This window comes from Labeo rohita, chromosome 3, assembly GCF_022985175.1.
Source record: "Labeo rohita strain BAU-BD-2019 chromosome 3, IGBB_LRoh.1.0, whole genome shotgun sequence".
NCBI lineage: Eukaryota > Metazoa > Chordata > Actinopteri > Cypriniformes > Cyprinidae > Labeo > Labeo rohita.
The window spans coordinates 5,285,646-5,348,426 of record NC_066871.1 but is presented as its reverse complement, the minus strand read 5'-3'; the positions used below and the strand labels follow the sequence as shown (position 1 = coordinate 5,348,426).

The 62,781-nt window shown below is 38.5% G+C and overlaps 2 protein-coding genes and 1 long non-coding RNA gene across 3 annotated transcripts; 1 reads left to right on the top strand and 2 right to left on the bottom strand.

The window, feature by feature from the left end:
• Window positions 1–7,553: 7,553 nt before the first annotated feature.
• Window positions 7,554–21,667, bottom strand: LOC127158351 (neoverrucotoxin subunit alpha-like). The gene is made up of 5 exons (XM_051101506.1): window positions 21,636–21,667; window positions 21,362–21,453; window positions 19,444–21,183; window positions 10,220–10,341; window positions 7,554–9,545 (listed from the first exon to the last, which is right to left on the bottom strand). The coding sequence occupies exons 1-5, from the start codon at window positions 21,665–21,667 to the stop codon at window positions 9,180–9,182; spliced, it is 2,352 nt and encodes a 783-aa protein (XP_050957463.1). The 3' UTR covers window positions 7,554–9,179.
• LOC127163067 (uncharacterized) lies at window positions 13,858–16,162 on the bottom strand. The gene is made up of 2 exons (XM_051106082.1): window positions 15,858–16,162; window positions 13,858–15,775 (listed from the first exon to the last, which is right to left on the bottom strand). Exons 1-2 carry the CDS (start codon window positions 16,159–16,161, stop codon window positions 15,399–15,401), a joined length of 681 nt encoding a protein of 226 aa, XP_050962039.1. The 5' UTR covers window position 16,162; the 3' UTR covers window positions 13,858–15,398.
• A 10,482-nt stretch (window positions 21,668–32,149) lies between the features above and the next one.
• On the top strand, window positions 32,150–53,058 carry LOC127163068 (uncharacterized). The gene is made up of 3 exons (XR_007827441.1): window positions 32,150–32,360; window positions 41,253–41,360; window positions 52,434–53,058. It is a non-coding gene; the product is annotated as an uncharacterized LOC127163068 (long non-coding RNA).
• Window positions 53,059–62,781: the final 9,723 nt, after the last annotated feature.

Sequence of the window (62,781 nt, the reverse complement as noted above, 5' to 3'; positions counted from 1 at the left end):
CTTAACAAAAGATTCTTACATTGCAAGCTAACTCAACATTTTTACCTTTATGAGAAATGTGTCTAAAGACAACTTGAGCTTAGAGTAACACTTGACATTTAACAGCTCACAATTTAAACGTCAATTAAACAACTTTTACACATTCAGTATTGTTACTCATTGAATGAATGTTGTCTCTTTCTCCTTTCTCAGTCCATGTATTTCGGGTTTGGTTTGCAAAGGCGACCAGCTCTGGTCACACATGGAGTTTTAGAAAGAGCTTTTGTTGAATGTTCAGTAAATGGTTTCTTCTTGGTTTCTTGTGAAGTGCAATGTTCTCCGACTTCATCTGAAATAGGGTGTTTGTGTTTGGACTCGACAGAGGGGGTCTGGACCAAGGGAAGTGACATCTCACTTTGCTCGAACTGTTGTGGTGGTAGTTCTGAGACTGGAAGGATATGTTTTCGGTTTCATCTGTATTCTTTTCCTTCTGATTGCAAGAGATATGACCTTGGTTCGTCACAGAGTTTTTTAACAAGTCCAATTCGATCATGGCCTTTGGAAGTTGCCAGTCTCACTACTTCACCTTGCAAGAGTGGTCGGAGTGCTTTACTGGATTTGTCGTAGTATGTCTTTTGACTTCTTTGAGAGTTGCTCCTTGACAGAGATGTTGTTTTTTGAGGCTGGCACAAGAGCAGACTTGCTAATTGGTAGAGTTGTTCGAGTCTGCCTAGACATTAATCTCTCTGCGGGAGAACCCAGAGTCTGGTCACGTGGAATGTTTCTGATGTTGAGCAAGTTTTGAAACACATCCGATCCGTCTCTTTTGGATTTCTCCATTAGCTGTTTTGCACTTTGCACTGCCCTCTCAGCTAGCCCGTTGGCTTGTGGATATTCCGGGCTACTGGTGATGTGTGTGAAATCCCAAGCTGCAGCGAATTCTTTGAACCATTGACTTGTAAATTGGGTGCCGTTGTCTGAAAGGACTTTGTGCGGACTCCCATGAACAGAAAAGTGCCTTTTGAGTTTTGTGATCACTCTGCTGGAGGACAGGTCATGAAGCAAATCAATTTCAAACCATCCCAAATATGAGTCAACTAGTGCGAGGTAGTGTTGACCATTCCACTCAAAGATATCCGTAGCCACTGTTGACCATGGGAGATCTGGGATATAGTGTAAGTGAAGAGGCTCTTTTTGTTGGTGGGACTTCAGACTGTTACAGATGGAGCATGACAGCACTTGATTTTCAATGTCTTTATTAAGAGAAGGCCAGAAAACAATGCCTCTTGCCCGGCGCTTAGTTGCCTCAAGGCCTGGGTGGCCTCTGTGAATGATTGTGACATATTCACTGTGTAGTGATTCAGGAACAACTACTTTCTGTCCCTTTACGATTACGTCTTCATCAATTGTGAGCTTGTCCCTGAAGGGAAAATACTCACGAATTTCTACAGGCAGTTTTGACTGGCTAGATGGCCATCCTGACTTGAGAATATTGCAAAGGCATTGAAGAACTGGGTCCTGTGCAGTATGAGTGTGCAACTCATTCAGTCTGGAAGATGAAATGTGCCAGACTGACATGACTTCAAAGTCAGCTGAATCGTCATAGAGTTCGTTTGGACCGGCTCTAGGGGAATGTGACAGCGTGTCGGCAAGGTACATCTGTTTCCCTTTCTTGTATGTGATTGTGAAGTTGTATTTCTGCAATCTTAGCATCATGCGTTGCAGTCTTGCCGGAGCTGTGTAGATGGGCTTGTTGAGGATGGTTACTAATGGCTGGTGGTCAGTTTCGATGTGAATTTGTTTACCATAAATGTAATCGTTGAATTTGGTGCATGCAAATACCACCGCAAGAAGTTCTTTTTCAATCTGTGCATAATGCACTTCTGTTTGAGTCAGTGTCCGTGAAGCGTATGCGACTGGAGCACCTTCCTGAAGACATGCAGCTCCAAGGCCGAACTGGGAAGCATCACAGGTGAGTGTGACAGGTTTTTGGACGTCATAGTACTTTAAGGTAGGTGGACTGGAAATCTTGTGCTTCAGATTGTCAAAAGCATCTTGATGTTGTTTAAACCAGCACCATTCTGTGTTTTTACAGGTCAACTCACGCAGGGGTGCAGACAGCTCACTGAGGTTCGGTATGAATTTTCCTAAGTAATTAATCATACCCAGGAAGCGTTGCAGTGCAGTAACATTTTCTGGTGGCTGCATTTCCGTGATTGCTTTTGTCTTTTCTGGGTCCGGTCGTAGTCCCTTACTTGTGAAAATGTGACCCACATAGCTCACCTCACTTAGACTGAATTTACACTTTTGAGGATTCAGTCTCAAGTTCACTTCACGGGCACGATCCAACACTCTCCTTAAATTTGCATCATGTTCCTCTTCGCCATTTCCACCCACAATTATGTCATCCTATGCCTGCATGGATAGCCAGCAAAGATCTGTTCCATAGCATGCTGAAAAACTTTGCTGGCTGAGTTAATACCGAAGGGCATCCGAAGGAATCTGAATCTTCCAAACGGCGTACTGAACGTTGTCAGTAAAGAAGACTTGTGGTCCAGTGAGATCTGCCAAAAGGAGCTCTTGGCATCTAGCACCGAGAATACAGTGGAATTCGGCATTTGCGCTGCCACCTCTTCCACTGTGCGCATGGGGTGATGTGGACGTTTTAGGAATTTATTCAGGTCTCTGGGATCAATGCACAGTCTTATTTCATCTGAGTTTTTCTTGTGAGTGGCCACCATGGATGATACCCAGTCGGTCAGTTCCGATACAGGACTGAGAACACCCATAGCGACCATCCTTTCTAGCTCTGCTTTCACCTTGTTTTGCATTGCCGCAGGAATTCTACATGCTGGACAAACAACAGGTTGAGCTTTCTGCAGTATGTTTCATGCAGTATGTCACGGGAAGTTTCCCTATTTCCTCTTGGAAAAGATCTGCATACTCTGTGTTGATCTGTTGAGCAAAACTTAATATTTCTTTTAGACTGACTTGGTGTACTGCTTTATTGAGAGAAATGAGGCCCATTCCGAAGACAGTCAGAGAGCCCAAGCAATGGCTGTACATCCCTTTGGACCACGTAGAACTGTAGAGTATAGATCTGACCATTTAGTGGATCCAGCCGTTTGAATCTCCTCTCCACCATAAGCAACAAGTTTTACATGGCTTGACACCTGAAGATTTTCATGTTGCTTTACTTGTGCAAATGTCTGCAAGGACATGATGTTGCATGAGGCTCCTGTGTCAATCTTCAGTTCAGTTGTTTTCCCATTGATTTGAACTGTGCAAGATATTGCAGGTTTCTTTGGCTGTTTTGAATCTAATCTAGTCACGTTTTGATGGTTCAAAGCAACTCCATCTATAAAGAAGGAGTCTTCACTGCTATTAGAGGCTTTGGAAACATCAATTTGATTCACAGTCTTTTTTAGATTTCTTGCGCCATGAACTTTAGTCGATTTGCAGCATTTTTTGAAGTGATTCCATTTGTTGCACCTGTGACATTGCTGGCCATACGCAGGACATCTCTCCCTTTTAGCTTTGTGGTTTCTTCCACAATTGCTGCAATTATGAATTTGCTGTGGGGCAAACTTGTCTTACCTGGGCTTGGGAGTACGAAAGGCTTCCTTTTTATCGTTTGTTGAACACTGTCCACATTTGACAAGTTGTGTTTTGGTCCAGCTAGAATTTTGGTGTGCTGATCTGTTAGTTCATGTATCTGACATATTTCAGTAGCCTTTGCTAATGTCAACTCATTGTCACGCAACAGGAGTTTTCTCATTCCATCATTAAGTATCCCACACACAAGTCGATCCCTTATCAATTCTTCTTGTAAATCTCCAAACCTGCAACTCTGTGCCTTGTTTCGTAAGTCACTCATATATGCCTCAATCGTCTCACCTGGCTTTTGGTTTCTTGAATTAAATTTGTGTCTCTCCATCGTTATATTTGTTTGTGGACTACAAAGTTTGCGGAACTTGCGTTTTAAACACTCCGGGTCTTCGCGTGATTCAGCTGGTGTAGTTATTCGTCGGTCATCACCCTGACCCGTATACACCGCAGGTGCATAAACGAACGTTCGTTCACGTTCAATGGCTTCCGAGCCGGCCAGGTTAAGCAGTATGAATGCTTTTGTGCGAGGCTCTTTCTCTGAGTGTGCCGCGGCAATGAATACAGTAGTCAACATTTGAAGTGGATCAGAAAAGTTCATCAAAGTTGTCCGAAGACAAGAACGGGTATTATTTTGCTTTTAGGACAACTTTGATGAAAGGTATTGATCCACTTCAAATGTTGACTACTGTATATTGAATTCCGCCAGTTTTCGGCGATATTGCCATCAAAGACAAGCGGATCGGGTCTGCGGAATCCTTCAGCCATAGTTTTTGCATGCGACGATCTTCGACAGCTTACTGTGACACCGGATGCACGATGGACGAGTTTCTCTTTCACCGTCGTCAGAATTCCGTGCAAACCACTTCTGACACCATGTTGGACGACGAGCCGTGAGACAAGGGAACAGTTTAACAAGTGTCTCTTTACTTGAAGTGCAGGAGTTAGTTCACATACATGAGACTAATCTACGATAACACTCTTGAGCACACGTAAGCAACAGAACACATATATTCTACATGACTGAAGCATGTTTTAGGCAGTCAGGGACCATACCATCACTTAAACACATGTTAATAAAAAACAGGAGATCAGGATATTTTATATTTAATTTAGTTAACTTAAGCTATATCACACAAAGAGTACAATTTTTCTGCAGATGTCAGTATAACACATTTAATAATCACTTTATACAAGTTCAGTAAAGCAATAAGTCACTTACAGTTTAGACATAATATTGCTTGTTTTTACTCAATTTTGCCAACGAAAACAGTTCCAAACCAAGTTCACAGCACTGTTTTGTGTCTCTGAGCAATGTACGGTGTTTACTTATTGAATGAATCTGCTTTTTGAACGAATCGGTTGATAAAAATTATTCAGTGATTCACTTACTAACACATGCCTTGTCCAAATACTCACACTTGCGGTCTTTGCACTTGACCACCTGACCACTTACATATTTCCTGTATTTGGCCCAAGTGTTCAAGTGAGGACGAATACCACAAGTGTGTGTCGAACTTTTCATTACCTGATGGGACACACTTCTAGTGTTGTAAAAATGCAAGTTTTTTTTTTTTTTTTTTTTTTTTTTTTTTCAGAGCTTAATTTTTATTTTCAATATTTTGCATTTTAAAATCAACGTCTAAGTGTCTGTTCAGTAGTCCCTATAACAGATGACTGAACTTGATTAGTGGTGCTTCTAATTAAGTGATAAAAAGCAGTTTCAAATGTTGTTCTAAATAAATATCACCACTACTCATCTTTGCACCAATAAAACGCGCAACGCTTTGTGTTTCTACCGAATTAGATGTAATATCTAAGTATTATATTAATATTGAACTTACATTGGAAAGGTTTCTGTGACCTCTCGCGAGATCTCAACAAAAAGTCTCACAATTTATTTCCAGAACATGATGCATAATGGGATACTCTAAGCCTCGAATATTGCTCCTGAGCAGTATTCAAGATAGTGTGGATTTAGTGTGCATTAAGGGCACTGCACTTTGGCATGTTTAACACCTGGGACAGTCTTGCCGCTTACTTCCTGTCACGCACACATGCTTTCAAGTGCCCAAGACCGCAAATGTGGGTATTTGGACAAGGCAATAGTCAAATGCTTTGTTCTTGAATGAATCAACCGTTTGAATGAACTGGTTTAATCTCAATCGGTTGAACCTCAATAACAGTCACTTGCTGACACCTACTGGTGGTTTTAATTTCACATTTTGACTATTTTTTTATGTTTTAAATTATTTCAAATATCAGTATTCAACGTTTTATGTTAAAAACAAAACAAATCTGTAACTGCAGTTTAAATGCATCTATGTCCCTTCTGAGATACATTAAACTGTGTATGTAAATACATCTAAATGCTATTTCAGATGCAGATTCCAGAAATGTTTTCTTATGTTGGAATAAAAGACACTAAGTACAGGATGAAGTGCTTCTTATTCTTACCCAAAAATACAAAATGGAAGAAAGAGTTAAAACTGAACACAATCTTGCTACTCAAGCTGTGTATGAACATTTTATATATATATATATATATATATATATATATATATATATTATATTTATTTATTTGCTTTTTTTTTTTTTTTCTTTTACTTTCAATACTTCAGTACGTTTAGGAGTAAAAAAATACTTTTTGTACATTAGATATCACATACTTTAATACTTTTACTCAAGTAATATTCAAAACGGTGACTTGAACTTCTACCAAAGTAATTTTCTGGTAAGATATCTTTACTTTTACTTAAGTATGGCTTTCATGTACTTTATACATCACTGCAGAGAATGTAAGAGACTCAAACTTCACTATCTAAATATTTCATAAAGAAATCGCAGGGGAATACAATTTAGGATTGCAACACAGATTGACATTAAACTGGACGAGGAACCAAAGAACAAACAGGAACTAATAAACGGGATAATTACAAAACACAGGTGCAGGGAGTAATCAATTAACTAAACAAGACCAGGAACCAGACCATATTAGGAAAATCAGGAACTAAGATGGGACAGAAACATGGAACACAAGTCCAAAACCCTGACATTACTCCCCCGGGGAGGGGGGTGGGCGCCCTGGAGGCTGGTGCAGGACAGAGACAAGGAAGGCCTCCAGGGCTCCTAGGAGTCCTAGGAGCCATGGCGGGTCAGGGAGCTCAGGAGGCCATGGTGGGACAGACAGTTCAATGAGCCATGGCAGTTTTGGGAGCTCAGGGGGCCATGGCGGAGCAGGGAACTCAGGAGGCCATGGTGTATATGCTTGCTACCATAGCAACTGCATGTGCATCCATGTTTAACGCTACTTGAATCTTCTTGGGTCGTTAGAAGACAGAATCGCGTTTCATATACAGTATGAATAGATTTTTTTCGTGCACCCCTTGTTTTGACAATATAGCAACAATTCTTCCTCTTCTTGCCTCGTCCCCTTTGTTGCATGTTCCCGGGGGCGGGGCTTATGTAAATGTAAGGGTTTGTAATGTCACCAACTCGCGAAGTAGCTCGTTGTAGTCCCAACAAGCCGTTTTTGTAGGAATTAAACTGCCATAAATTTAAAAGACAATATCTCCATTTGCATTGAACTTTCAGCTTCGTAACTTTGCAGATACTGTTTATGCTCAAACAGCAACATTAAACACTAACTAAAGTTAAAAAAGTGAAATCACAATCAACCATATGTTATGTTATAATATGCTCTGTTTATTGTTGCTATATGGGGCACAAACTAACGCGGGGTTAACTGTAACACACGTAGTTTAAATATTTCCACACATGCTAGCATAAATTTATGGTGTTTAGTAGTTGCCAACTATACTGTTGGCACTTGTTGGCATATTGACCAACAAGAGATTTGAGATGGTATAAGTAATGCAATTGCATTTTGAAATGGTAGGGTAGAGTGGGGGAAAACACCCACCAAGGTCTTTTTAATTTTTTTTTCCTGTGAAAAAAAAAAGGTAAATGTGTTCAGAATAGTTAGCATAGATTAAGTGACAATGACATACAGTCAGGTCCATATATATTTGGACACTGACACAATTTTCATAATTTCAGCTCGGTATGCCACTAGAATAGAATTAAAATGAAATTGAAGTGCAGTTTTTAAGCTTTAAATCAAGGGGTCGAACAGAAATATAACATAAAAAGATAAGGAATGATCTGTGGGGTATTTTGAGCTGAAACTTCAGACACATTCTGGGGACACCTGAGACTTATATTACATATTGTAAAAAAAGGGCATTATAAACGTGCAAAAAGTGGAAAATTGCCTAATCTATGTAATAAAAATAAAAATACTGTTTTTGGAAATGTGAAATGACTCAATATGCATCCTGCTATATTGATGACACATTGTTACACAATACTGAATGCTCATTCTGTAAAAATTGTGCACAAAATTGTGAGAATGTAATGTTTTAATGTTAAGTAATAAATGTGATGGAACAGCATTACAGTCTTTTTAATATTGCTTTTTAATATTTTGATACTAAAATTACAGGAACAAACTGTATTTTAATAACAGAAAATTTACAGTGTTTTTATGAGATAGTTATTTCACAATTTTTTACAGCATGTTTGTCACTGGAGTAAATAAAGAGACTCACACTGAAGTGCTGTCAAGACTGGTTTATGGCTAAAGTGTGGCAAATGAAGTATTTAGGTCCAAAAGTTTTTATTTTTTCTGTAATTTTCATGGACCTTGCAGTTTGATATTATAAAGACAACATGAATTAAATAACTGCCATTTTGCAATAATAATGAATTATTCAAATTTGTATGATCATCTTTTTGGATTTGCTTTTTGTCATGGACACATTTTTTGTTAACAACTGTTTACTAAATTTCTAATAACAGTAATATAAAACAAAAAGCAACTGTGCAAATTTAGAACCCACCCCAACCCATCCCACCCCTGGTAGACTTTAAATGAAACAAAACAAAACAAAAAAAACATAAAATAAAATACAATGTAGACCTTAATAATAATAATAATAATAATAATAATAATAATAATAATAATAATAATAATAATAATAAATAAATAGATAAATAAATAATAATAAAATCTTTTTTTTACAAAGATTTTAGAAAAGATGACAACATTAAAAGCTGAATGCCATAAATTGACAGTTTTCACATTAGATCCATGTATACGAGAAGTTGAGAGATCCATTGATATAATGTCATGGACACATTTTAATGTATCAGGAGGCTTTTTTTATATCAGGTTAAGCTCTGTACTGTCATTGCACATCGAGGTACATCACAATGTTCTGTACTTTCAGGTACAAAACAGAATAAAAGATAAAGAAAGCTTAAATATGTACATAAATGATGCATTGAACAGAAAAGAATTTGACACATTCAATTTGTCCTTTATATTACCGTAGTCGTTATTGTTCTATTTACCTGAACATCAAACATAATAACTGTATGATTCATGCTAGAATGAAAATCCGATACTAGACTTTTATTCATAAATTCTGATGCATGCATTAACTTTAGTATGTGTTTAGTATATAATCTATGCAAAATAGTTTGTTATTTAGACTTTTTAGCAACACATATGTATGTATTACAGGACACATCTAAATGAAGTAGAAGCCCAGAGCAGTAATGCAACCTCTATTAGTGCTTCTCAATGTAATACCGTAACACTTTCCGGACTTCACATCAACCTTCACAGGCTTTCCCTGATATCCAGAATTGCTGGACAATTTTATTGTTGTACCATCATTTTTGGCAACCTCAAATTCCAACCCATGGAGTCCATACTCATCTTTAGTTGGCCACAGTGTTGCAGCAATGATTTTATCATCGTCATCAAACAGAAATTCTCTTTCTTCCGATCCTGCAGTGTTGCCAACTTTGATCATGTGGCCAGTTTTAAAAATCACTTGGATTCCTGACAGTACACTGGTTGGGAAGGGTAACGGCAAAATGAAAGGCAGAATCTGAAAAAAAAAAAAAAAAAAAAAAAAAAAAAAAAAAGTGTTGGATTTAAAAATTTTCATGCACCATTTTTGCATCAAACTTTTTAAAGGGGTCATCGGATGCAAAGTTCACTTTTACATGTTGTTTGAACATTGATGTGTGTTGGCAGTATATGTACACATCTACCCTATTATGATAAAAATCCATCCAGTGGTTCATGCAAATCATTCGTGATCCAGCTTCACCTACAGCAGAAGTGAGTAAGGGTTTTTTCACCTTTCCTAATAACGTGCTAGTTAGCAAGTTTTGCGGCTAAGCGCGGCTAAATGCGGCTAAAGTAAACAATCTCTCAGAGCAGCAGAGAGAAGAGAGGGGCGGGGCGAGCAGAGCTCATTTGCATTTAAAGGAACAATCCATCAGAATGGGTTGATTTTTGTAGAGCTCATTTTGAAGGTAAAAAGGGTGTTGTTTTGCACAACCATTGAGAATTTATTATAGACTTTTCATTAAGACACTAAAGAATCATATCAACTTGTGTAAAAAGGGGCATCCGATGACCCCTTTAAGCAAATCCAACTAAAAGGAATTTTTATCAAATTAAAAGTAAAATCATTGTTATAGATATACACATAAATAATTGAGTTCACTCAGCATTGTGTGAGGAAAGAATAAAATGAAAACAATCTATACGCACCAGAGAGATCACTTCTGGTCTTTGTCGATAAATTCTGATCTTCTTAATGGTGGTGATGGAAGGAGTCATAAAGGTGACTTCACTACCTGCTGTTCCACCCACAATCACGGGTTGTGCTGAGAAAAGGGAAAAAATGGCTACATGTAAATATCAGCAAAATACAGATGTTCATAGTCAGTTTTGTTATTGTAAGAGTGATAACTGTTTTCAAAGTATCGTTATACAAGAAATCATGTGGGTCATATATCATTCATCTATTTTTCCAACTAAACAATAAATGGCTCCATTATTTCGCCTTGTTTTTGTGAGGTAAGCATGGGTGGATTATGACTTGCAAAAGCCCCTGGGCCAATTATCTCCAAGGGCTATCTGCCACCACCCACCCCCTAATTATAATTTTTCTTTTCTTTTTTCCCGCATTCTTTTCCATTCACATTCACAGTACTATTAATTGAAAGTGTGCCGACAGACTTATACACAGCAGAATACACAGCAGAAACCCATCAACAGGTGGTGGCAAGTCCCTCTCTTACTACTTCTCTATAGATTTTTTGAGACCATATTTCAAAGTGAAAAACAAATGATAAAGGTTGTAATAATTAAAGCAACATTGAATTCACAACTTGATACTCTCAAAAGTCAAAATGGCAAAATTTCAGTAGTCTGTACTTGGTACCAATACCTGTAAAATTTCATTGCCCTCAGTACTATAGCAAAAACAGCTGGACCTAACTATTTAAAGATAAAATAAACAAATTAAAATAAAAAGTAAAAAGCTCCAATGAAGCTGTCTACACTGCACAATGAATCTCTTATTTACACCATGTTTACATTTTGCTAGTTATAATGAGAGGATTCGCGAGACTGTAGAATTCTGAAGATCTAAGATAAATTAACTAATAGGGGAAAAAATGATGTAAAATTAAAACATTTTAATGAGAGCAAAGGTCTGCATTGGGATACAGTATGTAGACTCCATTGCATGACTCCATATCATTTGAACATCTTAGGCATGAATTATCAATCACGCATATCAAGCATGCCTAACATGTTCAAATTAATCAATTCTTGGTAAAATGTATCATAATCTTGTCATTGAAATGTCTAAATTATATTCTGCAAGAGTGGGAAAATTCGGACCATATGACTATCAAGATGACCTGCTGATTTATTTATGGGAGGAGAAACATAGCTACACCCTGAGGCCAAAACAATGTCTAATTGGTCAGGGGAACATTAACAATGTGGCCAACAGCCGAGTTCAAAACCCCCAGACATGAACAATTCTTCGTTTTTTGGGGAATTTTTAGTTCAAGAGCACCTTTTTTATGGCCTGGATGCCTGCTGCTCAATACAGTCTTGTTCGTTTCGAAAAGACAAGCATCTTGTGTTTTGTGCTTACAAGTTAATGTCTTAAACTGCTGATCTTGTTCCCGTGCTAATAAAGAGTGTTTTTCACTATACTTTTTATGTTAATATCAGTTGCAGAACTGAAAGTTATGGCTGTTCGGTTAATCGCTGAGCGATTCAGCTGTAAAAAACATTTAACAATTAATTCTCTTTAAACTAAATTTACCTGTTTCCTATATGTAACCTATATGTGTATATCGCAAATAGGAGTTATAAGTCCCCATGAAATCAAAACTGAATATTTTTTTGTTTTAATTTGAATTTGTTAGCCTTAAAGTTATCATTTACAAGATATAAGCATTCAAAATGTATGGTCTCTAACTTCCGACCAATGTGGATTAACAATTTTGAATCCGAAGAATCTGAAGGATCCCGCCCCCTACACTGTAAATATATGCTTAAAGCTGTGGCTGAAATCGGGCACTTCCACACAGAATTAGTATTTTCTGTACAGTGAATGGCATGAAGTGCACTATATAGGGGTGGTTTCCCGGACCAAGATTAAATTAAGACAGGAGTAGGCCTTAATCTAGAATAGTTAATCATGTTTTAAAAAATGGCTTTCTGAAACACAGATTAAGTACAGATTACTAACACCTGGACTATGGAGTTCTCAACTAAAATGCACTCGATTAATTTAATACCACCTGTGCAAATCAGGATTAGCTGGATTGAGGTTGCCTATAAAACATGGAATGAACCAAGAAAAGGTTAAAATTGTATGTAACTGAGAAGCAAATCCAAGAAAAACAATAGCAGCAGAAAAAGAACTGCAATCAAAAAACAAACAAATTAATTAATTAATTAACACACAAACAAGTGTTTGAACAAGAGAAAGCTTTTTAAAAGCAAGTAATGTAAACTGCACACAACACGTGTCAAAATATAAAATTAGAAATGTCTAGGAATCGCTTTGTAATGAATTCTTGCATAAATTATTGCAATCAGCTGTTGTTGTTTTTGCAGTTTTGCAACATTAGTATTGACCAAGAGAATAATCTTTTTAACAAGCGATAGTCCAAAGGGCAGGCGGCTAGGCAGTCGAAAACGAAATAACCAGGCGGGAGAACAAAAGCTAGGAACTAGGAACAAGAACAAGAATCTAGGAAACGCTAACAATGGGAATAACAACAATACAACAATCCGTGACTTGCACTGAAAGTCCGGGGCTTTATAGGAAGCCTGATTGGTCACGGGGGCTGACGCAAGCAGTGCGGTGGAGGATGGGAGATGCAGTCCAAAGTGCGAGGTAACAGTCAGAGTGCAATGGAAAGGTGAGAGTGACATCTGGTGGTGAGCACCGACCAGATTCGTGACATAGCCCCCCCCCCAAGGAGCGGCTTCCAGACGCTCGAAGGAAACAACAGTCCAGGGGAGCGGTGGGGTGGGAACGAGACAGGGCGAGGGCTGGAGGGCCAGGTCCATGTGGAGGGCCCGGTGATTGAGGCAGGACCGACAGAGCAGGTACCCTCCAGGGTGGGGCCGGAGGCGGAGCAGGAGGCGCAAGAGCCCTCCAGGGCGGAGCCGGAGGCAGAGCAGGAGCCCTCCAGGGCGGGGCCGGAGGCAGAGCAGGAGGCGCAAGAGCCCTCCAGGGCGGAGCAGGAGGTGAGCAGGAGCCCTCAGGGCCCTCCAGGGCGGAGCAGGAGGCGCTGGAGCCCTCCAGGGCGGAGCAGGAGCCAGAGCAGGAGGAGCAGGAGGCGCAGGGCAGAGCCCTGCAGGGCGGACCTGGGGAGGCGGAGCAGGGGGCGAGCAGGAGGGGCAACCCTCCAGGGCGGAGGCGGAGCACCGGGAATTTCCAGGCAGAACAGGAGGCACAGGAGCCCTCCAGGGCGGAGCAGGAGGCGGAGCAGAAGGACCTGGGAACCCTCCAGGGCGGAACAGGAGGCAGAGCAGAAGCAGGAGACCAAAGGGCCCCTCCAGGGCAGAGCAGGGACCTGCGTCATGGGCTGGGACCTGGGGAGAGCTTGGATAGAGGAGACAAACAGAAGAGCAGGAGGGGCAGGAGCCCTCCAGGACTGAGCAGGAGGCACCGGGAACTTCCAGGACGGAACCGGAGGCAGAGCAGGAGGCGCCGAGGCCCTCCAGGGCGGAACAGGAACCCGTATAATGGACTGGGACCTGGGGAGAACAGGGACAGAGGAGGCAGACAGAATAAGGGGAGAAGCAGAGAGACCAAAGGATAACGCCGGAAGAGCAGCGGCGAGTGGCAGGACCTCTTTAAAGGTGGGTCTAGAAGGTATTAATGCCATTGGGATGTTCGCTGCCCTCACTGATGCTAGTGGTGGGTCCAGCACGCTGGCCATCCTGATAGGCCGTGATTTTGGGATGTCAGACGAGGCATGGCACGGCTCTGGAAGGTCAGACAAGACGTAACTTGGCTCTGGACAAATAGACGAGACATGACGAGGCACTGGGAGGTCTGATGAAACATGGGGAGGCTCTGGGCCGTCGGGCAGGACGTGACTTGACTCTGAAAGAACAGCAATACCTTGACTTGGCTCAATAAGTGCCGCTGTGACTTGACCAGATTCGTGAAGATCAGTAGTGAACTGACTTGACTCTTGGAGATCAGCGGTGACTGGACTTGGCTCATGGAGATCAGCAGTGACTTGATTTGACATGTGAAGACCAGCGGTGACTTGAACTGGCTTGTGAAGATCAATGACTTTACTTGACTCAGGAACCACGACTGTGACTTTGCTTGACTCAGGAACCACGGCTGTGACCTTGCTCGACTCAGGAGGAGCGGCCCTGACTTCACTTGGCTTGTGAAGGTTAACAATGACTTTACTTGGCTCAGGAACGACAGCCTTGACGTTGCTTGACGCAGGAACGACAGCCTTGACGTTGCTTGACGCAGGAACGACAGCCTTGACGTTGCTTGACGCAGGAACGACCGCCTTGACGTTGCTGGACTCGGAAGCTTGACTGGACTCGGAAGCTTGACTGGACTCGGAAGCTACAGCTGTAGCCTGACTTGACTCTGGAGCAGCGGCTGAAGCTCGACTTGGCTCTGGAATAACAGCAGCAGTTTGACTTGGCTCATGAGGATCTGCTATAACCTGGCTTGGCTCATGGAGATCCGCTGTACCGGGACTTGACTCGTGAACAACATGGCTTGGCTCAGGAACAACAGCTGTAGCGTGACTTGACTCGTGGGGAACAACTGTGACTTGGCTTGACTCGTGGGGAACAGCTGTGACCTGGCTTGACTCGTGGGGAACGGCAGCTGTGTCTTGACTTGACTCTGTGCCTTGACTTGACTCAGGGGTAGCCGCCGCGACATGAAGGAGCGCCACTTTGGCTGCCTATACTGTCATTAGGGGTGTGTCCAGCACGTGGGCCATCATGACCACAGGTGGCGTCCGGGTGCTGACCACAGGTTCTGGAATGGCAGCCATATTGTGGAGTGGCTTGGAGACGGCAGCCATCTTGTGGAGTGGCTTGGAGACGGTGGCCATCTTGTGCAGTGGCTCTGGTGTGGCAGCCATCTTGTGCAATGGCTCTGGCGTGGCAGCCATCTTGTGCAGTGGCTCTGGCGTGGCAGCCATCTTGTGCAGTGGCTCAGGAAAGGTGGCTGTAGCTTGACTTGAGACAGAAGCGACAGCTGTAATTTGACTTGACACAGGAACAACAGTTCTGGCTTGATTTGAAACAGAAAACACAGTTTTAGCTTGACTTGCCTTAAGAGCGGTTCTGACTTGACTTGACGCCGGAAACATAGCTCCAGCTTGACTTGACACAGGAAACAGTTGCAATCTGACTTGACTTAACTCGGGAAATGCAGCTGCAACTTGACTTGACTTGGAAACTTGACTTGACTCGGGAAATGCAGCTGCAACTTGACTTGACTTGGCTCTGGTATGGCGGCTGTGACGTGACGGAGCTCTGTTCTCGCCGGCATCTTGTGAACGGACTCCGCCGTCGCCACCATCTTGTGAGCGCGCGCCGGCGCTGCCACCATCTTGTGAACGGGCACCTCAGTCGCCGCCATTTTGTGAACGGGCACCGCTGTCACCGCCATTGCTCGAGCGCCCTCTGCGCGACCCCCACGGTGCACGGCGAACCCACACACAACAGTGCAAAGTTCAAAAAAGCCTCCAGTGACGAGCGCGGGCCCTCGCGTCTCAGTCGTGCATGGAGGGGCTGGTTCACGCCGTCACAAAAAAAATCTCAATTATTATACAGTCCGGGAGAGTGGAATGGTTTGCAATTGAAATAAACTCACGGGTATACTGTTCGAGTGTGTGTGATCGCTGTTTGATTCTGCATAGAATTCTGTCCGTGTCCATATCAGAGGAATGTCCGAGGGTGAAGCTGCTGGATCCTGTAGTGACAGATTGTTCTGTAACGGGCAATGAGAGACGAGAGGCGAGCAGATCCATGTGCGAGCCTTTATTCAATGGACGAGACAGATACATAGTCGAGCAGGCAGGGTCAAACAGGAGCAACAGGTGAAACGCAGGCAAGACCAAGAGAATAATCCTTTTAACAAGCGATAATCCAAAGGGCAGGAAGACAGAGTGGGGCATATCAAGCAGTCTAGCCCCCTTTTTAGCCAATTGCGTAAATAGCTCCGTAAAGCCGCATTTGACAGCATATGGCAGCTACAATCTCATTCATATCACTATAAAATATAGCATTCTGTGAATTCAGATAGGTCCGATATGTTTTATGGTCTGCGCCGACTCGTGCGTATGATCTGCTCTGTGTTATTGTGTCTCTGGACCGGAGCAGACTGCATGCACGCTCCAGCGGTTTGCATGACACAGCGTGAAACCAGGCTTTTCTTGTCCCAATGGAAAGCATATGTACACTGTCCGAATTGTTCCTTATCCCCTATGGGGCGGTTTCCCGGACAGAGATTAAGCCTAGTCCTAGACTAAAGTGGCCCTTTAAACCAGATTAACAGTAATCTGCTTTCTTTGTCATGGTTTTAAATAGTCTTAGACTTAGTCTAGTCAGGAATTTAATAGGCTGATTTCCTGAAGGAAGACTAGAGCTACTTCAGGACTAAATTGAAGCTTAAATTAAACCTACCAGGAGGCAGGTTTAACTTCAGATTAACATTGTGTTTCCAGTCTTCATATATCAAAATTATTGGTATCCTTGGTGGATGTAAACAAAGTCTTCCTTCAGGAAATCAGCCTATTAAATTCCTGTCTAAGACTATTTAAAACCATGACAAAGAAAGCAGATTACTGTTAATCTGGTTTAAAGGGCCACTTTAGTCTAGGACTAGGCTTAATCTCTGTCCGGGAAACCGCCCCATAGGGGATAAGGAACAATTCGGACAGTGTACATATGCTTTCCATTGGGACAAGAAAAGCCTGGTTTCGCGCTGTGTCATGCAAACCGCTGGAGCGTGCATGCAGTCTGCTCCGGTCCAGAGACACAATAACACAGAGCAGATCATACGCACGAGTCGGCGCAGACCATAAAACATATCGGACCTATCTGAATTCACAGAATGCTATATTTTATAGTGATATGAATGAGATTGTAGCTGCCATATGCTGTCAAATGCGGCTTTACGGAGCTATTTACGCAATTGGCTAAAAAGGGGGCTAGACTGCTTGATATGCCCCACTCTGTCTTCCTGTTTCAGTTTAAATGACATTAACACACAGAATAATGCTGCATGTTTCAAAGCACTTCAGTGGACCTTTAAGCTGCATCCACACTGAACTTTGAGCATGCGAAAATCCTTCTGACACTGCAACGGTTGTGATATGACGTCATACTCTGCTGCGTCTTTTTAAAAACTTAAATTCAACACATAAATAAAAACACAAAATGTAAAATATATGATCTGCTGTTGGCCACATGGTTTCACGTGATGCAAATTCACAGGTCAGAGTTCACCAAACCTGAACACTGTGAAATGCAAAACTTTACACACAAACTTGCATTTCTGGTCTGATGGAACGAAAAGTCAATGGAACAAAAAGTGTAGAGCTCCTTTACTCAAAAATGTTCTGAGATCAGAAAAGAAAATGATTGGTTTAAAAATTCAACCAATGAATTTGAAGCAGAGGTGGGGTCAAGAAATTTGGATGTGTGGAGGAAACAGTAGCCATGTTTACATGTACACTTGTACATGTCATTCTGATTAAAATCATGAACTGTTTACATGAGATGTTATCTGATCCGATATGGTGTTTATATGTGCCTTCAATTTTGGGACACGCTAATAGCATAGAATGACAACATATACACATCACCAGAGGAAAAGACGCCAGTATTTGCATTAATATTTTTAATAGCTGCTTGCACTTGCTTAGAATAAACTGACTAATATTTGAATCCCTTGAGTTCATTTAAGCACTCAGTCATGTTTCCAGAACACAACATATACTCACTCATAGAAGTCATGCGGCCGTCTTTTATCGTTCCACACACAGAACCAAATTGGTTTCTAGTTTGCAGTTTCTAACAACTAAGTTGCACAGATATATCCACCAGATAAAATGATAAACACAATTATAGCTTGATCTCAGCCAGCTGATCAACACGTATCATCATATCACCCTAATTTCTTTAATGTTTAAGGGATAAAATAACAGTACGATCCTCTGCAATGCAGCTCTGAAATGAACTGCATGGTGATACTAAAAAGGGCCTGCGAATGCCCCCCACCTTGGCACGACACCTGTCCTGCTTGAGGTAGATGCAAAGTAATCAGTTTAACACGTTTACATGGCAGAATTTTGATTTTGTTCGGTTTATAGAAAGGTTTATCCCACCCCTCTCAAACCGATTACAATTTCATTCGGTTTGAGCATTTTTATTCTGATTGAGGTGTTTATTTGGAGCATTTTCATTCGGATTGGACTTTTAAACCGATTACAATGCTCCATGTAAACGCACCCACTGTTGCCAACTTAGCGAATTTGTCACTAGATTTAGTGACTCTTTTCCAAAAAAGCACCTAGTGACAAATCTAGCGATTTCTTGGACAAACTTTATTTAGTTTCTGAGACTCGTCGATACTGCTTCACAAGAACTAGGTCTTGCTTTCCCAGCGCGCACACGCTTTTCTCTCTGTGTCTACTCTGTTCAGCGAGTGGCAGAGAGGAGCAGCACTTTCAGTTAAAATAGATATTTTGTTGCTTCTCTAATTTTACTTGTAAATAGAGCCAAAATCACAGCACAGTCATTGTCTTTATCCTATGTGTATTTTATTTCATCAGACAATGGCTCAATTATAATCAGTATAATTTTGTGCACATCAACATCTTGGAAGGGAGAGCTGGTTATTGCGTCTTAATAGGCTTTCAGTCACTATTTCATATTCATCCCAGTATGCAAAGAAAACAAAACTAACAACTTTATTCAACAATTCGTCTCCTCCGTGTCACCGTAGCGCCATTTTGGAGAGTATCCGCTGGACGCAAACAGCGTATGCTGTTCTGTGAACCACACCACACTGATAGGTTTTATGTTTATTTACGCTTTGATTGACATTGTATCTTCGTGATGCAGCTGACACAGAACGTCATACGCAGTTTGCGCCCAGCGGATACTCTCCAAAATACTCTCCGGATAAGGTGACGCAGAGGAGACGAATTGTTGAATAAAGTAGTTATTTTTGTTTTCTTCGCATACAAAAAGTATTCTCGTAGCTTCGTAAAATTATGCTTGAACCACTGATGGCAGACTTTTTTGACGATGTCATTCATACTTTTCTGGGCCTTGGCAGTGGTATTTACTTTGCATTCAATGGGACAGTTACAAACCTCCCGGTTTGCATCCAAAATATCTTTAATTGTGTTTCAAAGATGAATGAAGCTTTTACGGGTTTGGAACGACATGGGGTAAAGGATTAATGACAAAATTTTCATTTTGGGGTGGAACAGTGTCACTGGCTTCACTCACTCCCACTTTACTCACTATCCTGTAGCGGATCAAGTATGGTTTTCCAGACTCCAGTCCAGTCAGAGTAAAGTCTTCATCAGTTGTGTCTATGAGAAGCCACTGTTCTTCAGCTTCAAAATCAGCTTCTACCTGCCTGTACTCCACTCTGTACTGCACTGTTTCTCCAGTTGCAGATTTATGTAGTTTGAGGGAGACAGTTGTGTTCTGATAATCCTCCAATGTCAGTGGGGGCGGTTTGGACACGGGCTGGAATCGTTTGTCTGTCAGATTCCCATTTTCATACAGATAAATGGAGGAGCCTTTAAAGGAAGGATCAGAGATGGCAGAAATAATGAAGCAGATTCTCTTTTCACTTTTGTTTGCCTCTGAAAAACTCCTGAAAAGAGATAAGTTCTCTCTCATCTTTAATATGACATCAGCATCATTGAACCACTTTCTGACAGATGCCATTGAAACCAAGTTTTCTTCCCCATCTTGCTCTTCAAACTTGCCAGATCTGAGAAACCCCTGTAGTTTTTCAAGATACGGGTCTTCATTCCTCAGAGATGTGAAGGAGAAGCACACCACAAAATCTATATCAGGATCAAGGAGGATGGTGTTGAGACTGTGTTCATCTTCAATTTTGATCCCCTCCAGCTTCTTGATGTAAGAACTTAAGATGCTAAATTCAGACTTTACATCATCTAACCACCGGTTAAGCATCCCAGCATTAAAAGGAGAGTTCTTGTATATCTTCAGGATGTCTTCTAATGATTTTTCCTCAATTTCTCCTCCTCGAATACCGGGCAAGACCCTGGCCAGCGCTTTCTGGAGCACCGACTTGTAAATGCTAAATGACTCCTGAAATGACTGCAGCTTCACTTTGATGTCACGGAAAACATTTACCAGTGTATTTCTGGACAAGTCATTATATGTTCTCTCTGCCTCCTCCAGCTGCTCCATTATATCTTGAGTGATGGAAACCAGACTTGTGCTGATTTCTCTCTCTAACTGAGCTGCTCTATTATCCAAAAGGTGAAGAGGATAAAGCCAGACTTTTATAGGAACTGCATTCTGTGGATTGTCCTTCAGCAGAGTGGGGAGCTGCTTGTACAAATCAAGGGCCTCCATGTATGTGGTGGGGTTTTGCTCAAGACTGATGTCACCGTGAAATGTGCAGGTGATATTCTCAGCCATTTCCTTTTCAGCATCTGTCATTTGTCCAGATCCCTTTCCTTCAACTGAAAATATAGGAATCTTTTTGACCATGACATTCAGTTCCCCCTCAGTCTCCTGCTTGTTTTCCTTGTCTGAAAACATCCGATCAAACACCATGAAGACCTGAGCTCCGTACAGTACAGCCGTGACCACATGAGTTGCAGTTTTCTGCTCAAACACCTGAGGGTGGGTGATCCGGCCCAGCTGGGTCATAGTGAGCTGTTCGAATCTGGTGGTTTCACTGTAATACATTGTAACTCTGGACTGTTGGTTTGAGGATTTGGTGTCACACAGATACTTGGCAGATCCTCCCACCTCCACCAGCCCCCCCAAGAGGCTGGCCTTCAGGGAAGCATTTATATCCAGGAAACTGGACTTACTTGAGAAAGAGTCAGAGCTACTGAACTTCAAATCTGTTCGGGGCTGTGGACGACTGTCTAAATCTTCACTCAGTGATTTCTTATCCCACAGAGTAACACCTGAAATGAGAAATGGCTTTAACGGTTATTTTATGTATGTGGACACAATGAAGTGTTGAAGTAAACATGAAGATCTTTCAATATTTGTTTGCTTTTCTTTTTTTTTTAATTCAAAATTGTTTGTTTTTTTTATTCAATTTTAATAAAGAGAATTTTAATAAAAATAAATATATACCACCTGGAATGAAGGAGTCCCTGCGGCAGTCATAAAGCATACCAGGAACCAGAGGTCTTCCTAGGGCTGCCACTTCAATGGAAGCTGCGTTTAAACTGCATTTTGGAAGTTCAAACTTGGGGGCACCACAGAAGTCCACTACATGGAGGGAAATCCTGAAATGTTTTCCTCAAAAAACATAATTTCTTTACGCCTGACGAATGAAAGACATGAACATCTTGGATGACAAGGGGGTGAGTAAATTAACTGTACATTTTTTGTACAAATTAAGTCTTACAAGCTACATTCACATGCAAACATATAATCCATGCCCTGCAAGATTGTGAAAGTTGCGAGTTAAGGAAAAGATAATTAAATGTAACTAACTAAAAAAAAAAAAAAAAAAAAAAAAATCAAGAAACTAATAAACAATTTAAATAAAAAACTGATAAACTAATTTAAAACACTTCAAATATAAATACAAACTCTAGATGGCACAGCTGATTGGGTTCTTTCACATCAGTAGCCAATGAGCTTGCTGCACAACAATTAACTACTTGGTATTTCATATATGTTATATGTGCAGCAGCAGTATTTAGTATACATACTATTTCACAGCTACAGAAAGGCAGTGCTAACATGCACAACTATTCATCTCATACAGTGGTCTAACTAATTGTTCCCCCAAATTCAGAAGCTTTGATCACAAATTTATTTACATGGTATAAAAATATAAAGGCTGTTTTCACCAGTAATGCAGATGTTTAGGCCAGCAGTTCTCAATAATTTTTGGGCCAATGCCCACCTACCCGCCCTTCAGTTCCCATCAGAAAAAAAATGTGGTCTAATTGTTTTCACTGAATATTTGTCACAAACACACATACAAACATGGATGAGACGTGAGGTGAGTAGCAATTCAATCCAGAGTTTTATTGACAAGTTTGAAGGTAAACAAACAGAGTGAAACAATGTAAATCAGTTCTTAACTGACTGTCCTTGGAATGTAGAGCAGATGCGAGTTCCAGAGAGTGAGGAATAGCATTAGCATGTGAATGGTAGACCAGACAATGAGGGAATGTGAGAGTGTCTCTTATATAGGGCGTGGCTCAATGAGGATCAGGTGCAGAGAATTCGGGTGATGATGAATGAGTGGGCGGTGCAACTGGAGGTGTGGCAGATGGCGGTGGCTGTGGTGAATGCCTGACAATATTAAAGTGGATTATTATTTTGTGTTTATAATGAGAACTATTAATATATTTATTATATTCACAGTAAAATCAAATGTTTGGAGTTATTACAATTGATAATTGATATAAATTGATATTTCATTCAAGGATCCATTTAAATGATTTAAAGGACAGTAAAATACTTTTCTTACAGTGAATTATTTGAGTTTTTAAGCATGTTGGTTATTTTCAGTGCTACAGCTCTGGCGATGTTGAGGTTTCTTTCACACTTACCTGACATACCCCAAACCCCAAAGGTTAAAGAAACATTAAGTTCTGTGTAGAATATATCCACAGGGGAATTTTATAGAACAGATTTCAGTTTCTTTCTCCTTTTCATGGAACTTTCATGAAAAAAATACAAAAAAAATAATGAAACTGAGAATGCTGCACTGGTCTCTTCACATAACCACTGGTGCTCTTTGGATAATTGGAGGAATATATCTAACTGAGAAGATAAAAGTACTCCAAGGCATTCATGTAGTAAATGTAAAAACCTTTTATTTAACTGGACTGAATCATTAAAATGGTTAAAAGTGTAGATCTGCGCATTTCGGCTACACAGCGTTCTTCAGGATACACCTTTTAACAATTTATAAGATTTAGCCTGGTTAAAGTTTTTTTTTTACCTTTACTACACCTATATATATATATATATATATATATATATAACAATTTTATATATTATATATATATATATATATATATATATATATAACAATTTTATATATTATATATATATATATATAACAATTTTATATATATATATATATAACAATTTTATATATTATATATATATATATATATATAACCATATCTAAATCAATGGTTACTATTTTAGTGAAGTTTTTACACTGCAAAAAGGGCAGTCTGGCAGAAAAGGTTTCACAGCTTTTACATGATAAGTAAACTATACAGATTCTATATAATGCCATTTATTACTGTAAATAGTCTGATCAAGTCGTTTGGTTTACATGTTCATGTAGAGGTTTTCATGAGAAAATGTTCCTAATTTTAGAATTATATTCAAAGACCCAAAGAAGTTGAAAACATAGCCATTAAGTCAGATAAGAAATCTAATTACAAGAATTTAATTTTTGGATTTAATCCAGAGATTACATGTAATCTGTACAACACTGGTAAACTAAAATCAGAATCAGACAAAATGTAATTGTTTTCACTGAATATTAGTGAAAACAATTAAACTAATATGCAAATCCGATCATAATAAGGGTTCATATAAAGAATCTAAAATCTGATTGGATTCATTTGGACTGATGAAAATTAATGCATGCAAATATACCAGGTTTAAATGTTTAACCCAACCTTCTGGGTAGTAACATCAGGCAGGTAGGCATTTAGTGCATCTTGAAACGCTGGACAGGGTCTAAAACAGGAAGACAGGGCGAGTCATCGATCCCAAAATAACCCAATCGCTGGGTATGTCCATATTTTGCCCAGTGCTAAACTGTATTTAACCCAGCAGTTTTTAGAGTGAGCCAAAAAACTTTCATTTTGATTTCATGTTGACTTTAAGTGTATACTGTATGTGATAGATTCTGCCACAGCCTACTGCAGTCTCAGTTGGAGAAAATCCTCCAGCCTGTTCTCTACGCCAAAACCCTTTATCCCCAAAGCATGTATTATTAGATTGTGCTTTTTTAATCCTGTGAAAAAGCATTTTTATTCAGTGAACTCTTTTGTAGAAATTTAAGCCAAGTTAAAGTTTAAAGTGAAAGTTAAGCCAAATAAAGTTTTAGAGTTTCTTGGTGAAAATAAATGATAAAAACCTGATATAATTTAGCCATAAATCTTTCTTGCCATTAAAACAGCCACAGAAGCTGGCATGGCATTAAACACAAATAAGCAAACTACTGCAGTGCCATGTACCCCACCCTCTGCAGGCCTAATAAGGCAAGTGAGATGCCCCTACCCCAATGCAAGATTAAAATACAACTGACAACTTACAGTATGAGTTTACACCAAGTTACATTTTTAAAAAGGTAATTGGTTAATAAACAATCTTAGTTAACCTAAATAAACTTTTGAGTCATACCAAAGACTCTATTAAGACTCGATATAGACTCCAAAGGCTCATTAATAGTCATTAAAATTCAAATGGCTCAGTGGTATATACAGTAATTCATTCAAATGACTTGTCAATCAACACTCTTCGATAAATGTCTTAACATAAAACTGAGTCCACATTCACAATACAAACTGTCATCAGACATTAGTCTGATGATCAGCATTAGTGCATGTGAGAAAGAGTGTACCAGTCTGTAGCAAAGCAGGCTTGGATGAGAGGAGAGCTTGCGATGGTCTTGCAGTGAGTCGACGTTTTCAATAGCAGCTCAGCTATGGAAGGCCGGGTTATTAAAAATTTCTTTACACGTCACGTGTACAGACGTTCTGACGCGTAGACGCGTAATTACGGGTAGACGCGTAAACACAAGATTTCCGGTGTTAAAATAAAAGTCACATCCACTAGCGCGCAAAACCATAAATATATTTATTATTATAAAGTACATTTTGAGGCAAAACACAAGGTGCCTTAGAAAACATTAATATAATAATATTAATAATGTAATATAATTGTAAATAGTTATTTGTTTAAATTAATTATTTCCTGTTTCTTGTTCAGGATATATAAAATAATGCTTGAAACTTAAGGGCGTTTTATATGAAATACACTTTAATCACAAGATTCAAAAGAAATGTTTACTCCAAAGCCAAAAACATGTGCAGTTTTCTATATGAAAAACTAAAAACATTTCAATAAAAATCTAAACACACACACACACACACAGCAGCAGCAGCAGCAGCATAATTTTAGAAATAATTTTATTAAGTGAACAATTCACTCTTAGGCCCGTTTTGACAATCCTGGTTGTCCTCCATGCTAATCTCGTTGTCTGGTAGTGCTGCTGGTTTATTTATTTATTTTAAGTATATTTATTTTATGTTATTGTTTTTACAAAAGCGAAACTTTTTTTTTTATTAAAGCTTATTGCTTTATTGAGCGTAATCTTTTTCACAAAAACTCATTCAATAAGGGGCAATAGCCATATGTTAAATTTTGGGATCACTTAAGCAGTGTAAACTTTTTTCTTTCCAACTGTATTTTAAAATGTATTTCGTATTTTAATTATTTTTAATAAATATGTATTGTTACATGTGTAATAAAATTTGTAAATTATATTTTTAATCAAAATAACTATTTTAATATATGTCACTGAAACTAACTCCTCTAACGCACGTATTTTGAAATGCCGCCTCCTTCTAGGTCATAATACGACGTCATTATCATGTGACCGCCAGGTGCGTTAGTGCGTATTTTGGTACGTCACTTTTATATGTATTATTAATTATTGACAGGTCATTATGTAGAGATTTACGTCACTATTATATGTCTAATTAATTGTATGCAAATTTCGATGTTTCCGGCCTTGCCATTGGCCAAACATTAACGTCTGTACACGAAATAACGCGTGTAGACGCAATTACGTGTACACGCGTTATAACGTCTGTACACGTGACGTGTAAAGAAATTTTTAATAATCCGGCCTTCCATAATCAGCACTGATCTTTATACAGGCTGTGACGTCACAGAGGGACTGTCTACAAATTACATTACAGTTGTAGGACATCCTGCTAAGGACTAAGTTTGATGGAGGTCTCTGACAACTCACACACACTAAAAAAACTGTCTCTTTGCAAAAGTGTGGTTTAAGTGACTTTATTTCTTTCCTGAACCATGGACTGTACAATAAAAAAATACTGGCATCTACCTATACATACCTATGCTTGTACCTGCATAAATGGTCGTGACATGCATTTTCAGTTGTGTAGTGTAGGCACAAGTAACCATAGCAACACAGACCAAAGCAATATCAAAGATGGCCACGTTCGTAAAACTGAAAGTATTAGCAGTTTCTGACACGACATAATTCCAATCTAGCCGCGAGTTCATCCATCAAATCATTAACCGACAGCAGCTTTTAAATTTGAGTGGAGAGCGGAGCATTCGAGCCGCGCGAAGCACGCAAAACTGACGGGAGGCAGTGGCTCCGGTGGAGACTGGATGTAAAACTTTCAGATGACACAGCTTATTTCTCCGTCACTGTAAGTTACCGAAACCACAAATTAAAGCACACAGCACACGGTAGACGCGCGTTTGTGCGGCAGAGCGGCTCTCTCGCACAGAATGGCGCGAGTGTTCCAAGAATGCCGTTGTGAGATCTGAAAATGTAACGTTACAGGTGTGAGTTCGGTTATAGATTACAGCTGTCACACCCGTAAATAACCGTACTGTGTGTAAACGTAACCGTATTAAGGACTCAAATACAGTATTGATAACCGTATTCTGCTGCTGTGTGAACGTGGCCTTAATGTAGTTTAATAGTGTATAAAAACAAGTATTTAAATGTATGCTCAATAATTTTATTGGACAGTTCTAGACAAACCCATTCTTTTCTATATTTGCATTTTATTACTCTGAATATACTGAATATATACTGTAAGCTCACCCCCAAAAATTGTGACATCATTTATTCCACTTTTTGTGGTTTTAAGCTTTTATAAGTTTCTTTCACATAAGAAGATATTAAAAGAAAAAAAAATCATCATCAGTTTCCATTAACTCCATCAAAAGTGTTCTGACACACTATTTCTGGTCCACTGTAACAAACCAATAAGTTAAATTGGGGATGTTTGATACAAAACAAGATCTGGGTTGATGCAAGTCTTCAACCGATTCCATAATGCTTACAAATGTTCTTGTAGATGACAAGAGCATGTTAAGCTGAAAATTTCCACTCAAAATTGTTCAGGCCATTGATGAGGTGAGGGCGCCATCTTTTGGTGGACGTGCATAATTGTTTATTTATTTTATTTAATTATTTTTTTTTATCAAAAACTGAATTGGAACTGAGCCCCCCCAAAAAGGGCACAAAATGTGCTTTCCTCTCCCTTCTGGGCTTTCAATTACCAGGTGTGAGCCCTTTATAGCAGTGACCTCACTGTTCAAAGCACTCATTCCTTCACAAGTGATCCAAATAGTCATTCTTTTGGCAGTTTCTAGCTAGACCATTTTTGAAGTTGGTTCATGTTGGTTAGTTATACGTTTTTCTATTCTTTTTATGATTTACTGTAATAAATGCCAGTCAAACAGCGAGCACACTGTTTAAACACAAAATATGTGGTTTAGCTTGCAAAATTTTGATGTTTATAAGGTACAACAATTGATGTTGCAGAGAGGGAATCAATTTTTCAGAGACTTACACGATGTTTAGAAATTCATTGCATCTCTGCATGGCAGAGTTTAAGTCTCAGTTGTAAAATGCCATCAATAATTATTTCTGCTAAATATTATTTTTGTTTTCTCTCTCTAAAATGAACGGAACGTGTTAAATATTAAGAAAAAAAGGATTCATCAGTTAACACTGCTACATTTATCGTCTTTGCTTTAGAGAGGACTTTTGGAGCTTTGGTGTTAGAAAGGTTAAGAACTACTAAATTAAAGAGCAGCATTAAAGACATTCATTCACCTCCTAAGCTTGATTTGATCTTGATTGTGATTGTGACAGTGATGTATGCATTAAAGTAGACTACTGCAGTGTCATAATCAAGGGAAGAACACAATTACATGCTTCCTGCTCCCTGTAGAGAACGTAAGTAAGACTTCACACTGACAGACTCTCTATATAGAGCAATGGGTTTGTTACAGTTCTGTTGTGGGTGGAGTAGAAAGGAGATGGAGGTAGAAGCGTGTAAAAAGAGCAAATTAAGTATGGTGTAGTAATTTGAGTTTAGAATGATGCCAGTCTGGTCTGGGACAACGAGCACTTACATATCTCATAAGGCACGTCTGTGAAGGTTGATGATTGGGTCCATACAGGTAAATTAAATGGTTAAAAAACATAAAAATATTACTTTATGAATATATAGCCGTTTTTCCTGAACGCAGAAGTCGGCCTGATTGACCCTGGGCTGGGCTGTAAATATGGGCCCTACATGGGTTTGTCCATGGGTTCCATGTGGGCCCCATCTGAATTAGCCCATATGAATCTCATATGGGGCCTGAATGGGGCTAATGTGGGGCCCAACTGGGCAACACATACAAGACCCATATTGGTCCCACTTATAACCCAGCCAACAATCCAAGGTGGGGCCAATATGGGGCCAAGATAGGTTTCCACGGATTCCACTTGGGCCCTATATGAATTAGCCCATATACATCTCATATAGTACCTGGATGGGCCCCAACTGGCAATATACTTAAGATCCATATTGGTCCCAGTAACATGAAAGGTGTCATTTAAAAAATAAATAAATCAGAAATTAAAATGTAAAAGTTCAGTATATCAAATACTTTATTATAATTCAGACATTTTCAATAAAACAGGGTGATACTATCCCAACAGCTGGTTTTTAACAGTCAAGAAATGAAAACACACCATGATACTCAAAACTCATAAGAAAGTAATTCATTTGTGGAACACAAAGACATTTTTATTGAAACCTGGAAATTTTCTGTCCTTTCACTGAAAGTCTGTTCACCCAAACCTCTGACACTTCAAAACAGTTATAAAAAAAAAAGTTATCCCAAAAAAAAAAAAAAAAAAAAAATCCATATATAGAGCGTTTTTTTTTTTTTTAAGTCATCTAAGTCATCAATAGAATTTCAATGGAGAGACAAAAATGTCTTAATTTCCTTGAAAACATAATTTGTGTTTCAGAGACGAATTAAGGTTTTATGGGTTTAAAGCAGGGATGTCTAACTTCCGGAGGGCCACAGCCCTGCAGATTTTAGCATTCGAATGCTTTGCATTTCCGGTGTCCAGTGTTTATAGTCAAATTAGCGTATATTCCGAGTTGATAATCTAATGTTAAATCTATTAAAATGTTTTTAAAAAGCACATGGCTCCATAATGCCATCACTTTGCAATGTCGCAATTACAGTAATTTGTCAGTGCCTCGCTCCTCAGTTTAATGACACGAAGCTGCTGACGTTATCTACATTAAAAACAGATGGGCGCTACTTGAATGGGTTCCTATGGAGACCGGAACTGAAGAGCATCCATTCGGAAGTTAGAATTCGTAATGGCAGCACTCATCATTTACTCAGAAAAAGGTCTATAAATAAATGTATTATTCTTACACTCTTAAAAATAAAGTTTCTGTATTGGCATCAATTGTTCAATGAATCTTTCTGTAGTGGCAAAGCTGAACTTTTAGCATCATTACTCCACTCTTCAGTGTTAAAGTACGTGATCCTTCTGAAATCGTTCAAATTTGCTCATTTGCTAATTAAGAAACAACAAGTAACAACAATAATAATAGCATATAAAATTAGATAAAATGCCTGCTATACTTGAGCTCCAGTGATACCTGGATATCCATGTTTGGCAGCTCCTTTAACTTGTTTCTGATGGGAGTTATCAGGAAATTGTAGCTAGCTGTAGATTTTATCTTTCTTTTGAAAAATCAGAGCACAAGAAACTCTGCAGTGCTCTACAGCTTGGTGCGATGCCAGTGGTACTGGGCTCATCTAGAACAGAAATACAGTATGAGCGTTTCATCCCTGAGACGCATTTATCTACGTCAATGACTTCCCCTCTGTGAGAGCTCTAGCGAAGTATCTCCTTTTGAGCAGACATGAGGCGCTGTACAGCCGGTACTTCAACTGGCGGCGACATTTTGAAGTGAAAATCAGTTCATTCCCTGCTGAGCACGCTTGCTACAGCTGTGATTACATCAGGCGACAAGTGCTCACGAATCTTTACTAGTGAGGGATTACAGGAGCCATGGTCCTAAAACTCTCTTAAACCCATCAGTATATTTTACTAATGCTGATTTATTAAGCCACTCAAAGGTATTAGCTGTTTTTGAAAGTATAAGAAGTATAAATATCGTAGGCCTATAGGAATGAAAGTCAGTTTTTGTGTGAAGTCATAGTGTGCACAGGGAAGAGAATTGAGATGCATTTTTTTGTACTATATCCCACATCTTGTTTTAACACTATATATAGATAATAAAGTTATAGCATGCTGAACTATGACTAAAAGATGACTTGCTAGTTTAGTCTTTGACACTTGACACCACTTGACAATTTAGATTGCGCATGGACCAGAATTCAAATCCTTACCTTAAAATAACTGATGTGGTAAGAAATGCTTGAAACAAAAAGGCTACCAGGAATACAAATTCTTTTAAATATTAGGCACCAGTTAATGACAGAGCGATACCGTCAGGTATGGAAGTAGGGTGGTACTCCAATTAACTTAAGAGAATAGCACGGTACTGTACTAAAATACGTAATGTTAAATCATAAACATGTTGTGCACATGTTTTGCTAGTAATTTAAAATGATGTTACCTACAGTACAGAGTCATTCACAAGGTCCATCTGGTAATTCGCTGGTCACCAAATAAACAAACAGCAAATAAATTAGCACAAGTATATGTGACCCTGGACCACAAAACCAGTCGTAAGTCACACTGGAATATTTGTAGCAATAGCCAACAATACATTACATGGGTCAAAATTATTGTTTTTTTTTTTTTTTTAATGCCAAAAATCATTAGGATATTAAGTAAATGTTCCATGAAAATATCTTGTAAATTTCCTTCCATAAATATATCAAAAATATTTTTTGATTAGTAATATGCATTGCTAAGAAGCTCATTTGGACAACTTTAAAGGAACTTTTGTCAATATTTTAATTTTTTCATCCAGATTTTCAAATAGTTGTATCTCGACCAAATATTGTCTATTCCTACACAATGGAAATCTTAATTATTCAGCTTTCAGATTAGGTATAAATCTCATTTTCAAAAACCTGACCCTTATTTGACCCTTATTCAAAAAAATTGACTGGTTTTGTGGTCTAGGGACACATATGAAATGACATGAAATACTGATTTGAGTTGAATTTTTTTTATAATCTAATCTGTGTATTATCTTAGTTTCCAGAAAGACTGAAAACTGCTGTCTGATTTCGAAACATTGCTTCGACGTCTTTTAAATTCGAAATTTACGTTTTTTTTTTTTTTTTTTTTTTTTTTTTTGTTTTTTTTCTCGGAAGTGGTTTCAGCAAACAAATGTCATATTTAGCCTTTAATGAAATCATTCGTAATTTGTTTGAATATTAACTGTAATTTTTCATTTTTGTGCCGTGCTGTCGTTGCATCTCGACCAGCAGGTGTCGGAGTTTCGAAATGCTCTTATTTCTCTCATACACAAACACCACGAACACCACAACAACAGTAGAGAATATTAAACCTGAAGTGATGCAAAATCATTCACTATAATCGACAACAGAGAGGCGACGCCGGCTGCGTTTGACCAGTGTTAAATAAGACACACTATGTAGAGCAATTTCAGTTTTGTTAATATTAAGAAATATAATAGAATGCCAAGACTGAACAACCAGACTCAAGTATTTTGAAGAACCATGTAATAAAACAGTTAAATTAAACAGAATGGACTAAAAAGTCCCATATTTTCTCAACCTACTGTTTCTGAGAAGCGCAGCGAATCGATGTCCGTTCAGTTAATGAATCATTCTTTTGAGTCGGTTCAGTCAAACGGGATTTAGATTTACAATCAATTCATAGTTCTGACAGATCATTTCACTCGCGCACCGAATCGTTTGGAGCGATTTCTCAGTCCTTCAAACAGTGACAGAATACTTGAGCACACCGTGAACAAAAAGAGCGCGGGAAAAGCGGATGTTTGTCTGAACGCTGAAGTTGCCACACCTGCACATGGACTTGAACGATGCAGTATTTCAGGTAAAATTGTTTCCAAAACGGTATTTACAAATTACAAAATACAACTGCCATCATGGTAATATGGTATTCTTTGAAGTAAATTGGCTTACCATTTAAATATAAATAGTTTAAGTACATCTCAAAGTATCATTGTATTACTGACAGAGGCCATACCATAGGCCTACTTTGTTGACATCTTAATTGTTACAGTATGTAGGTTTTAATTAAAATAACGCGTTCCCATCAAATTATATAAAGAGTCTGTAGGCCTACAATATCTTTGACATTTTTAATGCTACTAGATAATGTTTAATTAAAAGAACTTAATTATAATTTTTATAATTATAATTAAAAAGCATGTGAAGAGTTGATTTGCAAAAACAGATTTTTAAATAAAAAAAAAAATCATGTTTTAATATGTAATCAAGTTTTTATTGTGTTAGGTGTATTTTTTTTTGTTCAAGTTATTTTTACTTTATATGAAAATAACTGAACTGTAGTTTGGTTGAGATTAATTGGAATGCACTTTTTTTTTTTTTATTACCATGTACCAGCAACAAAGAAGAAGAGAGTAAAAGGAGCTGTTGTTATATGATAAAGTACCACTGGGTGCTGCTGTGTCTCTATCCTCTCAGCATTAGGCCACAACAACTGGACTGAAATGAACATGATGTGTTTCCAAACACAAGGGAATAACTTCTGTTTATTACACTTCAATGTACAAGTTGAGCAATAACACTGACTTTCTGTTGCTATTCAGTGGTATATGACAAACAAACATGATTTTTTTATGCTACTAATTCACTGGCTGCATTTTGGCAGTGCATATGCTTCGGCAAGACCTTCCTAATTAGGCCCCATGCATGAAATTAATGAGTTTAAAGAAAACTTGTTACAGTCAAAATGGCAACGCTGCTATTTATTAGAAAGGAATTGGACTTATGGGTATTATGGTATATGGAGAGCCCTGCTACTTAAACATAATGAGGGGCTGGTAGTAAAAAGAGAGAAATATTGGAGCGGGCTGTGCGTCTCTCTTTAGTTAGCCAGGCCAACCCGGGTGTGATTATGTAAAAGGACTATTCGCATGGACAGCGATTTGCACTGCCAAATTTTCCCTTTTCTGGCAACATAAGCAACCGTGACCCAGGCAACAAAGTTAAGCACATTTTGTCAGTGTAAATGCTCAAACAAAAATTTTTCTACACTGCAAATGCCTTGACTTCAGCTTAGTTTAATGGCAGCACTGTAATTTGTCATATTGGGGTACTAATAATACAGTATGTTACATTGACAAATTTTTTGGGAATCGGAATGAATCCAATTCGTTCTCAGATTGGCAAAGTGCTCTTTATATATACCCTAAACTTGGCAGTTTTCATTTATGTGCACATTACATGTATTTCCAGCACAAGTTGAATGTATGTGAAGTTCCCACTCATTCCCATGAGTCTCCTCCACTGACCAGTTCGTAAGACGTGAATAGCATATGAATGTTTGTATGACGTTTAAAAAAACTATTTGAGACTCAAGCATTTACACACTTTTTTTTTCCCCTTTTGAACAAATTTTATCAGGTCTACACCTCCCTTTCCAATCCGATTGAAATTTCATTTGTGATCGAGCTTAGTCAGATCAACTGAGGTGTTTATGTCAAGGCTTTTCAGCCCAGTTGGGCCATCAAACTGATTTTTGTTTATGGTACTCAGCTGCAACAGAATGTTTTGCAAAAATACACAGAATGAATATGTTTGATTTTTATTTTTTTTATACGTTATTGGAATCAAAACCGAATTGGAAATGCTAAAATCGAAATGATATTCAACCCCAGCAATGTCTATTTAATATTTCAGATATTTCATGACACATTGTCTAATGTAAATTTGGAAATATAAATAAAAACCACAACTTTACCACCAGTAGCTCGATTTTAACTGCTCTCATAAATGTACACTGAAAAAAAGTTGTAGAAACAATTCTCACTTAGAAATAGCTAGCAAATTTTACATAAAGAAATAGCAAACCACAGTAAATTAAACATGAAATTTAAAATTAAACTGAAATAATATTTCTTGCAAAATATAAAATATACTCCAATAATCCTAAAATAAAATCCAATAAAAATAAATAAATAAACAATAGTGTAAAGCAGGGGTGCCCAACCCTGTTTCTGGAGATCTACGTTCCTGCAGAGTTTAGTTCCCACCCTGATCAAACACACCTGTCTGTAATTATCAAGTGCTCCTTCAGATCCTAATTAGTTGGTTCAGGTATGTTTGATCAGGGTTGGAGCTGAACTCTGCAGGAAGGTAGATCTCCAGGAACAGGGTTGAGCACCCCTGGTGTAGAGTGTGCTTAAAGGTGACGTCGGATGCCCATTTTCCACAAGTTGGTGTGATTCTTTAGGGTCTTCATGAGATGTCTGCAACATCCTTGTTTAAATTCCTCTATGGTTGTGCAAAACAACACCCTCTTTGCATGTCTCTTTAAATGATAATGAGCTACTGCTCACTCCTCCCTCCTCTTCTTTTTTTGTGTTTGCGGTGGCGCGCTACCAACAAAAACCAAACTAATCCACTGCGTTCTCATTGGCTCTGATGTCGGTTATGTTCACCTTTACATCCAACAACAAAACACCTGCATTTCTTCCGGTTGTGGGTGGGGCCTGAGCAATATGACGTCATACTGCTCAGAAAATCAAAACGGCTTGATAATCGAGACTTTTTAGGTTTTCTGGGGATTAAAAAACAAAGAAGTGAATGGATTTTTATCACTGTAGGGTGGTTGTGCCCACACACTGCTAAGACACATTTATACGCAAGCAGGGGCCAACTAATAACTTGCCAAACTTTGACCCCCTGCAAACTATGGTATATGCAAACAATCTAGATTATTCCCAGTATTAACAAAAAGGCTGTGCTTGATTATAATAAGTGCAATCTAGTTTAGTTGCATCATGTTGTGCCGCTCACCCGCAGCGTAGACAGTCTGTGAGGAATACAACTCTTTATTGCCCTAAAAACAAAACGCTGGTGATTTCACACTATTGCACCCCAGGCCATCACCTATCGCCCTCCTCTCTTTTTATCGCTCTCTCCGTCTCTCGTTTTCCCTCCTCCATTGCATCACTCTCTGAATTATTAAGCTCTGTCATTCTTTCCGAGGGAATCCGTCTCTCATCAGATCTGTAGGCCATCTCATCTGCTTCACCGCTCTTTCACCTCAAGCGCCAACACTCGCAACGTCGCCTCCTGACAGACAGAAAATCGCTCACATCGCAGCTCTCTCACACACAGTGTACACCTACTTGTACCTTTTTTTCTGTTCATGGCACACAGTCATTTCATCAGTGCTGGGGAGTAACTAACTAAAAGCACCAATGCTACTAACTTAACCACATTTTTAGTAGCGTGACAATAGCTGAGTTGTTTTCAAAATAGCGTAGCTTTTCTAGTAGCAAGATGTTTTTTTTTCCAGTGAGCAGTAGTATATTGGGACAAAATGCTACATAATTACACATGGTCACCTATTATGTCCTCTCTCTCTCAAATAGAGCACTGAAAAGGCTGATTCATTCTAGTTAGTCAGATTGTGAAGTCTGACGTCACACATCATCATTTCCATGTCCAAACCGTCTGTCAGATCCCAAAAGCAAAGAACAAATTATGCTAACATACACTCACTTTGTGCTGAGGACTACCAAAAAAATAAAAATCATAATTTTATCTCCATTTTATCTTTTATCTCCATACCAAAATATCAGATAGTGATTCATCTTTTTTGAGTCTGAAAACTGTAATATACATAGTGAGAGGTTTGCATTTAAAATAGAGTAGAGACTAGGGCTATGTTCACATGATTTTTGCTCATATCTGATTTTTTTTTTTGTATAGCTGTTCACATTTTTTATTTTTTAAATGTGGTTGTGCACTGACCTTCATGCACATAAAGAACAACACAAACAGGGTTGCCATATTTTCGCAACAAAATTGCTTCTTAAAGCTAGTGTAAAACTAGTCCAAACACATTTCGGGGGGTAAATATCATACTAGTGGAGTCGCTTCAACCTGCGGAGTTAAAAAACAACCCATGACAACAGTGAAAAAGTATCCCAATTCCGTGGGAAAACTGTGGACTTGGCAACACTTGCACAGTGCGCTGTCATGCGAAACAAAACACGGACAACATAAAGTAAGCGATTGTGCATTTATTTATTGTGTGATCTGCTGCAGAGGCCAGCGAAACTATGCACAGGCAATATGAAAAATAAGGACAAGGGTATGATAGAAGAGAGCAGAGCTGTCAGCAAATTGGTTTGGAAAGACTGATACCGATAACACGTGTAAAACGCGTAATATTGGCACCGAGAATTGGTTGACCCCTAGTAGAGACTACACAAGTGGATTGATTTGTTCAGATGGCTTGTTTAAATTAATCAGTTCAAAAAAGGATTTACTGATTCATTTGAGTCCTTGCGCAGAAGTTCTTCTATATACAAAATAGCTTGTAATAAAGTTCTTGACAAAATATGATCTTTAGTTGAATGGTGCTGTTTATTAGTATCCTTTAGTTTCATAACTTTTATTTTTGCTCCTTGGCGTAAATCGATGTCTTCAAATGCTGTTTGATCCACTAAATAATGTCATTGTTTTTCTGTTAGACAAGTACCGCTCTAAATGCAAGAAGAAAATAAATTAATAATGAATGTAAATTAAATTTAAATGGCAATTTAATAAAAATCGCTTCAGTGTATTTAGCTTTTTAACCCGGTAATACCTGAGATATGAAATAAGTCTAATTGAAACCTGTTTATTGAAGCTTTAGACAAAATATAAAATTTTGTATCATATTTTATATATCAGGCTTATATAGTGAAAATGTGGGGCTCATACTTGCACATGAACATAAGAAATTATTCAGAGGCCCAAACTGAGCAAAATGTAAAATCTGGTGCAGTTGCTGATATTTATATGGTCAAAAAGTAAGATAAAATTCTGATAGCTTGTAATGTAAATAAATGAGAACTTACTAACGGTACAGCCGACTATTAGCATAAAATGCATAAATATCGGTAGTCACTGTGGCTGAGCGATATGGCCAAAATATGATCACAATCATTTTTTTTTTTCATATTAGTCGATATCAATAATTATCATGATAAATGTTACATTTTTATTTCTTTCAAGTTTAAAGGCAGATTTTTGCTACAATGTGAAAGTTGTAAAAACCAGATGGTTAATTGTGGCTTGAAAATATTCTTTATGGTCAGAACATGACAAACACTTCATGTTATTTTTTTTAATTCTTTACACTTTTTACAGTCATTTTTCTTTAACAAAATAAATATCTTAATAGGAAAAAAATAATTTCTTAGTTCTGCATGTTATTGTATCAAATCAAGAAACAGGTTTGCTGCACTTCAGTGAACGGAGAAAAACATAAATTATAAAAGGAATAAAATAAGTAGGGCTAGCCTACACAAAATATTTTTTTTCATAAATAACAGATTAACAAGAAAAAATATTTTGAAAATTATAGGCCACTTTCGTTTTTGTGACTCTCTAAATGCATTTTATTTGTTATATCTTTACTTTATTAAATGTAACTGATCGTGCAGTCGCCTCGCGCACACACACACAAATTTCAGCATTGCTAACTTGAGATTTCAGCCATTAATCCAATTAAAATGTAGTCAACCAAACATAAAAGTTACACTGTTCAGTTTAAAAGAACAGCTGTAAAATCAGCATGCAGCGCCAAAATAAATATTTTGAATGAACAAATAAACGTTATACAATAGGCTTTATTTAATAGTATCTTGTGGTGTACGCAACAACCTTTTCTAAATTGTACCGTGTATTTTGTTAACTGTTTCGCACCTCTTTTGTTCTTTTTGTTCTCTGCAACTTTTCCCTCACAGGAACCCTCCCACCCCACATCATCTCTCTCACGTCTGTCTTGCCTCCGTTGTCGATTTGCCCTCTGTTTTTCTGTAACGTCACGGCCCAGTGCTGAACGTCACTAAAGTGATGGAGGGAAAAGGTGGGGGGTTGAGGCGAGGGACTGACGGGGGAAAGTGAGCGAGCGTTCTGTGTTTGTGTGCATGTGAGACAGACACACACACACACACACAAAAAACACAGATCTGTTGCCTGTGGGTGTGAGGGCGGTGTAAAATGGCTCAGTCTGGTGAGAACACAACAGGCGTTTAATGCATCTCGCCCAAACCGTAGAGTGCTGGTAAGAGATTTCCCCAGCGTAACTCAATCACATCCCTAAGGAAAGAATACGCTTTGCCAAAAAAAAAAAAAAAAAGTGTATCAAAGACAATAGGGATTACAGGATGGGCGAGTCTCTAAACTCATCAGCCGCAATCCCCACTGGAGACTGACCACTTGAGAATTCATCTTCACGACTGCAAATAGCCCTCAGCTTCATTTCGAAAACAAATATAATAACAAATATAGCCAAACAAAACATGATTTAGTATTCAATGACTGTGATGTCAACTAAGCCTTTTGGAAGTTGATTTCCTGTGACAATTGTAGACACTGGTACCTTTTTTTCCCCCTCCTCTGTTTGTCTGAGCATCCCAATCAGTTTTTGGAGTGGTACCCTATTTTATTTTATTTTATTTTATTTTATTTTATTTTATTTTATTTTATTTTATTTCATTTCATTTCATTTCATTTTATTATTAATATACTTTGGTTAATTGCAATTTTTAATTATTTATATAAATTATTTATTTTTTTATTGAATGCATATATATAAATATGTAATTTTTATTGACATTTATTTTTAATAGATTTAGTTTCTTTTTTATTTTTATTAAAGTAATTTAGATAAATATTAGATAATTCATTTTTTATTAAAATGTATTAATAAATTTAGATTATAATTTTATTGTAGGTTTTATTAAATGAATAGATGAAGTTTTTAATTTCTTATTAAAATGTATTGTCTATTATATCTGTGAATTCATTTTCAGGCCTGATAGTTTTAAGTGGGATTAATAATACTATTAACATTAACGTCATCATTATTATTATTATTATTAATAATAATAATAATAATAAGAAGAATAAGAATAAGAATAAGAATAATAATATATTAATACCTCTGCACTGTCAAATAACTAAAAAAAAAAAAAAATGGTATATATTATATATGTGTGTGTGTGTGTGTGTGTGTATATATATATATATATATATATATATAAAAACTTTATATTATATTAGTAAAACCCCTGTATTTTGGTGGGAAACTGCATATAGGTACATGCATATAAAATACATTTTTATTGACATTTATTATTAATATTTTTTTATTATTGACTATTATTATTTTTATTATATTAATACTGCTGCACTGTAAAATAACTATAATATATATATATATATATATATATATACTTTTTTTCATTATTTTGTTAGTTTTACAGTACAGTATTGACATTTATTATTAATATATTTAGTTTTTATTGAAATTAATCTATTATTAATTGATTTAGTTTTTCATATATTTTTATTTTTATTAAATTAATCATAGATAAATATATAAAGCAATCAGATAATTCAATCAGATAAATTCATTTTTATTAAAATCTATTAATCTATAAATTTATATTATTAAAATATATTATATTATTATATTTTATATTATTAAAAATTACATATTTATTTTTTAATTAAAATCTATTGTCTGTTATCTGTGAATTCATTTGCTATAGTTATTTTAATACTGTAAATGAAAATAAATTAAATAAATCCTAAAATAAAAATTATTCCAACTTTCATTCATGTTTTTTCTCATATGCAGATGATTACTTAAGGTTGCCAGGCCCTGGTTTACTTTTTAAATTTCCTATTTTCTTGCTACCTAGCAACCCTGTTAAACCGTCTCTGTGCATCGCTTTTCATATGAAGGCCAAACGCTTATGTTGAAGTCATGTGAAAGGGCCTATTACAGTCGATGACACCACAGAATCTCACTGAGTGATTTTCTTACATGAGTTCTCTTCATTGCATAGATATACCAATAACATTGATCCAGTCACCGCGAATATAGCATAGACGCAATTCAAACAACACAAGCGCACCATGCTCACGTATCATAAAAATGGCTGCGTGAGCATACAAGTCCATTAAGTATGGGGGGTGCGTGTGCAGAAATTCTGTGGTTTCTGCGTGAACAGTGTTTGCTTGAGAAACAGATGTGTGCTCAATCACCAGGAGCAGAATTTGGAGGCAAGTGCTTTTGGAAAGCCCTCAAAAACACTGCAAACAGATTAACAGGAACATAAAAATCACTCAAACACATCCAGAGGGATCGTACTCCAAAACAAATAGAGATTGGCAGCTCATTGACCAATATCCATATTTTGAGGGGGGTTATGAATGCAGGAGGGCTAGAAAGGGTGAATTCATAGTGTAATATAGGCTTTGGGAACTTTATTAGACCAGTCAAACAGTTATTAAAATATGTTATTTACGTTAAAATCTTAAAGGCATTTCTGAAAAGGGGTGGAAGTTATGACTATTTTTGGTGCTGAAAAAAAACCCTTCACTGACATTATACCATATAGTACTATATAACAAATTATGATACTGAAATTTTAAATTTATATACCATACCTTAAAAATTTATTTTGGATTCTGTCATGTAAGCAGACTCAGAAACAAGACAGGATCCAACTGCAGATGACTTACATTTTAAAAAATAAAAATATACAAATTAGTAAACCCCTGGTTTGCATGGAATGCTGTAGTTGTTGCATTCCCAAATGCAAGTTAAACTTACAGCACATTTGCTGCATGTTATTGTGTAATGTTTGCTGCATTTACTGTAAACTGAGACACTGAAACTATTGACCTAAGCCTGGTTTACAATCTCTTTTTTTTTCTTCACAAGAATTGTTTATTTAGATGAAGAACCTTCACTTTACGACCACAACACATGGGAGGCGTTTCAACCTTGCACTCCAGCTTCACCTCAGTGCCGGGCGCAAGCACAGAAAAGGTACGGTTGCCCAGATGCTTCAGTAGATCAACAGTAAATGGCAAATACAGCTGAAGTCAAACGTTTACATACACCTTTCAGAATCTGCAAAATGTTAATTGTTTTATCAAAATAAGAGGGATCATACAAAATGCATGTTATTTTTGTTTAGTACTGATCTGAATAAGATATTTCACATTAAAGACGTTTACATTTCCACAAGAGAAAATAATAGTTGAATTAATAAAAATGATCCCGTTCAAAAGTTTACATACACTTGATACTTAATACTGTGTTGTTACCTGAATGATCCACAGTTATGTTTTTTTGTTTAGTGATAGTTGTTCATGAGTCCCTTGTTTGTCATGAACAGTTAAACTGTCTGCTGTTCTTCAGAAAAATCCTTTAGGTCCCAGAGATTCTTTGGTTTTTTAGCATTTTTATGCATTTGAACTCTTTCCAACAATGACTGTATGATTTTGAGATCCATCTTTTGACACTGAGAACAACTGAGGGACTCATATGCAACTATTACAGAAGGTTCAAACACTCATTGGTGCTTCAGAAGGAAACATGATGCATTAAAAGACGAGGGGTGAAAATGTTTTGAATTTGAAGATCCGTGTAAATTTAACTTATTTTGTCTAAGTATCTTCTGTAGCTTCTGAAGTGCAGTACTAAATGAAAAATATGATATTTAGGCAAAATAAGAAAAATGTACACATCTTCACTCTGTTCAAAAGTTTACACCCCTGGCTCTTAATGTAATATTTTTCCTTCTGGAGCATCAGTGAGCATTTGCACCTTCTGTAATAGTTAGGAAGGGTTCAAATACACAAAAAGGCTGGAATAACCAAAGACCTTTGCAGGACTTGAAGAACAGCGGGCAGATTAATTGTTCAGGACAAACAAGGGACTCATGAACAACTATCACTAAAAAAAACAGCTGTGGATCATTCAGGTAACAACACAGTATTAAGAATGAAGTTTATGTAAACATTTGAACGGGGACTTTTTTTAAATTCAACTATTATTTTCTCTTGTGGACTATATGTAAACATCTTTTATGTAAAATATCTTATTCAGGTCAATGCTAAATAAAAACACAACATGCATTTTGTATGATCCCTCTTGTTTTGATAAAATAATGAACACTTTGTTCATTCTGCAAGGTGTATGTAAACTTTTGACTTCAGCTGTAGTAGATACACAAGATAGTGGAACAGTCAAGTCAAGTCAAGTCAAGTCACCTTTATTTATATACCGCCTTTAACAATACAGAATTGTGACAAGGCGGCTGTACAGTATTAAATAGGAAACAGTACATCAACAATGCCAAAGGCAACATTAAACACTCACATTATAGGTAAAGGTAGTTAATCAAAAACAATAAAATAAAATGCAATATTGTGTTAAGAGAAAGTGTCCCCAACTAAGCAAGCCAGAGGCGACAGCGGCAAGGAACCAAAACTCCATCGGTGACAAATGGAGAAAAAAACCTTGGCAGAAACCACGCTCAGTCGGTGGGCCAGTTCTCCTCTGGCCAAAGTTCCCGTGGTCTTGTGCCGACAGCCGTCTAGGTGATGTGGTCTTTAATGTGGATCCGTCTCTGGGGCTCATCTAGTTGATGTGGACTCCGCTGACATTCAGGGCTGTAGAGGTCGTCTCTAGGTGCTGATCCACCGTCTGATTAATACAACATTAAACGTAGAGTTGATTAAAACAGCGTTATGTGCATCACATTTAAGAGCATGTCTTAAATGCATGGACCAAAATATACTGTCATGCCACAACATACATTAAGACACAAATTGATGTTATTTTTATCTGTAATTTAATGCATAAATAAATGTGTGCACTGTGTATACTAGAAAACAGGTGGCGATTTTGTATAAATGGAAATGGATAATTTTTGTGCTGTCGGCGTTTGTCTTTGCCATATTCACATTCTCACATTCTTGCACATGGAGATTCAAAAGAGAATGTTTTCCCCCATTTGTACTGAGTTCAATTTAAGTATGATGGAACTATTGCAATCAAAGCTGCAGGCTGTGACTTTTTTTGTTTAAAAATGATCCAAAATCAATTTTTGAGCAAGTACATAACCAGCCAGTGCTTAGAACTACCCCCTTATCTTAGCCTGATTTACAGCAGTAAGCTTGTAATAATGTTTTCTAATTTGAGTGGTACTGGTAGGTTTTAGCTGGGCATTCAAGCATGCGACCGTTCGTCTTTGTGCCATTACATTACGTATGTAAACAGGTAGGAGTACAGGTAAAAAAAAAAAGAATACTTTAAAAAACATGAAATTTGTTACTGTTCAAAAACTTTTGACTAGTACTGTATGCATCTGACAGATGCTCTGACTCGGATTGCATTCAAGGTTTCCATTTTTATCAGTTCGGAAGGCATGTGGTTAAATGAGATGGAGTGAAATGAAATGAAGAGAAAGTTGGTGAAAGAAGGAAGTAAGTTAAAGTGGAGAGTGAAAAAAAGGGCCTGTTCCTGTGCCACGTGCTGATGTGAAGAGGTGGAGGGAATTGGGTGATCCGGTCCAGGTTATTAGTTAGGCTCTGTTAGACCATGTAATAGTCTCACAGCGCAACAGGGACGCACTGTTCCAGGGCCACACTCATCCCTGTATGACACCAAGATATGGATGATAGTCCACACAACATAACAGCCTCTAACACACATTTACACACATAATCTACGGACAGGCATCTGTGCTCGTGTGTATGAGCGTGTGTCTGAGTGCGAGACTTTGCCACTGCTGCAGCACGTTTGCATATGTGCTGAACAGGCTGTTTCTGCCCTTAAAAGCCACTGTATTTTCCTACGCTGCCCCCCCCACCCTCTCTCTCTTCCATTTCATTTCTTTATTCCTCTCCTCCTCCTCATCTCCCTCATGCTCGGCTCCGGTCAATGAAAACAGCACGGTGTCAAAAGGCACCTTATATAGAGGGAAAAAAAGTGCTCTGGGTCTGTCGGCGATGCCCGATCTTCTACAAGAGGATCTGAGGGGCTGTTCAGGATAGGAAAGGTCTAGAAGTCAGTTAACCCTTCTTTAAGCCACAGCTTAAGAAGTTGCCTACTAAAGTAATTTACCTTTGTAATGACTACTTTATTAACATCTTAATTAGATTAACTGCATGATAAAGAAAAATAACCAAATGTACTGTACCCAAATGTTGAGACTCCAAAACAAGAAGGTTGAGTTTATGCTTCACTCTTCAAATTAAAAAAGGCTTTGCGATGCAATAGAAGAACCTTTTTTGTTTAAATGGTTCCATAAAGAAGTTTTAAGATCTGAAGAACCTTTCTGATTCATTAAAGGTTCTTTGTGGTGAAAGAAGGGTTTTCAGATTATGAAAAGGTAAGAAAGAGATGGTTCTTTAAAGGAGAAGTCCGCTTCCAGAACAAACATTTACAGATAATGTACTCACCCCCTTGTCATCCAAGATGTTAATGTCTTTCTTTCTTCAGTCGTAAAGAAATTGTTTTTTGAGGAAAACATTTCAGGATTTTTCTCCATATAATGGACTGCTATGGTGCCCTGAGTTTGAACTTCCAAAATGCAGTTTAAATGCGGCTTCAAACGATCCCAAATGCGGTTGTAAATGATCCCAGCCGAGGAAGAAGGGTCTTATCTAGCGAAACAATCTGTTATTTTCATTTAAAAAAATGATTTAAATACTTTTTAATCTCAAACGCTCGCCTTGTGTTGCTCTGCCTGAACTCTGTGTATTCTGGTTCAAGACAGTTAGGGTATGTTGAAAACTGCAATCATATTTTCTCCCTCAACTTCAAAAATCATTTAAAAATCATTCTACATCACTGTAGAACTTCCGACCCAGTGTTTGCAAAGTGAACATGCAAAGAAGATCAAACACCCTTTACAAAAATGGTAAAATAGCGATATAAGATAATTTTGAAGTTGAGGGAGAACATGAGATGGGATTTTTTCGACATACCCTAACTGTCATGAACCTGAACAAACACAGAGTTAAGGCAGAGCAAGACGAGGAGCATTTGACATTTAAAAAGTATAGAATTTTTATTATTTTTATGAAAATAACTGATTGTTTTGCTAGATACGACCCTTCTTACTCGGCTGGGATCGTTTACAAGCATATTTGGGATCGTTTGAAGCCGCATTTAAACTACATTTTGGAAGTTCAAACTCGGGGCACCATGTCAGTCCACTATATGGAGAAAAATCCTGAAATGTTTCCTCAAAAAACATAATTTCTTTACAACTGAAGAAAGAAAGACATGAACATCTTGGATGCTAAGGGGGTGCACACTATCTGTACATTTTTGTTCCGGAAGTGGACTTCTCCTTTAAAGAACCTTTGACTGAATGGTTCTTTGTGGAACTAAAAATGCTTCTTCTATCGCTGTGAAGAACCTTTTAAAGCACCTTTATTTTTGAGAGTAAATAAATGTAAGTGTGTTGCAAATTGTCATGAAGTGTCATTTAAACAAATTGTGAAAAGCTAATTTGCATGCTTGACTTTGCAGTTTGCAGTGTGTTTTGGCTAGAGGCGTGGTACGACGTGATCAATTGCTTTAACGTTTCTTGCATTATTCTTGCAATAATAAATCACAAATTTATTCCCACAAACTAAATGGATGTTAATAACTTAATTACTTAGTTAACTGAATTAATTTACGTATCGATTCAGACCACAATAGAGGTGCTGGTAACTACAGAATGAAAGTGAACGTGTTGTAGAAACGTTAGAAAAAGTTCTGCTCACTAATGCTAATGTTATCATTTGTAATCACTGTCAAAGGAGGCTTTTCTCTTTTCGGTGAGAAGCGCTTGCCTCGATTTGCAGTCACTGCAGTTTTTAATCACGTTAGTGCATAATTTAACAATTTCTTTAAAGAAAAACGGCAGATAAAAATGCTCTGCGATGTCGCAATTCATCTCAGCCCATGTAAGTATAAAACCCATTAATTTTTGTACCACTTTGAGCACATTTTACTCCCCGCCAAAAGATGTTTTTTAAGCTTCTCCGTGCAAGCAACAAGCAATGGGCCAGAGCTTAGCAAAGGGTCAATTACAACCCAAGACCAGCCGCAGTGACTCTTGCAAAGAGCCCAAGACACAAGGAAATATAAAATCACAGCGGTCCACTTAATCAAGTGCAATTATGGGAGAAAATTGCTCCTCTCCATTATAGGAGATTGGTGTTGGAGTAAAAATAGGAAGATTAGGCTTATTAGGATGAACCAGGGCCAGAAGGGGGGGTCTGCGCCCAGGCAGATAGGCCGCCTCGCCCAGAAACCAGACAGCGTGGCCTCCGCGTGAACGTTCTCTGCTTTGGACGAGTGGAGAATGTTCCAGTGACTCACGCCAACAGAGCCGCTCAAGTACAGCTCCTTACAACTATCAAACCGTCCGCCCTGATAGATAGACGGAAACAGAGACAGAGAGGCTCATTGGGGTAATATCAGCACTCTGTTGGTGCCAGTTTCCTTTGCAAGATGAGCCCTGGTTATGTTAGTGCTATTGTGGGCTACACCAGGATGGAGTGGGCTAAATTGATCTTGGCTGGCAATTTTGCAAGTGAGAGTGTATTACATGATGGTAAAAGCATTCTTGGACTCACCACTGAGGATGGTTGATGGTTGACAGTGAACATCTGTGTGGTGAGAGTGTATTTTAGGTTGCACCTTATATATGTATCTCTCTCTCTTGGATGCAGACGCACCACACGCATCCCCCACGGCATACAAACAACCCTTGGGCCCATTTGACTGCGCCATAAAACAGCATTGTTTAAAGAGAGCAAATAGATCAAATGAATGAATAAACACGACTCCCGTCTGCGTGTTTTATGTGGCGTCCTTTTTCGATTTGTTTTTGCCTACATGAAGCACTGGCTGGAGGTCTCAGAGCCATGGCCAAAAGCTTCCCTGCATGGGTGTGGAAGTGCTCCGGGCTTCATTAAACACACACACGCTGCACAGCGAAGCCCCCCTTGTGCCTGGCGCTGGTGTATATCTGTCAAATTTGGAGAAGAGCGGCCAGTGAGAGAGATGGAGAGACAAAAGGAAATGGAGAGAAACAGAAAAGTAACTCCGTTGTGAAAACAGCGTTTAGGCATCTACGATGGTGAAGACACCTTCTTTACATCAAAGAGAAGGCAACCCAATAATGCATTGCAACAAGCTCTGATCCAAGAAGGTGGACCAACTGAGAGTGTGTTGTAAATATACCTCTAATACCGAATGTAAAGATAATGGACTGTTTCCCTAATTATTGTGCGAAATGTATTGATTATGTAAGAAGAATCACATGAAACTAGGAGGTATGTAGGAAATTGCTTGTCTGAGAGAACAGTCTGTTATACAGTTAATCATTAGGCAACAATATTTGCCCTGCAATTGGCATGAGAATCAAGTTTTCCAGATCACAACATTATGTTTTTCAAACTGATTAAAGATTTAGTTCACCCAAAAATAAAAATAAAAATCCTGTCATCATTAACCTACCCTCAAGTTCTTCCAAACTTGTATGGATTATATTGAAGAATATAGGTAATCAATCAATTGACTCTTCGCAAAGACCCACCCCCTTAGTTACTGCTGCTATGTCCAACAAGCCATGGCGTTCTCACGCCACTCATCACGTTCTCACGCAGTTAAAAAATACGTTACAAAGCAAAGAGGAAACTGACAATACGACGACAGACAATTTAGAGCAGGTTACTTTTGGAATGAAACAAAGACTCGGCTTTAAAATTGGCATTTTTTAAAGAAATTCAAACAATAAAAATCAAATTGTGGTTCTTTAGCGTGTCTTGACAGATCACTGTAGTGCCTCAGTTCAAGCGACACGTGAACCAATCATCTCTTTACTAGTTATAGTATTAAATAAACATGAATGAACATCAGAACGTATCTTGTTTCAGCTGATATCAATACACACCATTTTTCAAGTTCGAGTCCATAGATGTAAATCTACTTTCCTGTCTGGTTTGTTTGATGGACAAAATGGCAGATTCTGCCTTACGATTGGTCAGATCACCTGTCAATCAAACTCCCAGCGAATGGTCAATTATTGGTTGCCATTGACTTTCATAGTTTTTCCTCCATACTGTGGAAGTCAGTGGCTACCAGCAACTGTTTGGTTACCTACATTCATCAAAATATCTTCTTTCTTTCTTTTTTTTTTTTACATGACAACATGAGGGTAAATGTTGATAACATTTTTGGGTGAATTATATCTTCAAGGCATTGCATCGTTAGCTTAGCAACTCCCAATGAGATTAAGTAATGCATTAACACACAACAGGGTGCCGGGGCTAACTCTGAGAGATAAGGTTAACATTTTTGACACCTCGGAGAGACTGGAGACCATTAGCGCCAAGCTTCTCCACACTGAATGGAGTCAGTTGAGGTGGTTCAGGCATCTTGTAAGGATGCCTTCTGGCAAAGCTCCAGCATGTTCAGATGGGAAAAGACCCCAGGGTAGACGTAGGACGCACTAGTGGGATTATATCTTTCAGCTGGCTTGGAAACACCTTGGGAGCTCCTGGGAGGAACTGGATGAAGTTGCCAGGGAAAAGGACCCTATGTACTTGCTGTCGCCATGACCAAATTTTGTATAATTGACAGGAGGGTGAATGGATGGAATGAAATTGATGAGCAACACAACTGTTTTCAACATTGTTAATAATTAGTAATGCGTCTTGAGCACCAAATCAGCATATTCGAATGATTTCGGAAGGATCATGTGACACAGAAGACTGGAGTAATGGTGCTGAAAATTCAGATTTGACATCACAGGAATAAATTGTTCACATAGCAATTTTACTGCTGGAGGCCTGGCCGCTTTCTTTTTATAGTGGATATTGGTATGTAGGGTATTGCTAATTAAAATATATTTTGACAGAAGGCATTGTATATTTTCTTCCTACTAAAAATACACATAATGGATCACAAAATAGCTGTATGTGAATTGCAGCAGTGTGTTGTATATCAATAGCATGTCATGAATGAGATGAACAGTTATCAACGCATGAATCAAACTTGACCCGAAGTGATGACAATTCCTCATACGGTTTTCCACAAAATGTTTTTATTATTTCTCCATATATGGGCAAAACAAATCATATAGTACAATGGCTCATTCACAGTAACTGTAATCTCCATCTTTTCACACTATTGTTTCTCTAAGGAATCAGATCACATAAGACACCCGAGCAAGAGAAATTTTCTTCCATTGGTAGGTGCTGCTTTTAATAGCTGCTCAGTTGAACTTTTCTTAGCTTTATCACATATTTATCACATATCAGCTCTGACTGAAAATGAATGACCTCCAATTGCTTAGTTACTGCTGGTGACGTCCCCTTAAATACGATATGGAACAAAGCTAATGTGTTTATGAGTATGTATGGGTGAGACTTCTGGTTGTGCTTGAGAGGAAGTTGATAGTTGATGCTTTTAAGAAAACATGCCCATGTCATATTTCACCCCCAAAATTAAAATAAAAATAAAATATTACAGTTGTGCATGAATTTAATGAAGGACCATTTTAGGCCCATTAAGATTTTTGCATAATTTTTTTATGACAATTAAACACATTTTCTCCCCAGATTATCATTACTGTAATGCTTTCATAAAAAGGGTGTTATTTTCAATGGTGATTCACATTAGATTCACATTACATGTCATGCGGCAGATTATTAAATTTGTAGAAATTAATGCCAGTACAATAAATGCTACCATAATGTATACATTTATAAATTATGTAATGTGAAAAATATATGTGTATAAAAAATAAGAATTGTTGTATTACTGTAATGAGAATTGACAGTCAAATATAATTAAAACACTTCTAGAAATATTTCTAAACAAAATCTAATTTCTTATTTCTGTCTTTTGAGTTTGACCCAAACATGTTCTTGACCGGTCTTCAGCAAATTACCCATCTACACCCTTTAGTTACTTGTGCCTCTGTTTCTCAACATTTTTTTTCTTCTTCTTTCCACATCTTTCCTTCCTATCCTTCGTTTTTTAAAAAAAGTACTTTTCGTCCTTCTCTATTTCCCAGTCTTTCCATTCTTCTTCCTTCTCTTTCTCTCTCTCTCCCTCCGTCTCAGCTCTGGGCCTCTGGGATCTCATTAAGCCACTAACTTCAAATAAATAAAACAAACTGCTGAGACAAAATGAGCGATGTATGAAAAAAAGAGAGCCTTGCTTATAATGAGCTTTTCATTTCTCTCTCTCTTTCTCCCTCTCTCTCTTTCTCGGCCATCCCCTTCCCTCTGTCTCTTTGCCTTCCTCTGTCAATTCATTCCATTTCAGAGGGGCATTATTGGCATGACGAAGGCATTGTGGCATCACCAGTGCTTTAGAAAGAGACAAAAAAAAAAAAAAAAAATAGCACATTATATCCGTCTCTGGAAGTCTGCTCCCCATATCCTCGCCCCTGTTCTGCCAGCGTGTAATCACGTCGGCAAGTGAGAGAACACGCTCCCCCTCCTGTCTTCTTTTCCCATTTTCTCTGTCGTCTACGAGAGCCTTTTCTCCCTCTGTTGTCCATCTGTGCCATCTGACAGTAATACTGGAGCAGTGCGTCCCATTAGACCTTTACAAACTGCCAAACTGCACCCTAAAACCAGTGGCAGTTTCTCTGATGAAGCAGGAGAGACAGTGCCTCCTCAAAACAGTTTGGATCAGCAAATACAATACAAAAATAAAATAAAATATGACAGTGAGTAATGTATAATGTGCTACTTTATTGTAAAGTTATGTTGTCCACCATTGACACCAGTGGAAAAAGTTTAACAAAGAGGCAGCGTTTATTTGCCTCCTTTGTGTTATCAATGAGATGCTATGACTGTAAGGAAATATAGCTCTATTATAGCTGGAGAAAACTATCTGTTACAATTCACATTCATCTCAAGGGCAGTTGCCTGGCTGGCACAGGACCTCCTGAGATTACCTGAGTAGTATGTCATGTGACTAATCACTATGGAGTCTCAGCAACATAACATCTTGACAGTGGACCACAAAAACACTTTTTTCGAATGGTCATCAGTGGAGAAAGATGCTTTTTAGAACCAGATAGTGTAGTTCCACCATGTAACATGAGGGGTTAATGGAGTTTTGCTAACCATCCAAAACCTGACCTGCTGGGAACAGCCAAATTGTGGTGTTTACTGAGGATTTATTGTCTAATGGTCTGAAAAGAAGGTGCTTGTTAATAACTGGAATGGAGTGATATGAGAAACATGAATAATAATAAATGGTTGTTTGTTGGCTACAGATGGGGATCACATGGAGCAGTGTAATGAATTTAATTAATGATTCTGGTTTCACAACGGTTTAATTATTTTAGTACTTTTGCGGAGGAAATATTTGGAAAAGAAATGGAGTTCAGCAGCCAAATTTTAAAATAAATTCAGATTTTCTTTAATAAATATAGAAGAGAGGTAGCATAAATTCAGTACAATCAGCTGTATTAAATACATATAATAAGTAAAAATATGTGCCGTTTTTTTATCGAACATAACTCATGAGGGTATTTTTAATTGTTGTCATATCAACTGTAACTAAACTCTCTCTCAGATCAGAGTCTCACAGATCTTAATCACAGCATAGTACTTTTAAATGTAATCGATTGTGAATAACAGCCATGTTCATTTCTTACCTTGATTGTTGATGGTGTAAGCTAAATGCTGTTCCAAAGTCTTTAAGCCAGGGGTGTCCATACTCTGTCCTGGAGGGCTGGTGTCCAGCAGAGTTTAGCTCCAACTTGCTTCACACTTACCTAGAAGTTTCTAGTATGCTTACTGAGACCTTAATTAGCTAGCCGATTTAACTAGACTGCAGGACAGTAGACCTCGAGGACACCCCTGCTTTAAGCTACAAACCATGTAAGCATCAAATGGAACTTCAGTATGAATTTATACCACAGAGAGAAGTCTTTTCCTCCTCATTTCAGAAGTCCACCAAATGCTACTGCCTAAAACACCCCCTGCTCAACCTGTCATTATTCCCTCTGTCTGTCTTTCTCTTTGAAGAGTGTGCGAGGCTAGAAACCTGACCTGCCTCTCTTCACTCTGGCTCTAGGTTGGAGTAATAGGCTTGAGTGTGTATGATGGGCCGGCTTGCAGAGAAGGCCAACCTCCCCGACACCCCCGCCAACACTTCACATGCGTTTGGCCGGCCCTGAAAATCCCTGAAACTTGAAGAGCCGAGAGGTCAGACGAGTGCTCCGATGAGATGCATCAAGGGAAAAGATCTGATTATTTTCGATCGATCAAAAACCTGTGAAAGACCACCTCGTAAAATCCACGACACTGTTCCACGGCACTCTAAAGACCAGCGTAGGAGAGCTCGGAGGAGTGGCAGCTGGAGAAAGAGTGAGAAAGAAAAGCAACAAAAGTGGCAGGATAAAAGAAATCTTGATTTTGTATGAGAGAGTATTGATTTTTTTTCCACTGGGTTGCCCACGAGCACCCTTTCTGTTATTAGTTTAGAGAAGGGAAAAAAGAAAGAAAACGGCATATACACGAAAGAGAGAGACAGAAAGACAAAGAGAGGGAGTGCAGGATGAGAAAAGCAAAAGAAGAGAGTAGAGAAAATGAGACGGCAGAAACCAGAAAGACTTGGAAAGGGCACTGAAAGTGAAAATTGAGAGACATGTGAAAGAAATGCGGTATGTATATGCTGTTCAGTATGCAGATTCATGGAATACCTGGAGACCTGCTACAGTACATAGCAAAAAAAGTGTAAAACCAGGGCATACAGAACACTGTGACCCACAATGCGGCATGCTTGACTTGACTTTCCATTTCCAGTCTGACAAATTAAGTAATATCAGCTGCAGTTCTTAGCATCCCCTTTGTGATTCAGTTTTTGATCAGAATGCTGTCACGAAGAGGCCACCCCATTTCTACAGCTGCCACCATGCACGCAAGCTCCTGATTGTAGGTCTACATCTCAGCCGTTGGGCTAGGATGTTGGGCCACCATTGTCCCACTAGAGAGGTCAAGCCACTGACCTCCATGCCCTAAACCTGAAGAAGCATGTTGGAACTGCCAGGTCAAGCCTCATACCTAGACCAAACCTTCTCTGTGCTCCTAGACAGCACTCCCCTTTCAGTTCTTACTCATATTGTCCTTGGGCACTTGGTCCCTTTTTAAATATTGTATGTTCCTCACCACATGTACAGGTCAGGAGGTGTACGTTTTTTAATTGGATAGCTTGCATGGCCTGACTGCTGCCTTTGACATCACTGCTCAGGATAGTCACCAGTGAAGGATTTGGGACTATGTGTGTTCTTGGTGCCTCAGCCAGTCAGTGTTGTCATGGCATACTATCCTTTGGCTACAGAGTAATCAGTCGCATGCTATTTACTTTTGTGACTGGCTCTAAGTTGGGCATTGAGATGAATGGAAATGCTCATAGGTTATTGTGGACCTCCTTGGTTTGACTGGGTTACAGCTACCTTTCTGCAGACTTCAGTTCCAACACACCTGCCTGTTATTTTCTAGTGCTGTGGTTTTCAGTCCTGGTCCTAGGGACCCACCGCTCTGCACATTGCATATGTCTCTCTTATCTGACACACTCAACTCATGGAGTTCATGGGGTCCTCGTCTAAGGAGCTGATGATCTGAATCAGGTGTGTTAAATAAGGGAGACAGTGAATCCTCAGGACCAGGATTGAAAACCATTATTCTAGTGATCTTTAACACCTTGATTAGCTGATTCTTGTGTGTTTAAATAGGGTTGGGGCTAAACTCTGGATGGGAGCCCTCCAGGAGCAGGATTGGCTACCCCGGTTCTGCTCCAACTTGCCCCAACACATCTGTATGGAAGTTTCTCATCATCCAGATCTTAAATAGCTTTGTTCAGGTGTGTTTAATTGAGGTTGGAGCTAAACTCTGCAGGACAGTTGCCCTCCAGAAGCAGGACTGGACCTTACATTACAGCAGCAATATCCAAACTTGGTCCTGAAGGGCCAGTGCCCTGCAGAGTTTAGCTCCAACTTGCCTCTAAACACCTGCCTGGAAGTTTCTAGCACCTCTGATTTACAGGGTCTCACCTGGTTCAGGCTGCCAAAGCTGACCTGTCTGAAAAGAGAGGGTAGGGGAGGTGGAGGAGCAAACCTGCTGTGAGAGTGTGGCTGGTTGTAGATGCTGGGATTATGGGAGATTAGAGCAGTGATTACACAATGTCTTCGCTCTAATGAGCCGCAGTGTTTGTTCATCTTATCATCCCTCACGCACACGATCCCTACACCATCTCTGATATGAGATAACACAGGATTAATGCCCCAGAGAGAGAAGGATGACTGTACAATGCATTCCCATGTTTCCCTGGCAGGCATTAGCCAAATCCCCACCAGTGAGAGATGCATTACTGTGACCCTCACCAGACCCTCAACAAAACCAAACCACCCTAATGAAAATGACAGTTTGACCAAATTAATTAATGCTGGTTAATTCTGGATTGGTGCTGTTCTAGCTCCTGGACCAATATAGCTATGCTGTTATTCTGCTTGTATATGTCATGCTGGTTTAGCTATTTAATAATTCTGTTGGGAAGATCCTTTGCTGGGAACCACCATCCAAATCAAAACGTCTTGTTGACTTGGCCACCAGTACAATAGCTACATTCACGTAACTAAACTGTGCAGTTGCAGTGAAATCTCCAGATTACCTTTCCTGCTATGTTCATATGCAGTTAAAATCTTCTTTTTTCTTTATTGCTACCATTTTACATCCACACCAAAATGCTATTAAAATGGCATTGTCTTTTTGACTTTGTTAGTGTATACCAGGGTTACTCAAATCTTGCCATGGAGGGTCAATGCATGTAGAGTTTAGCTAAAACTCTGATAAAACTTATCTACTTAGCATGCTCTGGTGTGTTTGATTGGGGCTGGAGCTAAATTCTGCAGGAAAGTGGATCTCGTGGGCCAGATTTAAGGATCCCTGGTGTATACCTTGCTCCCCATTTGCCATCTCTAGTGCTGCTTACACACTATATGACTTTCAAAGTTATCAGACTGCTGTTTTTTTTCCACACTACAAAACTGTCTGAGGTAGCTAATGTTATTTCTATTCAAAACGCATTTCACTCTGCAAAACTTAGAGTCTCAGACAGGTCTAGATATTTAACCTGCTAAATATCTCTCGGGCATCACGCTTCCCTCAGACTGTGTCTTTGAAAATGCACACTTTTAGGAACAAGCATCGATTTGCCTCTGATTTCGGGCTACATTAACTGTCAGCAGGTGGAAAATCAGGGCTAAAACTAGACTGTAAAAGTAGCATAACTGTTCCGGTACTTTGTCGATAATCTCTTTCTTAATTTGGATGAGAAAAACATTCCTTTTAGCATCTGTGCAGTTTGATGTAACTTCAACCCACAACATAGACAATCAGAGTTTTGACTCCAACATTAAATGACAGCAGAACTTTTTAATTCTTTAACACCAGATTTATAATATCAGAAGCCTTAACCTCATACTCGCTCAAATTGTTAATCTTAGAGCTTTGATCACAGACAGCATAGATATAATAATTTTCTGGCCATGTCACAACATTTCAACAACTGGTCTTGTGCATGTTTCTGTATAGAAAACAATGCTGTTTAATTAGAGTTTGAGTAACTGAAAAGGTTGTATGTGCAAAATATCCAATTACTGACATGAGGTGAACATGCTTCTGCATGTTTGCAAGACTACATCTTTGCCACAGATTGCGTATTTTAAAAGCAAGTTTGCTTGAACGTTTATTCATTTTAGGAGCAAAATAAAAAAGCTAGTACATATAAAAAGTACTAGAAAGACACAGCAGGGTGGGGGTTGATTGTGTATATGTGTCTGTTTGGACGAGAATAAGTGTGTGTATATGTGTGAGAGAACTCCTCTCCATGGCTCCACGCTGCTCTGATCTCCCCATTACAAGGTCGATTAAGCTACTAATCCCCAAAATACAGGCGTCCAACAGCACGACTGAAGAGCAGGAGAAAAACCCGCCTGGACTGGGGGAAAAAAACTCTGGAGCTTTTTCTCGGCGGCTGGCAGCTTAAGCTCTGCACCAATACCGTGTTTCGTAGAGCATGAGCTGGGGTTATGTGTTTTACTGCTAGCAGCATGTGGAGGGATTACTGACCTCCTGTAAACTACCTTAAGAGCTAAACAAACCTTTTACTACCAACACTAGATTTCACCAAAACAGGTACTTCCTGTTTCAGCTATAAATTTAATTAAGCTAATCCCCCCCTCCCGTCTCTCTCTAGCGTTCCCCTTTATAGAAATAATTATAGTTTTTCTGGTTCAAAGGAAGTGAGGTGTGGACGAATTTTGCTCTGTTTGTGAAAGGTGAGTGTCATTGATGGAATACAGCGCTATTGAAGAGGAGAAGAAAAAAACGTGATCTACTGCCGGTCCTGTTTGAGCGTATATTTAGTCTTTTGCGCCTTTCAACCTCTTTTCTCGTATGATTGCAGAGTGAGCAGCATTAATTACTGGGTTTTTTAAATGGTACATCCTCTGCCTCTCAGTGCTATCAGACTGTGGTGGAATCGGCTTAACCTTTAATTAGAGTGTGAGTGTGTGTGTGTGTGTGTGTGTGTGTGTGTGTGTGTGTGTGTGTGTGTGTGTGTGGATCAGAAAAACTCAATCAGCATTGGAGTGTTAGAGTAAGAGCATCCATCCATTCCTTATTTCATCTCATATCTCATCTGCTCTGTCTCAAGCCTCCACTGCATTCAGAATAGAATGCAAGTTTTTGAAAATGAAACAAAAGTGAGAAACACGTTCTACGGAGCCACTCCGATTGCTAGCGGTAGCCTGTTACAATACACCATATAAAATGTAACTTAATAATTATTTTTCGTATGTATTTCCTTCAGGGGTTCTGCAGTACACGTCATTTCCTTTCCCAACACGGTATTCTGATTTGGCGGGGTGGCGGGAGGAATCACAATGCCGGCTTAACATGGACGATGACATCATCTGTTGGTTCAACCCTAGAAAATATGATGTCAGTAGTGTTTGTTTTGTGACATCACAGCTCAGAATAGTCTTTCAATCAGAACCAATCATGGTGTCATTTTCCAGTGGCTCTGGAGTGAGCAGTCACATGACATTTATGGCAGAACAAAATGGCTGCAGAACTAAGATCCCATAAGCAAAGATAACAGTTTGCAAACTTCTGCTGAACAGCTGAACAACTGACATTAAGATGGATTGGAAAGATAACTGATCGTTTTCTCCAGATGTTATGGGCTTCATTGCTTTAATTTGATTACCTTAGAAATAGAACCAGTTATTTTTTTTTAATTCAAATTTGTTATGAAATGTCTTAAAGGGGTCATTAGATGCCCATTTTCCACAAGTTGATATTATTTGTTAGGGTCTTTTTTTTTTAAGATTTATTTTTGGCATTTTTATGCATTTATTTCAATAGGACAATGTAGTTGGACAGGATTGCAAAGTGGGAGAGAAAGAGAAGTGGGTGGGATTGGGAAAGATCCACGTGCTGGGATTCGAACTCGGGACGCCCACAGCGTAACGACGCTATATGTTGGCGCACTACCCACAAGGCTATTGGCACCGACATGATTTGTTACAGTCTTAAAAAAAGTCTATAATTTACTTTGGTCAACAGTTTTCAGTGGTAGTTTTACCTTGTCAAAATCAGCCCTTTTCTAAATGAGCCGTTTTTGTCGCATTTCCCTTTAAATACTAATGAGCGCTGCTCGCCCCGTCCCTCTCTTCTGTGGGGTGATGAGCAGTACTGTTTGCTTCAGCCGTGAAACTTGCTAACTAGCACAGATGCATAAAAAAACCCCTTATACTCACTTATGCTGTGGGTGAAGCTGGATCACGAAAGGTTTGCGCGACACAGATGCATTTATGTAGATTGCGGGGCGCATTTCCTTCAAAAACGAAAGTAACGTTAATACTCTGCATCTTCAGTGGCTCAGATGTCGGGAGTAAATGACAACTGCTATGTTCATTGTTACATCCAACAACAGAACACCTTAATCGCTCAACTGAAGACATTTTTGTCTTCCCCTGCTCCAGAGTTGACACAATGGCAGTCAGACTGTCACAGCTTACTCAGCTCCCTCAGGGCGGGTCTAAGGTAAGACTGCCGTGTCAATCAACTATCGTGGGAGCGGCCTGGGTTTTTGTGATATCACACCGGCAAGATGCTGAGAATGGCTTGATTTGAAAAAGGGGATATTATAAAGATAAAAAAAAATACCACTGGGTGAATTTTTATCATAATAGGGTGGCTGTGTACACACACATTTATGTTCAAACAACATGTAAAAGTGAGTTTTGCATCCGATGAACCCTTTAACATTTTACAATAAAGAAAATTTTTCAAAGTTGTAGATGATATTACTTGATCACGTTGGAAATGGAAGGTTAAGTCAAGAGCATTGCATTGTGGTATCCTGTGCAGTGGGCAGTGTTGTATGCAGCACACTTTGGCGAATACGCATACTATATTTTGTAGGAGTAATTGTACGGTAGTATGCTATTTTGAACATTGCATCTCTTCTTCTCTGTCTTTCTCTTTCGCGCCGGTGCATACTTATTGCCGCCCATCTCCCCAGCAGGAAATCCTGCCCTGACATCAGTTCAGCCATCCATCTGACATGCACCACCATTTTACCTGCGCCTTGTGTCAGATGCTATGTTCAGATCAGGCTTTCAGACATTCAGCAGGAGTCAAAAATATTTTGTATTTAAAGTGCGCAGGTTGTTACTGATCTGCAGAGAAACTGCTGTATAAGGTACCAGGGACTTCACTTTATTTTTATTTAAAATATATTCAAGAGTTGCATTTAAGACACTCAAGTATATCCTTATTTATGCTGAACCTGTCATTGCATATTTCTTAGTTTAGATAAAAATGTCTGCTAAATGAATAAACGTAAAACCTTGAGCACACCTAGATATGGCAATATGCTTTCAGGAAACATGATTGATAAAAAGAAAACTGCGCTTGGTCGCTTTACATGTTAGTCAGGCAGTCTCTTTCTAAGTAGGCCAGCATAAGCTACAATGTGGATCAGATAGTCTAAATGAGACTACTGTGCACCGTTCGATCTGATCATGATTTACTGTACTCCGATCCATACGCATGTGAGCGGAGAAATTAATTAGCACACCTCTGATTGGGTAATTAGTATGTAATCATGCAACTCCCACACTCTCCATTCATATTGCTTATTTATGACACTTAAATGACTAATTAATAATGTGGCGAAGGGGAAGCAGGAGATATATTGTCCTGGTCTGGACCTATTGGCTATTAATAATTCATTTCTGTCACCTTTTCTAAAGGTTTCACTCATGAATAACTAATTTCGTAACTAAGGGCCAAACCCTGGTAACTGGTGTGGGGAAGTATAATCTTGCTTGAATTTACATTTATGAAATCATTACATTCAGCTTGACACTCCCTGGTCTTTTCTTCAAACGGACACATTATCAACCAAAAGTTCCATTATTTTGTGAGGGGGAAAAAAATGAAAAAGTGTCTCTAAACAATGAAGCATGTTCATGGCTGATATGGACTTAATGATGAGGTTATTTGCTGCCGTATTATATTGCATGGAGGTTGAATACAAATGCTAAAGGAACAACAGTGAAGGCGGTTTTTAAAATAATACTACTAATAATTACTTCTTTCCACAAGAAAAGGAGTAAGAAATGGGAAATTAATCTCATTCTTGTAACATCCATGCGGCAGTATGGATTGTGTCTATGAATATTGATGGCGTACCAAACCCACAATTAGTGGTGCGCTGTTGATTGACTAATACAACAAAGTATGTTGCATTCCAATTAAGGAACAATAGTACAGTCTGCCATGGGCGGTTCGAGGTTAAGAGGATATTCAAGGCTTAGCCCAGACCTCTGTGTGTGTGGGGCTGTCTTTTGACAAAAATTGGAATACAGTACACTTTATAATACATTGAATATGAGGTGTTGTTCATGATGTTTCTAGGTGTAAATCTCACTAATCATTGTCACTGATCATCACAGATCAGATCAGCTGTGCCTTTATCTTTAAATGTGGACAAAGCTTCCATTTTTTTTGATAAAAAATACAGTAAAAATGGTAACATTGTGAAATATTATTAATATTTAAAATAACTGTTTTCTGTTTGAATATATTTTAAAATGTAATTTATTTCTGTAATGGCAAAGGTGATTTTTCGGCATCATTACTCCAGTCTTCAGTATCACATGATCTTTCAGAAATTATTCTAATATGCTGATTTGCTGCTCAGGAAACATTTTATGATCAATGTTGAAAACTGTTGGGCTGCTTAATATTTTTATTTTCAGGATTCTTTGATGAATACTTCAAAAGAACCACTTCATTTGTAATATTATAAATGTCACCTTTGATTAATTTAATATATGTGACCAGGGCTGGCAAAATGAGTCATATTGAGCAAATTTATAAAAATGAGTTTTTATTTTTACATTCTTAATTATCATGAGTTGTGGGAATCTGACAAAAAATGACTGAGCTACACCCGTTTGAAGTCAAATTTTTAAAGGTTCAAAAGCAAAATCTCATAGCGACTTTACATCTTTTTCTCCAGTTCTTTTGTTAACTATCATTACTGTATTAATAATCACGATATAGATATTTTTATTTTATCTTTGTTGTTATAAATAGGAACAGATGCAAAAAAGAACAAATAGAAGAAAGGAAGAAGTCTATACTGTATTTTTTTTTTCATTTTACATCTAAACAAAAGCATTATGTAAGAAAAACAAATCAAATGTAGAAATCTCTTAAGTGTTTATTACAATAAACTGATTATTAAAAATGCAAAAGCAGTTCAATCAAGAGCAGCGAATGATTTCCTCTTTTCTTTTATTGTTTGATTAACTTTAATGTGACAGATGGTCTATATTAATAGGGGTCATCGGATGCCCATTTTCCACAAGTTGATATGATTCTTTAGGGTCTTAATGAAAAGTTTATAATATACTTTGGTTAAAAATTCTCAGTGATTGTGTAAAACAACACCCTTTTTACCTTGTCAAAATGAGCTCTGCAAAAATCATCCCATTCTGAGGGATTGTTCCTTTAAATGCAAATGAGCTCTGCTCGCCCCGCCCCTCTCTTCTCTTTGTGGAGTGACGAGCTGCTCTGAGAGATTGTTTACTTTAGCCGCATTTAGCGCGTTTAGCCACAAAACTTGCTGACTAGCATGTTATTAGGAAAGGTGATTGCAGAGATTCATAAAAAAAAAAACCTTATACTCACTTCTTCTGTAGGTGAAGCTGGATCACGGATTTGCGGGAACACAGACGCATTTATGTAGATCGGGAGACACATTCCCTTCACAAACAAATGTAATCCACTGCATCTTCAGCTGCTCAGATGTCAGGAGTAAATGACAACCGCTGTGTTCATTATAACATCCAGCAACACAACACCTCAATCGGAGACATTCTTGTCTAACTTACATCCCTGCTCCGGCATCGAAACAATGCCTTACCTTACCCGTTTCCCACCTCAATAGCAGAAAAAGTGATTTGCAATACAATATGAACACAATAAGTATATTGTACTTGTTGTTTGATGTAAGTACATAGTAGTTAAGGCCACCTAATATAAAGTGGGACCAGGAGTTTTGCACAAGCCGCAAGTTTCAGCAAGCATAAATATTAAATTCAAATGCTTTGGGTGTGATTTGTATATCCCACATTATGAGTGATGTCTCTGAAAGATTCAGTACTTATTGCATATGGATGCAAGGAGACTCCAGTCCAAAAAAGTCAACAAGCAGGTTCCTGTAATTTCTCTGGTGTTCACTGCAGAACAAAAAGCTGCAACATCATTCAAATGAGCTTTCACTTTGTTGCAGAATAAACATCAATATGCACCAGACACAATGCCAGTAGTTGACAGTCTGGCTTGTGAGACTACATCTGATTTATAGAGCAGAATTGCAGATTTGAATTACTTTATTACTGACAAAAAAATGATCATGCATGAAAACGACAAAAAAGACATTTGGGCTTAAATCTGTGAAGTCCACCCATGCTGTCTGCGTATTTTAGTAACATTGTCCCCTTGATTATTCCTAGGGGATGATCCTCTGAATATCACATGAGTTTAATCATTCTGATGAAACAGTTTGCAAAACAACATCTTATGAACAAACTACCAAAACTAGCCATGGATGCGACTCTATTACCAGAGGCTGTAAGCAAGTTGACTCTCTCTCAAGTTTTTGTGTGTAATTCCCCCCCCAAAAAGAGTTATTTACCCTCCGAATGCCCACTGAGTCTTTGTGTCGCCTGGGGTCTCTGTGTTTGCCTCAGTGAATATTATTTTTACAGTATAATTATAAACTGTAGCGGAGAACTGATGCTGGCAGCTCAGGTGATCAATCAGCCTGTAATGAGACC

What these genes read in the sequence shown, in the direction of transcription:
- LOC127163067 (XM_051106082.1), bottom strand. Translation starts at nt 16,161, where the DNA reads ATGCCCCACTCTGTCTTCCTGCCCTTTGGATTATCGCTTGTTAAAAGG. An exon ending in CACACTCGAACAGTATACCC is followed by an intron (nt 15,776 to 15,857) that starts GTGAGTTTATTT and finishes GGCGTGAACCAG; the next exon opens with CCCCTCCATGCACGACTGAG.
- LOC127158351 (XM_051101506.1), bottom strand. Translation starts at nt 21,667, where the DNA reads ATGGATTATATGTTTGCATGTGAATGTAGCTT. An exon ending in TGTCATTAATCCTTTACCCC is followed by an intron (nt 10,342 to 19,443) that starts ATGTCGTTCCAA and finishes TTTTTTCCCTTT; the next exon opens with TCTCAGCACAACCCGTGATT. An exon ending in GACCAGAAGTGATCTCTCTG is followed by an intron (nt 9,546 to 10,219) that starts GTGCGTATAGAT and finishes TTTTTTTTTCAG; the next exon opens with ATTCTGCCTTTCATTTTGCC.